Source organism: Propithecus coquereli, unplaced genomic scaffold (assembly GCF_000956105.1).
Source record: "Propithecus coquereli isolate 6110/MARCELLA unplaced genomic scaffold, Pcoq_1.0 Scaffold238, whole genome shotgun sequence".
Lineage (NCBI taxonomy): Eukaryota > Metazoa > Chordata > Mammalia > Primates > Indriidae > Propithecus > Propithecus coquereli.
Window position 1 is genome coordinate 4,212,120 of NW_012147930.1, and position 72,089 is coordinate 4,284,208.

General features: G+C 41.5%; 1 protein-coding gene across 1 annotated transcript; it reads left to right on the top strand.

Moving 5' to 3' along the window:
- Positions 1 to 6,596: 6,596 nt before the first annotated feature.
- Positions 6,597 to 49,638, top strand: AGPAT5 (1-acylglycerol-3-phosphate O-acyltransferase 5). The gene is made up of 8 exons (XM_012645894.1): positions 6,597 to 6,919; positions 19,705 to 19,774; positions 25,081 to 25,196; positions 26,626 to 26,715; positions 36,195 to 36,285; positions 42,495 to 42,653; positions 47,210 to 47,333; positions 49,294 to 49,638. Exons 1-8 carry the CDS (start codon positions 6,701 to 6,703, stop codon positions 49,517 to 49,519), a joined length of 1,095 nt encoding a protein of 364 aa, XP_012501348.1. The 5' UTR covers positions 6,597 to 6,700; the 3' UTR covers positions 49,520 to 49,638.
- Positions 49,639 to 72,089: the final 22,451 nt, after the last annotated feature.

The window sequence follows — 72,089 nt, forward strand, 5'->3', positions numbered from 1 at the left end:
AGGTTATAGGTGGGTTTAAAGATTCTTTGGCTTGTAATTGGTTAAAGACATGAAGCTTTGTCTAGAGGCTTGGAATATTTCAACATAAGGAGCTGTTTATCAGAGATAAGCCAGGGGACATAGATTTGTTGTGTAAATTGAGGACCTGCAGGTTTGGCTTGCATACCCTTAGGCCTGTTAATGGGTTATAAATGATGTCTCCAAGGAGGGAGGGGGGCATGGTAAGGCATGTCTGACCTTTCTCCTGGCAGGCAATTTAGTTTTAGGATATTCCTTTGGCCACGAGGGGGTCCATTTAGTCAGCCGGTAGGGCGTGAGCCTTAAAATTTTATTGTAGTTCACAACTGGGATGAGGAAAAGAGTGACTATGAGGTTTTTAGCCCCAGTTGATTAAAACTGTTGCTTACTCAACTCCTTCTCTGCCCAGGACCTTTGTACTCCACAAGAGGCATTTCCAGACCGTACAATTTAAAGGTGCCATTCCATCACTCTCTGTCACGTCGCCCTATTCTAATTCACGGCTTGCCCTTATAACTTGTGGTGTTTTTATTATCTGTCTCTCACCACTGATGTTTAAGTTCCACTAAAGCAGGGACCTACTTTATCTGCCTTGTTCCTAGCTGTATTACCAGATCTTGGAACAGCACCGGGCACATAATTAGCACCCAAAAATTATTTATTGAATGAATGAATGATTTACTGCCTGAATGGCTCTCAGCAGGTGAGGAACAGGGAAACTTACAGAATAACCTCTAGGTTTCTAGCATGGATGGTAGATAAAAGAATAACTCACCTCAAACTAGGTTTAATAATAGAGATTTGGGCCAACACTTTGGGAGGCCAAGGAGGGAGGATCGCTTGAGGCCAGGAGTTAGAGACCAGCCTGAACAACAGAGTGAGACCCCCGTCTCTACAAAATTTAAAAATTAGCCAGGCATGGTGGCACACACCTGTAGTCCCAGCAACTCAGGAGGCTGAGGCAGGAGAACCACATGAGCCCAGGAGTTCAAGGTTGCAGTGAGCCATGACAATGCCACTGCACTCTGGCCTGGGCAACAGAGCAAGACCCTGTCTCTTACATAAAAAAAAAAAAAGAAACAAAAACCAATAATAGAGATTTGTTTGCTCATAAAGTAAAGGGTTAGAGACAGGTGGGATTGACAGTTGGTTTGATTCAGCTGTGTGACAACTTCGTCAAAGGCTTCTTGTCTTTCTGTTTTTCTGCTCGGCACTCTGGCCATCAACTTGATCTAAAAGTGGCTTCCCATATCATGGCATTTACGACTTCCTTTAAAAATAATAACAATACATCCATTATATGTTAAAGTTTCATTTAAAAAACTTTTCAAAAACAAATTTAGTGAGAAGAGTGGCACTGTTTTACTTTTTTTTTTTTTTGGCAAATCTCTTTACTATCTGGCTTAATAGATTACAGCTGGATTCTTCTAGTTGCTTCTGCATTCATTTGATCTGTTGCCATGATGCTTTTTTGGTTGACGCTTATGAAGAAAATCTGGCCTCATGCAGCTATGTAATTGGTTAAAAGGAGGAGTATTTTTATGGCCTTTCCAGATAATGTGACTACTCTTCTTTCATCTTACACTAAAAACTCAGGAACTGGTAATTTCTTCAAGGTTAGTAGCAACAGAGAGTTTGAAATTACATCAGTGAAATTTCTGTAGTTACATTATAACCCACTGGCACATCTTGTGCTTTGAAAGAACCATTTACCCATACCTGATTTTTTTTTTTGAGACAGAGTCTCACTTTGTTGCCCGGGCTAGAGTGAGTGCCCTGGCATCATCTTAGCTCACAGCAACCTCAAACTCCTGGGCTCAAGCGATCCTTCTGCCTCAGCCTCCTGAGTAGCTGGGACTACAGGCATGCGCCACCATGCCCGGCTAATTTTTTATATATATTTTTAGTTGTTGGATTAATTTCTTTCTATTTTTAGTAGAGACGGGGTCTCCCTCTTGCTCAGGCTGGTTTCGAACTCCTGAACTCAAACAATCCGCCCGCCTCGGCCTCCCAGAGAGCTAGGATTACAGGCGTGAGCCACCGCGCCCGGCCTGCCCCCATGCTTGATTTTTAAACATCATGCATTGTATAGAAAATAGTTTCACTGAGTTATGCGGATCTTCCAAATGCTGACACATTGATTATACAAAATTGAAAAAATCACAATGTCTGTTACTATTACCACAGACCTCATCAGAAAAGTCTTCAAGAACTGGGAAAGTATCAAGCACATGAAGCAATATAAATTTTCCAAAATTCAAATTTTCATCGGAAAGCTCAAATTTTATTATTTGGCAATAATACCTGTTTTCTTTGAAGCGACAGAATTTGTTCATGTTTGAGAAAATGTGTGCCAGAATCACTAGTTTAGCTGCTAGTTATTCTTTCAAGTAAAAATGATGTTCCATGAAAAAGGAGTTCGTTCCGCTGGAAGCTCAGAGGTCTTCCCCCCAGTGGGCTCTTGTTCTTTGTTTTGCATCCCGTGTGCCTCATGCATGCCCCATTTAGTCGCACAGAATATTAACAAGATGTGTACTCCGGTGCTGAGATTTAATCAGATATTTTTGCTGCTTCATTGAGGATATTCTCACGTGAAATGAGTGTTTTTTGCCAAGAGTATGGGGTGATGAAGAATGGTGGCCACTATTACCTTTTGGTGTCACTCCCTTAAAGTGGGCAAAGGTGCTATCGGATTTACCCACCACTGCAGATTTAACAAAGGCACATGACATTTCAGTATCACCGTGAAAGTACTTTTTTGCCTGGGACCACCTGAAAGGGTCTTGGGAAGCTTGAGGGGTTCACTGCCCTCGACTGATCATGGCGCATCCCAGGAGAGTGCGTGGGGGCAACTTCCCCCACAGCACATGAGCAGTCCCGGGAGGGGTGGCTTTCTGCACGAACATCTCAGTTATCTCAAGAGGGGAACCAGGCAATGGTCTGCCAAACGTCCACCGCATACATGCACAGGAAGGCAACTAGCAAAGTACACAGCTGTACCCTCTGGGCGAGAAAGCAGGACTGGGGCAGCCTAAGTGAGGGAGGCTTCCTCATTTCATTCAATATTCGAAACAGAGTATTGTTTAAATCTGTTGCAACAAGAATGCTTTCTTGCTTTATTTGTACAAATAGAAAAATAATGGCACGAATGGGAACTGACCAAAGAGAGGCAGAGTACTGGCTACAATTTAGCAAAGTTGTTTGTGGATAGATAGGAGGTATTCTTGTTCAAGAACTTTCCATTCTTTCACAGAGACAAGCCAGTTTCCCTTTGCTTCTAAAGGTGCTGCATTCAGATCAACACCCTTCTGTTACCACTTAGGAAGGTCAACTTACGATACTACTGATTAGGTTACGTTCCAAGCCCCAGTTCAAGTGCATTCAATTTGGGTGCTCCCAAGGCCCCAGCTGGGATCTCACAGCACCCAGGCTGAATATTCAGCAGTTTGAGTACAGAAACAGCATGTTTATTCGGCTCTGCTTTGTCAGATGCTCCGTGGAGATTCTAAGACCCCCTGAGAATCAACACTTTATGGTGATTATTGGCCTTAGGATCATCCCAAGTAAAATCTTATGCTCCTCAAGATTGTAAAACTTTTATCCTATATTTTTCCTAGTACGTCATGCACTGCATAACAATTATAATGAAGCTGACAAATTTCTATTGCCTAGTAATATCCTAGCTGCTGTAACATTGTAGCACAATTACTTTATTTTTTATAAACTTAGTGTCGCCTAAGTGTACAGTGTTTACAAAGTCTGTACTAGTGCAGGGTGATGTGGCAATGTCCTTCACATTCACTCTTCACCCACTCCCTGACTCACCCAGAGCAGCTTCCAGTCCTGCAAGTTCCGTGATAAGCACCGTCTCTGGGTGTACCATTTCTTATCTTTTGTATCATATTTTGTATCATAAGATTTCTGTAACCACTTTATTTTCAAAATGTCATTTACAACTTATCAGAACTTTTTTGTAACTATTTACATTTATGATAAAAATTTAAACATCAACTTAAGAATGTGTGAAAGGAATACTTTCAGGATGCATATAAAAAAATTAAAAAACAAAAGTGTGGCCCATTCCAGGGCTCCACAGAGCCCACATTGCTCTCTCAGCTTCAGGCCTCTAACATGCTACTCTCCCCGGGAAGGCTCCAGCCTCACTAACTCCCTCAAGCTTTGTCTTAAATGTCACTTTACCTGAGAAGCCTTCTTTGTCTCCATGCTAAATTAGATCTCCTTGATACATGTCCCCCTAGGACCATGAACTTCCCCTGTCATCCCGCATGTAACTCCTTGTCAAGTGTTGCCCCAGGAAGGCATCAACGGAACCAGTCTTTTCAGATACACCTGTGTTCCCACAGAGTCTGCTGATGTCCCAGCCAAAGAGGTCAGCTGTGCTCTTTAAGAAGCACCATCCACCTGGAGTGGAGGAAAAGGCAGTCGGATTGCAAGAGGTTTACAAAAGTACAAGGTAAGGAAGCAGAGGCCGAGGGTGTGGGTTAATTATCAATTAAGAGGTTTGGATGGAAAAGGGAGAAAAACAGAGGGGAACAGAGACCTCTCTTTCTGCGACTGCTCACAGGAAGAGAGGTGCATGAAGAGCACAGAGAATAACCAAGGAGGTCAGAGAGCTGGGTTTGGAGCTAAACGGGACAAGAGGAACTTAAGTTCTCAGTGTCTCCAAGCCAAAACGTCGCACAAAAGTTTACAATTTGGCGACTAAAAGTAATCTGTGATAATTCACAGAAAGTACCATATTTACACATGCACATTTATTGACTTTATACATATAAATCCTAAGGTGAACACAGACCCTGCTTTCTCTCTTCACATACTTTTTCTAACATAGGGATGTCTGGTCTCAGTTAAAGGAAGCATGAGTGGCATTAGTTGTGCACACTATCCACGCCCATGACTTCTGCCCTCCAAAACTAACCCTAATTCTTCTTAGTTTAGGGTTCTAAACTAATTCTTCTAATTCCCACAAAAAGGGAAAGAAACACTGTTGAAGATCTTTCTGCTGTGTCGTGCTTCCTGTTGGCACTCAAATATTTATGACCTGAGATCTCTCTATTCATCTGGCTTCCTCCCCAAAGATCACTATGTACCAATCACGTTACCTGATGTTAATCAGGTGTGAAGAAAGTAGCTACCCTCCTGGCGCTGATTAGAACTTTCCATGGAAATGCGTTCTCTGATTAGAACTTTCCATGGAAATGCGTTCTCGTCTAAAGTTACCCCACAGGCTTCCATTATGGAAAAATTATTTCGCCATCTGGCATTCTTTTCAAGTGCAACTATCCTTGAAAAGAGTTACATATTAAACCACTTTTACTACAGTAAAAGGGGAGTAGAAGGATCCAGAAGGCCTGTGGATCTGTTTGTACATCTATAAAACAGTTACCCTGCCTTCCTAGATTTTTGTGAAGTTCATGTATGGATGCATTTTATGGACTTTACATGTATACATAAGCACTTTAATTACTGCACAAATGAGGCTCCTTAAAAAAAAAACCAGAAACGAGTCAGAACAGCAAGGCCCTGGGGAAGGGAAGCAAGACTGAATTTTGAAAGGGTCTAACCAAACACACACTGGGGAAACATCCTTGTGAAAAGGTTCTTCAGCTAGGTGTAAACATGTAGTTATCATCACTACAGTGATGGGAAAAAAAGTGGGGTCTAATCCGAAACACCCAGGTGGAGAGGGAGGGACGGAAGGGAGGTTCCCGCGCATTCGCGGGGGGCGAGCGAGGAGCTGGGGGCCCCCAAGCTGGGGCCTCGCGGTGGGCACAGGGTCGGGAGCCCCAAGCTGCTGCGACCTGCCACCGCTGTAACTGCTCCAATTGTGTCCTGCTGGCCTTACCAGGTAAGCCTGAACACACCTGTCGAATGCATAAGTCCTCTTAAGCGGCGGCGTCCGCGCCCCCCGCCCCTTGGGGGGTCGCGCACCCCAAACGCTGGGGCGTCCCGACTGAGGGGCACGAAAGGCGCCCGAGGGCCCGCACGGCGTGCAGCCAGGAGATGCGTGTCCCAGGCACCCGAGCGGCCCTCAGACCAGCCGACGCACGTCCTGCCGCGGGGCAGGCAGCCGCCGGGTTCGCTCCCCCAACCCGAGCCCACCCACGCGCCGCTCAGTTCCCCGCCGCCTCCTCTTTTCCCGCGCCCGCAGCCGGACCCGCCCAGGCAGCATGCGAAGTGGCCAGAGCCCGGCCGTCTGCGCCCGTAGGCGGTTGTGGAGCAACCGTCGGCCGAGCTCAGCCAACCAGGGGACGTGATATTGCTGCGGAGCCCCGCCCCGTGCGGGGGAACTATGGTGACGAGAGGCCAATCAGGAGTCGTGTTATTGCCGCGGAGCCACGCCCCCGGTAGGGGGCTGTGGTGACGGCTGAGGGTCATGGGGTGTGAGCGCTGCTGAGCTACCGAGCGTCGGAGGACCACGGCGTCCCCTCGCCTCGCGGCCGCGAGCGACACACCGGCCCTGCACTCGCCCGCCCGCCCCTCGGCGGCGGCGCGGCCCATGCGGCTGGGGGCGGAGGTCGGGGGTCGGGAGCGGGCGGCGGGCTGGGAGTCTGGGCGGCCCGGGCCCGGGCGGTGAGGGGCGGCGGCGGGCCCGGCTGGCCGCGGCTGAGGGCCCCGGGCGCAGAGAGCAGGCGGAGCCCTCGGCCGCCGAGCCGGGAAGATGCTGCTGTCCCTAGTGCTCCACACTTACTCGATGCGCTACCTGCTGCCGAGCGTCGTGCTCCTGGGCACGGCGCCCACCTACATGCTGGCCTGGGGGGTCTGGCGGCTGCTCTCCGCCTTCCTGCCCGCTCGCTTCTACCAGGCGGTGGACGACCGGCTCTACTGCATCTACCAGCGCATGGTGCTCTTCTTCTTCGAGAACTACACCGGGGTGCAGGTGAGGCACTTCCCGCCCTCGGCGCCTCTGCGTCCGCCCGAGCCCTCGCGGGCGCGCGGGCCTCCCAGGTCGGACCCGTCCCCTCCCAGGTGGTTTAGATCGCTCCGGCCTGCCTGGCGGATCCAGCTTCAGAAACACGTGCCATCACCGCCCTTCCACTGTGGGGGAAGTGTCACGTTAGGGTTTGGCCTGATGCTTCCTCGCAGGTCCGCCGAGATCTCTAGGAAGCTGTAGCAACATCGTTCTGAGGCTACCGGTGGGATCAGCCGCCCCTCGCCCGGGTCTGGTGTCACTGTCTGTCTTGGTGCTTAGCAAAGTAGGTGCAGGGGAACATTTAAAGTAGGGCAGGCATTGGCCCAAGAAGGTGGTAATGTAAGAGGATATGTTCGCACTCGGAAGTGCGCTTTTAAAATGACCTTCTCTTGAAACTGATAGATGTTACTATTTGGGCTAGGTTTTGTGTTCTTCCCCAGTACAAGTGAAAGATGGGCGAGGAAATGAATACATTTGTTACGGTGGAAGCCTTACTGTAGATACAGTTCTTGCCAACTTTAGGCGTAAGCACGTGGGTGATCTTTTGTCTGATTACTTTCTTACTGTTTCTTTCTATGTAGGGGTTGGATTTGTAGGTGAAGCTTGAAAAACAAAAGTAGAAGGCCCTCTTCACATTAGTTATTTGAAGTCTCTTAAAAAAAAAAGAACAATTGTGAATTTTCCTTTTATTTTTCAGTTCGAAAGAAGAGCTTTATTCTTGGTTATTCCTAATATCCAGTTAGTCCTCTTTTAATTTTCTTGATGGGAGTAGGGTAGAGTGGGGTGGAGAGAATGAGATAGTGTGGTTTTGTCCTTTTGCCTTTCTTTTTTCCACCTACAGCATCTGTTTTCACTCTGTGGTCAGCCAGCGACTGTAATGAGTTTGCAGTTGCGCTGCTGATTGATCCTTGATGACTCTGAGTTTGCCCCAGTTGGGAGTTGTTTGGGGGGGGGGGAAAGGGCCTAGGAGAGGCTAGGGCCTCCACTTAAACCATTATCTGTGTTTCCTAGGGAAGAAAGAAAGAACACAGTTCCAGATCATGGTTCCCTGGTATTTGACTTTTAAGATGGGCCTCCTTTAAAATTTTCAGTAATTCAGGTTAATATTTTCGCCTTACACCGTTATTTCACCAAGTTTGTCTAAATGTATGGTTTTATCATAATTATTTACTTTCACATCATATGAAAGCTGGCCTGGCCTGGGGGATATACGCTCAGAACACAAAGTCAGCCTACCTGTGGTGAGTTATTTCAGTTTTGTTTTAAAGAGTACACAGCGTAATACACAGTATACCATTGAAGTACTTTGTGTTTGGCAATTTCTTATTTTTTTAAAATAATTGCAAAACTTCATAGTGTTTCTGAAATTATATGCCTTACCTTACTTACATGGTGCTGACTGCAGCTCTCCAGTTTACTTCTTGATTTCCCAGCAGGTGGTTTTTAAAACATTTAATCTATCATTTTCCCCCTTCCATTGTTCCAATAAAAGGATCTAGCATCCAGCGATAATCTTTGTGCATTTATGAAAGGATATCTGAGGGCCTTTAAGTATAATTCAGAATTTTATTTAACGTGTGTCCCTTGATGAAGTTTATTAGGAATCCTAGAACAGATTGCCCACTGATCATCAAATGTAGGTTTTGAACATTTAATAAAAATGTAGAATTGGGAGTTTTTAGTTCCTGCTTTTTTTTTTTTTTTTTTTGACAAGGAGTTATTTGCTATTTAGTAACAAAGAGCAGGGTATTTTTAATATGTTCGGGTCCTTTTTTGGAATTTGCATTTCCTGTGTAGACAAGTCTACCTTCTGATATTTTTGATAGTTTCCCTGAAGATTAAATCACTAGAAGAATAAATAGTTGTCTTCAAATATAAGACCCAAAGGAGAAAGATTTACAGGGACATGCTGTCACCTTCTTACTTTTTACTTATTATTTTTCATAATTGACTTTGTCATTGAGATGTTTCAATTAAAATTTTAGCTTGTTTTTCCTGTTTTCCTAGTATACTTTTTTATTTGAATTTTTTTTAAATGAATTAAACGAGCATCAAAAGAGAAATCATAGGCCGGGCGCGGTGGCTCACGCCTGTAATCCTAGCTCTCTGGGAGGCCGAGGCGGGCGGATTGTTTGAGCTCAGGAGTTCGAAACCAGCCTGAGCAAGAGCGAGACCCCGTCTCTACTAAAAATAGAAAGAAATTAGCCGGGCATGGTGGCGCATGCCTGTAGTCCCAGCTACTCGGGAGGCTGAGGCAGGAGGATCGCTTGAGCCCAGGAGTTTGAGGTTGCTGTGAGCTAAGCTGACGCCACGGCAGTCTAGCCAGGGCAACACAGTGAGGCTCTGTCTCAAAAAAAAAAAAAAAAGAGAAATCATCTTGAAGCTTGCCCTTTTTGGTGTCACGACATAAAGGTGAATCATTTCTACACTGTATTGTTACATGTGATGAAAATCGGATTCTTTTGAACAATCACAAGCATTCTGCATGGTGGTTGGATAAAGGTGAAGTGCCAAAAGACAGTCCAAAACGGAATATTCATCAAAAAAAGCTAATGGTGTCTGTTGGTGGTCCATGGCTGGTATTATCCACTATACCTTCAGGAAACCTGGTCAGTTGATTACGGCGGATGTCTACTGCACTTGATTGGACAAAATGATGAGGATGCTTGGGATTAAGCAACCCAGATTGGTCAACAGAGACAGGCCAATGCTCTTGCAAGACAACGCTTGACCGTATGTCTCACAAACAATGCTGCTCAAACTACAGCAGCTGGACTTGGCATCTCTGTCATCCACCGTATTCTCCAGACCTTGCACCGACGGACTACCACTTTCAGGCTTTGGACCACTTCTTCTTGTAAGGAAAAATATTCAGTTCTCAACAAACTGTGGAAAACACTTTTCGTGATTTCATTTCCAGGCTTTGGACCACTTCTTGTAAGGAAAAATACTCAGTTCTCCACAAACTGTGGAAAACACTTCTCGTGATTTCATTGCCACTTGCTTTCTAGGCTTCTTTGCTGCTGGCATAAACAAGCTACTGTTCAGATGGCAAAACTGTGTCTATAGGTAGTCTAGGCACATACTTTGATTAATTGTATGCTGCTTGTTTGAGATATAATAAACTACACATTTGATTCGAAATCAGACATTTCATAATGATCTAATATTAAAGCATTTTGTTCTGTGCTTTCTTTGACATGCTAAAAATAAAAGGAGCCTGGTTTTTATGTTAAGGTAACTTTTAAAATAGGTTTCTATAATCTTTTAGTTATTACTCACAAACTTACTTTCCACATACCCCTTAAATAATAGCATTTGATTAGTTGTCTTATTTTCAAAACCAATGTACATTCTGTGTAAAACCAACTTCTTGTTCATATTTTGGTGTTCTTTTAATTCTTAGTTGATTCTGAAATTACCAACTCTTAATAGTATACAAAAAAAAAAAGAACTAAAAACCTGGTAAATTAGAGGTATTATAACTTCTAAGTTAAGACTTTATTATATGTAATATGGTATAACCTTGGCATTCGGTTTTCACCTAAAATCCATTTGGGATAGGAAATATCTTGAATGTGGGATGTTTGGAGACTCAGAATAGGAGACCATGTGTATATCCTTGAGGTGGAGTTTGAGCTAAACTTATGAGTAGCTAAGAAGAAAATGGGTGTACTGGCAGAGCAAGTGGTTAGGACTTGTGACAAAGCACTGAAGGCAACTGCAATGTTGTTATCTTTAGTTGAAGTGAAACTAGATTTATCCAACTTTCTACCTGAGAATTCTATCCTAGGATTCTAGGTGTATCCTAAATGTTGCGATAACTGCATAAGCAATAACCCTACCAGTTATGACGAACAATGAAAAATCTTTTTAACATATTTTCTGAAGCTGATAGAAGTTAACATAATTTTTTCAAATGTCAGAGTTCTTTTTTCTTTTTAAAAAAATGTCTTTTCTTCCATTCCAATGTAGTATACTAAAAACTGATTACTGATATTTGCAGGCTGAAAAATTACCAGTACCTAATAAATTAATCATCAATTTATTCTTAAATCAGTAACATTTGGAATTTACTTTAAAATATATTTTATATTAATGGCTCTGACTGCTAATCCCCTTTCCCCCAAATGCTAACATACTATAACAATAAAATGTGAAATTTTTAGTGTATATAAAATGAACTTAGCTTTTCAACTGACCTTCAAGTGTAAAATAGTTTGAAAAGCACTGGAAACAAGATAATACAAGTTTAAGATTTTTGACATTTCTATAATATGCTCAGCTAAAATACTCTTCACTTCTCTAATGATTCATACTTTTAAGTGAAATGTTGTTCCAAGTTTCTCAGAAACAGTCTTTTTATCTGGAGACCATTTATAACTGGTTCTTTTTGTAGTGCTGACTCATCAAAATAGTCCTAAGCTCTTAAGTTAAATTTATATTCTGAATCTTGCTGTAAAAGCGTGAACATGTTTATTTAGAGTGGGGAAAGGACCTTACAAGTCATCTCTCTAGTTCAATCCCTTTTATCACTTCTGAATTCTTTCTGCATTTCTGCCAAAATGTTGCTTAGTTTTCTCTAATATCTGTAGTCCTAAAGAGAATATGAATTGTAGGTTGTATCCTTAATTTTATTCTTCTCTGCTTACTTACCATTCAGGTGAAGACCTGAAATAGATCTTAGATTACTTCCTTCCATTTAGCTGAAAGTAATCAGACAGGGCAGGTTTGGGTGTGCCCGTCCATTTGTTTATTTAAGAATTATAAAAACTGTTGCTATAGGAAATTATACATTTGCCAGTCAAATACAATTCCAGTCAAAAACAGGTTAGGTCTGGCTAGGGAACTGATTAACTTACTAGACTTATAAGAAAATCCTAGATAAATGTAATTAGGACTTTATTTTTCCACTTTTTATAAACTATGAAAAACCGGTTATTTTAGGTTGCATTTGTGTGTAGTTTTTAATGCATTATTTTTCTATTTTAAATCACAGATGCAATAAAACATGCAAACACAGCCACAATATTTTGAGAAAGTTAAAAGTTTCCCCTACTCCTACACTACATACACCTTTCCCAGGTATGTAACAGTTTGGTGCATAACTTTAGATTTCTTCCAAGAGCTTTTAAATTAATGTTTGAATTGTGGGAAGATTCCTCCATTAAGTTGCCTTCTTGGATGGGTTTTATGGTGCAGTAGCAGTAAATACACCTGTGTACCTACGGGGACAATTCTGTGCCATTATGATTGAAAGCAAAGGAAGAAACGATTGTATATACATACTTCCCCTCTTTTTTAAATTTATCTAATTTTGTGGAGCAGAACAAACAGTTGACACTTCTTAAATGGAATTAGAAGTTAATTTTTTCTTATTCAAATTGAAATTGTTTACAGCTGCATTTTTGTATCATCAGACTTTCTGAGGGGTTAGACTAGACAGCTGTTTCTCTTACCCATTAATCACTTAACACAGTTTTGAATTAAAAAATTTGGATAGTAGCAGTTAACCTTTTTTTTTTGGATGGTTACTATGTTTTAGGCATTGTATGAAGTAGTTTGCATAGTCTCATTTATTTTCACTACAACCCTATGAGGAGTAGTTACTATTATACTCATTTTATAGATGGAAAAAAAAAATAGGTGTGAAGAGGTTAAGTACTTTTGCTCAGGTTCTCATAGTAGGATTATGGAGTAGGATTCAAATTCAAGTCTTAATCAAATCCAATACTTTGAAGTCTATGTTCTTAGTAACCATTACGTTACAGTGTAGGGGAGAAAAAACTTTTCCTCTACGCTCCCTCTTAGGGTGACTGGGGCTTATGAATTAAGAAACAGATTAACAGGAGAAAAGGCATGCAGATTTTTATTGATGTTAGTATTTTTACTTGCACAAGGTCGTGGGAAAGGAGGTGAAGACCCAAGAAGCAGTTTATATGTGATTTTAACAAAGGACAATAAATTGTAAAGAAGTGACTAGTCAAAGGAAAAGTAGGTTTCAGCTCCTAGGGGTGGTAAATTGTGGGAAGGTGACTAGAAACTGTATAGTAGATAAGGATTGTTTAGTAAGGTTTGTTATGCAGATTTATGTTGGCAGTTTCTGGTCTTCCTAGTAGGGGGCAGGGGAACATCTTTATAAGTGGAAGCATACCACCTTTACACAGGGAAATTTATGCTCTGCCTTTAGGCAAAAAGAGGGAGAGCAGAGAGCTCTTCCTGTATCTGCTGTTTCTCAATTGCCTTCAATTCAAAATAATCCTTATGCCAAAGTGTTGTGTTTGGGGTGGCATATCCTGATCCCTTTCAACAGCACCATTTATATGTAAGGACAATGAAAGGTTCTTTTTTTTAATCATATTTCAAGTTTTGAATGCTGAAGGCAAATGGGTATTATTGAGATAAAAAGTGTATTTTTGGCCATGCGCGGTGGCTCACACCTGTAATCCTAGCTCTCTGGGAGGCCGAGGCGGGCGGATTGTTTGAGCTCAGGAGTTCGAGACCAGCCTGAGCAAGAGCGAGACCCCGTCTCTACTAAAAATAGAAAGAAATTAATTGGACAACTAAAAATATATAGAAAAAAAATTAGCCGGGCATGGTGGCGCATGCCTGTAGTCCCAGCTACTCGGGAGGCTGAGGCAGGAGGATCGCTTGAGCCCAGGAGTTTGAGGTTTCTGTGAGCTAGGATGACGCCACGGCACTCTAGCCCAGGCAACACAGTGAGACTCTGTCTCAAAAAAAAAAAAAGTGTATTTTTAAACAAAGAATACTGTATGTTTAGGTCTCTGTGCACGCTTGTTAGTTGGAGGGTAAGGTGTTAAGCATGTGATTACTTTAGATTTCATTTAACTACCTGCTTTTAGCATACAAAAGAGACAGTCATCAAGTAGTGTATATATGATGGGAGCAAATGAAAATAACATAGGTGAAAATAGTTTACATCTAATCCAAGTTTTCCTGTGAAAGCCAGTTTGTGCACGATAAACAAGTTTGACTAAAACAGAATAATAGCTAGTGTGTTGGGTGCAATGAAGATAATTATTCAAAAAGCAGTTTTATTGTCTGCTATTCAAAACCAGTTTTATTGTGTGCCTCTTAATAAAAAGAAAATTATTTTTTTTCTGTAAAGGGACTTTAGATGAGTTTTTAAAAAATGGATGAACCTAAAGCAATTACGAAGAAACAATTATGAACATAAAATTACTTAATTATGTAAAACAAAAGCCATATGTTTTCACATGCCTTGTTGTGAAGGAACAAATTATCTGTAGCATACATTAATAGAAGCAACTAATGTGATTTGAAATCTGAGTACTAGAAGAGTCACAGAGTGATGCCTTTAAAAAGTTGCTGGTGCATTTAAAGTTTTTTACATTGAAAATGAGGTGTAAAGGAAAAATGAGCTATGAAAATCTCAGGACCTTTCCCCAACTCCTTATGCAAAAGGGAAGGTCAAGCCCAGAGGCTGAGACTTTCAATACCCCCTTCCAAATGAGTAACTGTTGCTAACATGCTTCAGCCAGATCCCTGCCAAAGGTAAAAGGCCTCAGGCAACTGCAAGGGATTGTCCCCTCAGATCATTCATAAGGAAATTCCTTGCTGGCCTCCCACAAACAAGGATGTGCAAATCGTAACTGGGTTTGCAGGCTAAGTCTAGCTCCTAAAACTAAAGTCTGTTGATCCCACACTAACAATGTTGCTGACAGATTTATCTTCCCAGGTTCAGAACGGAGACAACATCAAACATTCTTCCACCTACCCAGGAACATCTGCATAATTGATGATTCCTTTACTCCCCTTTTTTGTCTTCTAACATTCTCCTTATCTTGTATAAAATACACATTTCCTGGGTCTCACAAGAATGTAACCATTTTGTCTCACTGCCCGCACCCCTTCTTCTGTTTCTTTCTATATGCCTTATCTCCTTTAAACCTGAGTTCCCAAATTTCGCTTTGGAAAAACAACCACAGATTTGTCTGTGGTGTGTATTTTTTCCCAGTGTGTCCTCAACTTTGGCTTAATAAACCTCCATTGATTGAGATGTTTGCCTCAGTCATTCATTTTGGGTTTTTATGGGTATGGCTTTCTTACTTTGACAAATAAAAGTGCAAACTTGTCAATGGAAAATAACCCAAACTATGTGAAATATTTTACAGAGGTTTATTCTGAGCCAAATATGTGCTACCATGGCCTGGAGAGCCACACCCAAGAAGCCTTGAGCAAGTGGTGTCCCCGTGGTTGGGTTATAGTTGGTTTTATCCATTTCAGGGAGACAGGAATTACACAGAAAGTCATAAATCAATACATGGAAGGTGTACATTGATTTGGCCCGAAGTGGGGCATTACAGGTTATAGGTGGGTTTAAAGATTCTTTGATTTGTAATTGGTTAAAGAAATGAAGCTTTGTCTAAAGGCTTGGAATGTTTTGCAGTAAGGAGGTCTGTTAATCAGAGACAAGCCACTGGACATAGACTCAATAAGTAATCTGTTAAGTAAACTGATGACCTGTGGTATGGCTTAAGCTTTGTCTTGCATAGCCTTAGGCCTGTTAATGAGTTACACAGGATGTCTCCAAGGAGGGAGGGGATCATGGGGAGGTATGTCTGACCTCCCTTCTCATGACCAATAACTCAGCTTTAGGATATTTCTAGGGTCTCCTTGGGCAAGAAGGGGTCCATTCAGTCAACTGAGGGGCTTAAGATTTTAGTTCACAAATTTAATGATTCAATAAATATCTGTTGAAAACCATCTGGGTACTAGGCTCTGGGGGCAGAAAAATGATCAGATATCTATCACTGAGGAGCTGATAAACCTAAGGGGATATGACTTGTGAATAGGGTTAGGTACAGTGAGTCCTAGCTGCACCTAAAGAAGTGTGAACAAGGTACCTCATGGTGCAAAGGGGGAAATGGTTAATCCTGGGGACTGGGTTAAGAGGTGCAAAGCCTTCAGTGGGTGTTACTAGCCAACCAGGCTTATTGCGCGCTGCTCAAGAGGAAGCCAGTACACTGAGACAGCAGAGTTTACAGCGGAAAAGGAGTTTAATATCACAGGTGCCACCTGAGGAGACAGGAAGGATGTCTCAAATCCATTTCTCTGAGAATTTGGGAGCCAGGGTTTTTAAAGATGGTTTGGTGGGCAAAGGGCTAGGGAATTGGATCTGCTGATTGGCTGGGGATGAACTCATAGGACTGGGAAGCAGAAATTGTCTTCTTGTGCTGAGTCAGTTCTCTGGTTGCAAGACCAGTTGAGTTGGATGCTTGGGATGGGCCACTGGTCTGGTTGGGTCAGTTGGTCCACTGGAATGCAGGGTCTGGAATGTATCTCTGAGACTAGCCTTAGGTCTCACAAGAGTGATGTTGCCTGTAGGAGCAACAAAGAAGGTTAAGAATCTTCATGACCATCAGCTACGTGACTCCCGAATAGTAAGTAATTATAGAAAAGCAAGCTAGGGCACAATGGCTGGTTATATATGTATTTTAATCAGGCCCCTACCACAGTTCCCACCTCTTTTATTAATTTTATAAAGGGTGGTTTCATGGGGAGGTAAATAAATGAGGAAAAGCTGGTATAGAGATGATTACAGTGAGGTAGTGCAGGTAGGCTTATAGGTAATCATATAATCTAATAATTTATAAGGGTATTCTGTAAGTTCTCAAGAATTTTTTTAAATTTGGAAAACACTACAGCTATCTTATTAGTCATCTACTTGCTAATAAGACAGTAATAACTCTAAGTGTTTTGAAAATGTGTGTTTGTCAATGAAAATGTTTTCTTCTCTTCCATATTACTATAATAAACTTAAAAGCAAAGAAATAACCTTTCACTTTGATGAATGGAAGAAATTTGAAAATTTTAAATTAAAATGAAATGCTCATTCACCTTTGGAGCCTTGGAAGTGAAGGAAATAAAGGACCTTAAAAATTGTGTATATTTGATGTGTAAAGATTGTAATTGTGTATTCCTTTCTTCGGTTAATCAATGTCTATTCAAAGTACTTAATGATCTGCATCTATTCCATTGAAATTTATAGTTCATCATTTCACTTACTTTGCTTTTAGATCCTTTGAAGTTTTAAATATGAAGGACTGCTCTATTTTTTAACTTATTTTTGTTGAATTCCAAGTAATTTGTGGTTTAAGTGATAAATGAAAAATCTTAGAGAAGAGGCTGTCATCCAGATATCTACTTTGAGGTCCTAAATTATGTTTTATCAGAGGTTTACGCATTCCAGTTGGAAATATCTTTTATTTCAATTAGATATTGTGCATATTGAAGAAAAATCTTAAAAAGTATAAATTTACATATGTGTATATATATCTTCAAGGACTACGAATAAAGAATCTGAGTGATCTAGTAGTTGAACTGCATTTTCCCTGTTTACCCAGTTGAATTCATTCTAGATACTATTGAAGATCTATTTTTAAATACTGAGCAAGTTTAACTTTGTTGTTAATCACGGAAAATATTGAAAATAATGAGTTGTATGGAAGCCATTTAGAGGTGGAGAAGATTAGTGAATCTTATAGGGATTACAGAGGTGGCTTTTTCTTTTTTCTATTTTTTTCATAGTGTAAATACTGTATTGCTCGCATTGATGTATCTGTTAAACATTGTGTGCACTTTATAATTGTTTTTTTAAAGATTGGAGAAATTCATTGGCAAAAATAGTAGTATCTATAAGAAGAGATGGCTTTTTCTTCGAAGCTTTTAGGTTCATACTTGTGTCTAATAACAAAGGTAGAAAATTGTGGCATTTCAAGGCTAGCAGGGTGGTATGAAGAGTGAAGATGTGGAATCTTCTTAAGCTTGTAGTGCTGTTAACTAACTGATCATGGGTCTTTGGACAAGGACTTAGTTTTCGTAAGGGTAAAACCAGAGGGCTGGGCAAATAGTGTTCACAGGTCCTTCCCGTGCCGATGCTGCGTATATTGTGCTTTCACCGCTGGGAATTACCGTATCATCACATTAGGTGATTGTGTTTATTTTTGTGGTTGCTTTTCTACTCTCACCAGGCTTGTTTTATTTTAAAATGGGATGTATTTAGTTTTATAAAAGACAAAATTTGCAGTGCTATGTTTTCTATCATTGGTACTATATTTCTGTGAAAACAGCCTTTTAATAGCTTATTTGTCTTCTGCCTTCAAAGGCTACAGCCTAGCGGTCTCTTACCCAAGCTTGGCAAGAAAGGAAAAGTCTCATCTCTTGAATGGTTCAAGTATCGCCTTCAGCTTGGGGGCCAGGCGTGTCTCCAAAGAGTGGTATTCGAGTTGAATCAGTTAAACCTCGAATATCCTATCTAAGAAAGTTAAGCCAGAAATATTCTTCCATCTATCTGCAAAACTTTTAAATCAAGTGCATACCCAATGGTCCTGATGCAGTTCTGGCTTGTTGGGAAGAGAATGGGGGTTGCTCGTGGCCAGAACTTCATTTTTTTAACCCTGTGCAGATCAAATTATTGGTGTTATTTATTTATGCAATCAGTAAACTTTACTTATAACAACTCATTGAGCAAATATTTAAACATATTATGTACATAGCACTGTGAGATTTTTCTAAGGAAGTTAGTAGAGATCTGAGTCTCAATCCCTGACCTCCAAAACTTTCTATCATCTAGTTGTATTTATCTACAAAGATGCTGGGCTAATGTCCTTTTCTTTCTTATGTTTTTAAAATATTAGTGAATAGTGTCATGACCAGAAGATAATCACTATGGACAAGATAGATTTAAAAACCCTTAGCCAATTAATAATTTTGCACAGTCCATGATGACAAGACACAGAAACAAGAATGCCCTAAATAAAAAAATATCACCATTAGCAGTCATTTCCTTTGGAGTCTTTAAACGCATATACCCAGTTTCTTTAAAAATGTTGTTATGAAATATTTAAGACATTACAAAACAGCAGAAAGACGAATGGAGGTACAGTGGACATCTGTGTACCCACCACCTGGTTCAAGAAATAAAATGTGACTGTGGACTGGAAGCCCCACTGTGTGCCCCTCCTCTTGCCACTCCTCCCTTGTGCTAGAAGTCGCCTTACTCTTGAACTCTGTTCTTTATGGAGATAAAGGGAGTCCTAATCATGGAACCGCGTTTCCCTACTACTTACAGAATAAAGTTTTAATCTTCAGCAGGGTATTCAAAAGACTTTAGACATTCTTGTTCAGAGCCACCCTTGTGATCTCCTTGCTCCAGGGTACTAACTCCTCAGCCACGGCTGCTCGCGTACCAGAACAGGCCTCCAGCGTTACCGCTTCCATTTGGTCTTATTTTCGTGAACATTTCTCTTCATCTCATCTGCTGAAATCACACCTAATGAATACTTCCTGTTCTGCAGTTTATAATTCTTTAAAATAAAATGTACTGTATTTTCATAATATTTGCATTATGTCTCATTACATTTACTGCATGTGTATCTCTCTCTTCCACTAGATTGTAGGCTCTTGGAAAGATTTATCTTATGATCAGTGCTTTATATATTGTTAGCAATCAATAAATGTTTTATTTTTCTCTTGGGGATATTGATCAGTCTGTTTTACTTTATGATCATTAACCTGCCCAACGCTTAACTGCATTATAAACATGAACTCTTCATGGTCGCTGAGGCTCCTAAGAGAAGTCTAATTTTTGGTAATCATGGATGGAAATATTCACAACATCATGTGATTTTTACACATTGTCTTAATTTTGTGTATTTCAGTAGTACATGTTTTAAAATATCAAAGTAATGTTTCTTTTTATCTTTTAGATATTGCTATATGGAGATTTGCCGGAAAATAAAGAAAATATAATATATTTAGCAAATCATCAAAGCACAGGTTTGTATTTCATTTGCATGAAACTTATGTTTTTCCTTACATGGTACATGGACATTCAAAATAATGTTCTTATGTATTTAAATGGATTTAAAAAAAAAAACATGAATTTTCTCTGCAGATATTATATCTGTCCTTATATTTTTGTGATCTTACTTTTTGGAAAGTCAGAAATGTGAAAGCTATGAGTTTTGCTAAATTTGCCTTCTCCCTCTGTTGGATGTAAATAAGCTATTTTTTTTCCCTTGTTTCTTTGAGTAGCTTTTTAAATAGTCTGTTTATTCTTTTTGTAAGTAATGTTTCTAGAAGTGGAATTGGTGGGTCAAAATGTAGATACATTGTATGTTTTTTATTGTTAGCCTGCAGAAAGGTTGCACTGCTATGTGAGTACTCATTTCCTAAACAATATTTATTGTCTGCAGTTCCTTTTGCTTTTTCAAATGTATTTGGTTTAATTCTTATATCAGAGGAATCACAGAAGACTGGTCTCCAAAACGGTACAGTATATACTTTAGATTAGGTTAAGGTACTTTTAAAAAACTTTTTAAGTAATTATAGAGTCACAAGAGTTTGCAAAAGTAGTGCATTAAGTCTTGTAACCTCTTCACCAATGTTTCTTTCAATGGTGATATCTGAATATAACTGTAGTACAGTATCAAAATCAGAAAATTGACATTGATTAAGGTGCTTTTAAGTTCTCTAAATAATTCAGTCCAAAAAAAATCCCACTTCATATTTTTTCATACCTGTAGCTACTTTTGATGCATGCTTCCTAAATTCTATTATTACTTTAAAAAATATGGTACCTAGAAGCTCAAAGCTAAAAACAACCTGATCAATGATAATACTCTTAATGGAAAATCACTTGTGCCTGTGGCTTTTCTTTATTTTCTTCCTGTCAACTGTCTCTTCATGATTTTGTTGCTTTTATTAGTATCTATACCATAGGTAATGTATAGAAAGTAAAAGAAGATGAAGTACATTTTTCTCAATTTAGCATATTAATGGTGACATTCAGATTTATAGGACAAGAACTGAAATTACAAGGGATTGATAGGACTTTTGATGTATCTGTGTATTTCCCCAGACTTGATTACATGACTGGCTCAGACTATTTTATCTAACTACGTTTGACTTTAGGCAAAAATAGCAAAACAACCAGCCCGTGGTTAGTGTCTGCTTATAACTCTGGCCAATCCAGATATATTGGCCTTTTTACTCCTAACACAGTGCTGCTATTCCTGTCTTGCTGTTGATGGAGTATTTCTATCAGAGTTCAAATATCCAAATAAAAAGAATTTATGGGCCCAGAACAGGGAATGGCTCATGATAGATTTGATTTCCTCCAAATGTCCTTTATATTGACCCGGTGGTTAATTTCACGTAGAGTTTTCTTTCCGTTTAACACGACTCTCTTAAAATTTCTTATTCAGGGGCCGGGCGCGGTGGCTCACACCTGTAATCCCAGCTCTCTGGGAGGCCGAGGCGGGTGGATTGTTTGAGCTCAGGAGTTCGAAACCAGCCTGAGCAAGAGCGAGACCCCGTCTCTACTAAAAATAGAAACAAATTAATCGGACAACTAAAAATATATAGAAAAAATTAGCCGGGCATGGTGGCGCATGCCTGTAGTCCCAGCTACTCAGGAGGCTGAGGCAGGAGGATCGCTTGAGCCCAGGAGTTTGAGGTTGCTGTGAGCTAGGATGATGCCACGGCACTCTAGCCTGGGCAACACAGTGAGACTCTGTCTCAAAAAAAAAAAAAAAAAAAATTTCTTATTCAGTTTCCCCGCCAACTTTCCTTTTTCCAGGTTTTAGTGTAAACAGTGTTGTATTAACAAAGCTGTGGTCCTGGCACTGAGGTGTGGAATAAGCACTTTCTGAACGTTGCCGGAGGTGTAATAATGATGATAAAACAACTGCTGCTCTCATTTGTGTGCTTACTATATGTTGGCCTTCATCTACATTCCTTCAGAGTGAGGACTTCTGGGAAAATATTTGTGAAAAAACAGATTTTTAAAAATTCTCGTATTTGGCTCTAAAAGATACTATGAAAAACATGATCTTACTCAGCCTGCACTGACCTGAAAAAGTTCCATTTGTCAGTTTAGAGAGAACCACCTCCCCTCCCCACCCCGCCCCCCCAGTGCCTCTGACTTTTCAGCCCTGCTCTAGCACTACATCCTCTCACCGGTTGGTCGCCTTTGGGATTTGGGAAGGCTACTTTTTGAATGTCTTTTAAAACTCCATAACTTGGGAAAATACCAAAGGAGTGATTTTAAATTACTTTAGATTTGCAGGCTTTAGTGAGTATGTGATGAGCCTTTTCCTAGGAAAATGTGCACATACAAATTTGCATATAATTTTAGGGTTCCAGAGCCTAGCCGAAGACCTGGGTCATTGGCCTGTTGTGTTTAGGTGCTCTTTTAAAACCTTTTTGAGATAGTAAGAGTCACAATGGAATAGTTCGGAAAGTGTAATTAGCAGAAAGAACATTTGAAGGACTGCTGTTCTGCTTAGACTTTCTAGGCTGCTCTCTGCTCTGCCTGCCAGAGTAAATGAGTTTCCTGGCCTAACTAATGTTCAGAAGAATTGACATTTAAATCAGTCTCTCCTCCCTGGTTTTCACTTAACGTACCCTTGTTGTCTCTATATCCTTAGTCTCTGTTAATTTATTTCTCTCCAGAGTCAGCAAGGATATAGTGGCTATTATTCCTTTCCCTGTCCTTTAACTATCTGCTTTTGACACCTTTTACCTTTTCAGTCTCATGAAATGCTCCCTTTTCTTGGATTAGGTGTCACTTTCTTGACTAACAGTGTGCTTGGTGAGTAGAATGTCATGAAAAGGCATAGGCTTTGGAGTCAGAGAGACCCTGCTTTGTATGCTGTTTTGCATGCAAATTTGTTAACCTCTCAGAGCCTTGTTGGTAAGGTGTGAGTTGCAGTTTATGTAGGCTATCTCATAATCCCTGTAGGGGGCCTGGCCCATAGAGGATGTTAACAGTGGTAGTGATGATGATCACTGAAGCTAACCGTTAGCACAGTGCTGGATCCAGGGTAGGTAAGGGCTTCATGTGCAGTGTCTATTTTAGACCACACACTACTCTTAGAAACAGTTATTACATAGTGATATAGACGAGAAAAATCTTGCTGCCCTTTCCTCACTGCCCTCCACTCTCTTCCAAGTTAATGGAAACAATGACACTGTTTTGGCTGGATCACTATTTAAGAATTTTTACATAGCCAGATTTATTGATATTTTAATCAAGTCATTCATGCCAGAACACAAAATATGAATAGTTATTGTAAAGGTAACATTTATTACCATCTCAGCTGTACTCTAGTGTCACCTATCTGAAACCTAGCTGAGAATAAACAAAAACTAAAAAAGATAATTTCGTAGAAAATGTTGATGACACAAAGCTTGTATCTTTCAACATTTGTTTCCATTAAGATTTTCAAGTGTAAATGGCAGAGCCCAGGGCAGTTTATTATGAATATGACATATTTTGGAAATCTTATACTTTATTTTATAAAGTTCTTGGAAGGTGCATCTGAGGCCGTAATATTAATATAACTATGTTTTAGTATTAAAAATGTATTTTTTTATCCTTCCAAACTTTAAGTTGTTGCAGGAAAAGGTGCCAAATTTGGCTTTTAGCTTTATACTCCAAATATGTTTCCAAGATGTACTTTTGCCTGGGAACCATACAGAACTGTACAAAATTAGTCTTAGAATTTATTCGGTTTGTTTAATTTTATATTAGACACAGTTATAACTGGCTGATTATATGGTTTCCAAGATATGATCAGAAAGAAATGTGCTTGTCAATAATTATTTGATCTGAATTAGAGAGAAGGGGCTGGTGAGAGGGCTTCAATAGGAAGTTACATGTTTTGGAGAAAAGTGATCATTGAAAGCCCTGTAGTGTAGATGTCTCAAACTAATAGACACAGCTGTCAGGGACCGCACAGCACAGGGGGAAAACCTTTGCAGGCAATATTCTATTTATAGGGAGCCATAACAAAATTTATATATATAATCCTAAGCCTTACATCATCAGGAAAAAGTTAACTTGTGAATAGTAATCCCTGATTAAAAAGACATGTATAGTAATCGATAAAAATATTTTTCTAGGTTAATTTTCAGTATTTAAGTGGCCCTTTAGGGATAGTCTATCTGGTATGGTGCATTGTCTAAAGGATTTCACGTAGCTGAGAGTTAATCACCCTGTAATCTGTGGAAAACTGTCCCTTTTGATTAAAACTTTATTCTAATTCCTTTAAATCCCCAGCTTTTATTTCCTACAGTGTTTTAAAAAACATTTCCCTCTCTGGTTCACTTTTGTTCTCATTTTCGTGGCCTCAACATACATGTGATGCTAGAACTGTATTCTTTCCACAGATTCATAACAATTTTCTTTTCAAGGATCCCGTCATAGAATTCATTTGTAGATTAACTAGAAAAGTCTCCCTCACATCTCTTCAAACCGTGTCCCTGTTTGCCGTCTTCTGCACCCAGGTTGCTGCTCTGTGTTTGTTTGCTCTGCTAATGGCCACTCTCTGTTGGGAATTTCCTCTGTTTTAAGGCTCAACTAACTTAATTCTAGGAAGTTTTTGGCGCTTTTGTTATCGGCTTGATCACACCTTCTTATTCTTGTTTTTGCAACCTTTTGTTAAAACCATATCTATAAAATTATAGTTATTAGCAGCTGGGGACCATGTCCCTTGGTTATGTAAGGAACACATATATTAACCTACCACAGTTTTGAGACACGCGAGACCTTCGTTAGAATGCCATTGTAACCTAGTACTGAGTCCTAAAAACTCATTAGTAAAGATAGTGTCCTTACCTTTTGTTGAACATGTGTATACACACACACACACACACACACACACACACACACACACGGAATAGTTGCACTTGATAGTTTCATTTAGCTATCTTCCCATTTTTTTGTTAAAAAAGAAAACATCTTTGTTGTCTAAACTTTAGGAATCAGAGAAGCTCATTTTATTCCACGTACATGCTGCTGTTGAATTATTTTGGTGTTTTGTGACTTTCGTGTTTTATCCCCGAAACAAAAAGCCTTTCAAGAAATATTTTTAAAAAGCTTCCAAAACACAGAATTTATATTTTTAAATTATCTGGTATTGATTTAAAGTAATTTTAAACATTCTAATCATACTATTTTCAAAACATATTCCTAATACAGTCCTGTGAAGAGACTTTTTCTGTTTCTGCGAAGGGAATGCTGGGATTGACATAGCAACCATGTATGCCCTGGCACTGATTGGGTTCTGTCTTTGCAGTTGACTGGATTGTTGCTGACGTCCTAGCCATTAGGCAGAATGCTCTTGGACATGTGCGCTATGTGCTGAAAGATCGCCTAAAATGGCTTCCACTGTATGGGTGTTATTTTCCTCAGGTAACTTTGTCCATGCTCTCTCTTTATGTAGTTTATAAAAACTTCTATATCTTAAAATTTAACATGTTAACATATTTATATAAATGGATGATTTTTTAAATGGGTTTAACAGCATATTCTAAATTGAAGTAATTTTGTTTGGTATTTTTAATGGTGTGTATTTATATACATGTCTGGTTATCCATATGCAGTTGTCTCTCAACATCTGGAGGGGATTGTTTTCATGACCCCCACAGATATAAAAGTCCACAGATGCTCAAGTCCCTAATGTAAAATGGCATAGTTTTTACATATGACCTAGGCACATCTTCTGGTATACTTTAAATCATCTCTAGATTACTTTGTAATATTTAATACAATGTAAAAGCCATGTAAATAGTTGTTATACGCATTATTTTTATTTTTTGTTACATTGTTGTTTTTTGTTTTTATTTTTCCCCAAATATTTTCAATTCATGGTTGGTTGAATCTGTGGGATGTGGAAACTACACGTATAGAGGGCCAACTGTAATTAAGTTAAATGAAAGAGGAAAAATGCAAATGCAGAAAAGTCAAACAGAAAATGTAAAGGCATAGAATACGATAGGCTATTATCTTAAGAAACTAATTATAAAAGTAATTAGTGATTTGTATGATATAAAAAAACCTCGAGCTATATATGTAAAGTACTTAGTATGAAGAAATGTATTGTCTAGTTCTGGAGGATAGAAGTCCAAGATCAAGGTTTTGGCGCAGGGTTGGTTTCTCTGGAGGCCTCTCTCCTTGACTTGCAGACAGCAGCCTTCTCCCCGTGTCCTCACGTGTTCGTTTCCCCAGGCACGTTCACCCCTGGTATCTGCTCATCGTCTTAGAAGGACACCAGTCACGTTGGATCAGGGCCCCACCCTTAGGGCCTTCCTTAACCTCAATTGCCACCTTAAAGTCCCCATCTCTAAATACAGTCACAGTGGGAGTTACGGCTTCAATATACTGATTTTGGGGGAACACAATTCAGTCCATAAGAGTGCCACATAAATATCTAGCTAGGCTGATTTTTTTAAAATCCCTAAAGATTGGTGTGTTGACATTTTAAAGACACTTTTCTAGTGGAAAAATTGGAGGTTAAGATCCAACTGATTGATCAAGATTTTTATTTTAAAAAATGTGTTTTTAAGAAAGAAAGCATTTTTATTTTAACTCTCAACAAAAATAAATGTTCATATATTTTTCAGTACAATGTAGCATGCAGTTTTATTTGAATTATGTTGAAACAAGAATTTTTAGCTAAATGTTAAGATGCTAATATTTAAATTTATTGAATATTGTCCAAATTCTGAAATATTTGTTTATTCTTTATTCTTTAGAAGCAAAGTTGCCTTTTTGATGACTATAGCCATTAGTTTTTTTAAGAGTAAATCCTCTTTTCCTCCCAATTTTTTTTATGTGGCAGCATGGAGGAATCTACGTAAAGCGAAGTGCCAAATTTAATGAAAAAGAAATGAGAAACAAGCTGCAGAGCTACGTGAACACAGGAACTCCGGTAAGATTATGCCCATTTTTATTATTTTTCTCATCAACTCTCACTTTTAAATTTAAGAATTAAGTTTAAAATCCAAGAATTATTTTGAAAATATATTATCCCATGTGTAATTAATAATTCAGTTTTGTTGAAGCAACAAAAATTCTCTAAATATAGGTAAGCATTTTTCTTTGGCCATTAGAAAGATTGTTGTAGATGATTAGATTTTTTGCTGGTAGTTGTCAATATTGACCTTCAAGAGGAATAAAAAGAACACTTGGTGTCCTTCAGAGTCTATAAATAGAAAATAGAACTGCCCTTGTAACCCCGTATCGAAGCCACTTCAAGAGCTCATCTAACTCCTTATCTTCTTTAGCATCAGATTTAGTTTTAGAAGCAGCTGCTGTTCTCTGTCAGTGTGAGTTTGGATTTCTTGTATGTGCTGAGTTATTTAAAAAACCAAAAAAGTATGAATGTCTACAAATGAAAAATCATTCAATGTAAATAGTATTTTATAAAACTTTGCTCCAAAAAAGGTGGGGGAGGATCTCAATCTTCTGTTTGAAGGATGCTGGTGGCTGCCAGTGCCTTTTCCCCATGACTCTTGCCAGGACAGAGCCACCTGGTTATAACGGCTCCTTGGGCGTTACCTTTCAGTGCATTCCAAGTGCTCAGAAGCTTACCTCACGTGCACAAGTTCTTTTCTTTGTGCTTCCTTCTCCCCTTTCTCCCCCCTCCTCCTCTTTGCCCTCCCCTCGCTAGGGCTCCTAGGCAGCAGCCAGAGCTCACGGTGAAGGAAGAGTTCTCCAGCGTCAGCGGGTAGAGTGCCCAGTGTGAACATCGTTTACTCATGTACATTTTCTAGGTGTTTTTACATTAGGAAATTGCATCCTGTTTTGGGGTGAAGGGAGTAGAATGTAATGAGATGAACAGTGGCCCTTTATCCTGTTACAGTTTACCCTCAAAAACCAAGTGTGGTATTTTAAAAGAGCCTGCTTATTTTGAAATAGTATGGTGAATTTTGGCAGAATTGCGGTCATTGTTTATAGATCTCCAAAAGAGAATAGATTGGCACTATGTATATGTATATCTACTTTCTTTTAAAAAGCATTTTTGAATTAAAAATCATGAATTTATACCTTAAAGTGTCCATCCCACTTCTTCCTCCAGCTGGCCAGCCACCCCAGCCACACTTAACTGCTATGGAGTTTCTTGTGTATTCTGCTTTAAGCGTTGTACACAGGAAACAAACAAATGTAGCCCCTCTTTACATGAGTGTTAGCATTCTGCACACAGTTCCCCCTTGCTTTTCCCCCCCTGTAAATATAGTTGTCAAAAGTGCCGAGGTTGATAAATTCTGCTGTATTTATCGTACATCCTTTTTCTCTGAGCGCCTTCAAGTTTCTCCTTGTTTTTGGTTTGCAGCAGTTTAAGTATTATATGTCTGAGTGTCATTTTAAAAAATTTATCCTGGTTGATCCTCTGTGAGCTTGGATCTCTGGTTTGGTGTCTCATTAATTTGGAAAATTCTTTGCAGTTATTTCTTTAAATATTATTCCTACCCTGTTCTCTCTTCTCCAACTATGTGTGTGTTGGGTCATTTGTTACTTTTCCACAGCTCTTGGATGCATTATTCTGCCCCCCTTCCCCTTTTTTCTTGTATGTTACAGTAAGGGTAACTTCTGTTGGCCCATCTTCAAGTTCACTGATTCTTCCCTCTGCTGTGTCGAGTCTACTGATGAGCCAGTTAAAGGCCCTCTTCGTCTCTGACTGAGTTTTTCATTCCTAGCGTTTCTCTTTGATTCTGTCTCATAGTTTCCATCTCTGCTGAAGATATCCAATCATAAAGGTCATCCACCGTTTCCCTTGGAACCTTTATCATGTCACTGGTAGTTATTTTAAATTCCTTGTCTGATAATTCCAACGTGTCTGCCATACCTGAATCGGGTACTTTTGATTGCTTTGTCTCTTCAGATTGTGCTTTATCTTGCCTTTTTTAATGCTTCCTAAGATTTTGTTGAAAGTTGAGCATCTTGTGTAGGACAGTAGAAACTGAGGCAAATTGTTTCGATACCTGGAAATGGATATACTTTTCTTTTTGCTAGGCCTTTAGTGTTGGGGGGTGAGTCTGTCCAGTCAGGAGTTGTACTGGATTTGGGTTTTGCTACTACTGTAATTTTACTCACAGACTTCAAATTCCTGTAGTATTCATTCTTTCTGTTTAGGATGGGGGATGTTTTGCTAAAGCACTTTTCCTCAATATCTATTCCACGCTTAGCTTTTTAACATAGTAGCTCAAGGTGGGTCTCGTCTTTGTACTCCTCACCACGGTCATTCTCTGAAATTTGTTACTGAACTCTCCCTTAGCTTGGTGGTGGAGAGAGAAGGAAGGAAAGTGTCTTTTTGTTCTGATTAAGTCTTAGGGAAGATCTGGGGGGTGGAGCCTTCTCTGATCTTCCATTGCTTCCAGCTCTAAATCTGTGCCCAGGATGTATTCTTGCCTTTCCCTCCATAGAGGGTTTTTTTCATTTCTGTTCTCTTCCCCCAGCCTTACTGGGTTTTATCCATGTCCCAAGGGTAGCAGGGTTTTGTTGCCCTTCTTCCACCACTTTAAGGCAGCTGTTCCATAGGAAGGATAGAGGAGGGGAAGAGTGTATGCTGCGCCTTGCGCCTCACCAGCAGGGCTGGTGTCCTCCCCCACGCCTGCATCCAGGGTAGCCCTGACCCCAGCGTTTTTCCTTTCTCTTTTCCTTCTTTCTTCCTTTCTTTTTTGAGTACATGATGAGGTCTGTGAGTAGAGCTGTGAGTTGGGGCGAATTCTCCTTGTGTCTGCAACCCCAGGAGTTCTTCTCATCCACCTACTCACACTTGGATTTTTGAGAATTATTAAAAATTTTAGCTAAATTCTTTTTACTGGTATCTGTTAACATTTGCCCCAAGTAAATAAGTGCTTGCATCTCATCTCTCCTTGAATTATCTCTCTCCTTAGATTTTTGGGTTGGTTGATTGCCTTGTAACTCTTCAGCTCTCTGAAGGGTCTAAGAAAAATTGTCAATTTACAGATTGTCCAGTGTTGTTGCTGTAGGGTTGGGAGCAATACTCTTTCCACATTTTACATACTTATGGAAGCCACCCTCTATTTTTGTTAAAAAATTTTAAAATTTGGAATAGTTTTAGATTTACGAAAACATTGCACAGAAAGGACAGAATTTTCTCATTTACTCTTCATCTACTACAGTTTTAATGGTGACAGCTAATGTCGTCTTACATAACCATTTGTCAAAACTAAGAGATAAGCATTGATACGATACTATTGTATTGCAGACTTTATTCAGATTTCGCCGGTTTTTCCACTAATTGTCCTTTTTCCATTCAAGATACAATCTAGTGTACCACAAATCCATTTAACGCCAGTGTTTTTAATTTATTGTATTTTTCATTGTATGAAGTGCTATATGGTTTTTTGTAGATCTGTTATTTTTGTTTTAACCTTCAAGCTTGTCTTTGTTTCTTTAAATATTGAAGGTACAGTTTATAAGAGGGGTTTGGTCATTTCAGTGCCTAAAGTCCCATCTGAGTCTATTGTTTTCTGCTGGTTCTTGCTCAGGGTGCCTTCTTTCCTTGTGTGCTTGGTTATCTTCCTTTGCTACTGACTGTATTTGGAAAATTATTTCTAGAAATCAGTTGAAGCTTCGGATGAAAGTGCCTTCCTCCAGAGAACCTTTGTACCTGCTTTGGCTGGGCCCCATTCCGGTTGCTCTAGTCTGGGCCCCACCCAAACCAAATTCTGAACTTAAGGTTAACTGGACCTTCAGGCAATGCAACCAGGGTTGCAACTCCTCGTGAGACTGGTGTTACCTCTGGTTTACTTTTATCCCTTGAGTGTAACCTTCGTTGTTTCCTTCCCTTCTGGTTCACTCTTAACATTTCTAAAAGAAGGTCCATGGACTTTGATTTCTGTTCCCCTCATCTTGTAAGTCTTTTAAAATAAAAGTTCCATTCAATGCTTACTTCTGCTTTACTGTATTTGCTTAATTTTGGTCTTACCAGCCTGTCAGCTTTAATACTTTTAAAATAATATTATATCCAACTTTTAAAATTGTTTTCGATAGGAAAGTTGGTTCAAATAACCTAGTCTTTTATTATTGGCTACCAGAAGAACCTCCCTGTTTTCAAGGGCAAGAGTCTATCTAGCTTTTTATGTTCCTAGCACAATATTGAATAGTAGACTAGCAGGCTCATAAGGCAATGTTGAGTGGTTGTTGCTTTAAGGTCACTGTGTGTACAAGGTCTGGCTTCTTAGAATCCAGATGGTTGTTAAATTTTTTAATATTTAAGCCCTATGAAAACATATATATTGCTCAGGTTCTTCATTATACGCTTTTGTTTCTGAAAGTTAATTAAGTGATTGACATGGTAAAATATATTTATCAAGTCACCTTTCATATGGCTTAATATTCTCATATGAATCTATTTCATGATTAATTCAGTTCTTAGTAGTGAGAGATTACAGAATTCTGTTTCAAAAATGAATATTATAAATTATTAATATGAAGAAATATATCTTCTCCATAATTATTGCTGGGATAATACAGTATTTTCATAAGGTACTTATTAGTTGTAGATGCAAATTAAACATATTTATGATAAAAATAACTACTTATTTGTAGAGATCATTTAGTCAGAATTTGAGCTAGTAAAATTTATGGCACAAATATGGAGACTGATGCTTTGCTTTTCTTCCAACTTTTATTCTAGTTCCTTTTCAGATGAGAGGCAGTCTAGTGAATAAAAGTATTGGCTTAGAAATGAGTTTTGGACTTAAATTCCAGATCTGATTTTTAAACTTTATTTTGCACAAGTCACTTAACCTTTCTCAGCTTTAGTTTATGTATTAAATCTATTAATAACTACTTAATTTGGTAGCTGGGATTAAATAACATGCTTGAAAATTATACTGTCTTATTAATAGTTTCTATTGCTGCTTTAACAAATTAGCACAAATTACTGGCTTAATATAACACAGATTTATCATCCTAACCATTCTTGGCTTAACCGTTTCGTCAAGCCGTCCAACATGGGTCTCACTGGATCGAAATCAAGGTGTTGGTGGGACTGAGGTACTTTCTGGAGACTCTCAGGGAGAATCCATGTTCTTGCCTTTTCTAGTTTCTAGAGGTTGCCTGCATTCCTTGGCTCACGCCTTCTCTCCCTGTTCACAGCCAGCAGTGGCTGGCCTGGTCTGTCTTTGCTGGCGGTCTCCTTGGTTCTGACCCCTGCTTCCCTCTTTTCTGTTTAAGGACTCTTATAATTACATTAGACTTCTTGGATAGTCTAAAATAACCTCATTGTTTTAAGGTCCAATGGTTAGTAATCTTAGCTCCCTCTTGCCATGTTAACAATGTATTCATAGGTTGTGGGGATTAGAATGTGGATGGATGGGGGAGTAGGGGGAAGTATTATTCTGCCTACCACACTCATGTATGTATCTGTGTGATTTTATAATTGTTTTCTGATCATACATATAACGCTTCCATACTTCCATAAGTTCTTGAGGAAAGAGATTGTTATTTTGTATTCTGCCACGTTTTTGTATTTTTTTCTCTGTAAATATATAATGGAATTTTTAATGAGTTGAGTGTTTCTGATTATAATTGTAGTAAACTTTATAAAGATTGTGGTTTGATGGATTAGATTAATTTTGGACATACTGCAGAGATGAAGTATCTTGTTTATAGTCTATGTATCTCAATATGAAATAGCTTTTTAAAGAGAAAGCAGTAATTAACAGACTTACAGCTAATCAAAGTTTATTGAGTCCTGTGATATGGTTTCTATATAAATGTGCCAGCTTTAAAAACTATTTAATAAACTAAATAGAATTTTTAAAGACTAGAGGAGGAAACTGACAGTGTCTGACTCTGCCACCCCGGGTAGAGTGCAGTAGCATCTTCACAGCTCACTGCAACCTCAAACTCCTGACCTCAAATGATCCTCCCAGAGTGCTAGGATTACAGGCATTAGCCACCTCACCCAGCCTGAAACTTAATACTTATTAAGAGTCTGCCACTAGTGCTTGATATTGTCACATATTTCCTTTAATCCTTATAGCAACCCTGAGTCTTCATTTTGGAATGAGAAGCTACGACTCAGTTAAAAAGTAAATTAACTTATCCAATGCATGGAGAGTAGGCTATTTTTAATAGAAAGTCATCAGTTCAATAGTTGTTTGTAATTTGAATATATTTAAAATACTAAAATAGCTATTTTCTTTTTGAATAGGTTTTTAATGTGAATTAGCTTGCTAATTTTCTATCAGATGCCAAAGTATCTATGGTATATCAAATCTTGATTATAGGTTTTTCTGAATATGGGAAGTCATCACAGAAGAGAACGGAATCTCTGATTCCTTCAAATGAAAATTTAGCCCAATGGGGTATTTATGTGTATAATAGCAAAAAATTTTCTACATAATTTGGTTTGTTTGTAATAGTTTGCCAGTTTCTTTCTGTACTCTGTTTCCCCCGTCCTTGCGCAGAGATTTCATTTTTATTACGTCTAATTGAGAAGAGGGTCCAGAAATATCAGACTGCCCTGTGGTAATTCTTTTCTTGCTCTGATGTTCCATTTTTAATCTTTCCCCCTCCTATGTGGCCACTTTCTCCATTTCTCTTGGGAACTAAAAAAGCTGTTTTTTTTGTCAGCAATTTGAAACCACTAGCAAAGAAATTAATAGATAAGATCACCTGAAGAAGGAAAAAAAAGTTTTATTTTTAAATCTTGAGGCTCCATCTGTACTATCTGCCATGCATGGCAGACCTACAGGAAAGAGAACTAGGAGTACTACTCTAGCCATGCTGCCTTTAGAAGAAGTCGTTCCTGCGATTGTGACACGTTAAGACTGACCTTGGGAAGGCAGAGCACCAGGTTGGGATAATTAATGACTTTCATCCTGTTGCTCTTCTTCCACCAAATGGGTCATCTCAGATTTCTAAAGCAGGTCTATGATGTAATTGAAACAACAGCAAATTGCAGGATTTTGTGCCAAGTAGTATAGTAAGTAGCTTTTGTGTAGTACTGCCTTTTACCTTCACACTATCTCTATGAGGTGTAGGTACGGTTATGATTTTCATTTTCTCGATGAGGAAATTTGAGGCACAAAGAGGATAAGAGTATATCCAAGGTCTCAGGTCCTGTAAGTGGAGAAGCTGGGTTTTGGAGCCAGGCATTCAGGTACATTTTCTGGAAGGTTGATTTCCTGTAGAATATCACTGACTTTGTGGAGCGGAGGTCATAAAATAACATTCATTTGGTGTTTATTCATGACTTTATACATCCACCAAACTATATTTTACTTTTTATTTTTATTTATTTTTTAGCAAAATGAAATCACGGGTATGTATTTTACTTTTAAAATGTAACTTTTATTCTGTGTAATAATGGGTCCCTTTTAAAATTTGGAACCCTATTTGCTGACTTGTGGAAAATAGAGGTAGTGATGGATTTTTTGGTTTTGGTTTTTTTGTTTTAGTTTTCAGGATTGAGGTATAATTCACATGCCATAAAATTCACCATTTTAAAGTATACAGTTCAGTGGTTTTTTTAATATTTTTCCTCCTGTTTTTCCTTCTAGTTGCTGGAATATAATAAGGAATTTTTAATTTTTTTCCTAATTTTACCCATTTTTCTACATTTTCCTGACAGATCTGGTCAGTCTTCATCATCAGATATGATAATGGGTTCTGAAGATTATTATATAGATGAGTAAAAAACTTGTATATTTGCATGGAAGGTGAAAATGGAAAATTTTCAGAGACACCATTATACCAGTATTTCAAATGAAACTTTGGAAGAGTTTGATCCTAATCTGCTGTACCAAATGTATATAGGTAGACAGTATTGTCTGGTATATGGCAAGAATGGATGAAATGAACATAGTTTTCTCCCGTGAACTCCTATATTCTGTTTGTATTTGAAAAGATTTGGTATGAGTGTCTTATTTTTGTCTTTTGGCTATCAATCAAAACTATTAGTATAGTTTTTGTAAGTTAGTTCTCAAGTTAGAAGTTTTTTTTGCTGTATAATTTTTTTTTTTTTTTTTTGAGACAGAATCTCACTCTTTTGCCTGGGCTAGAGTGCTGTGGCGTCAGCCTAGCTCACAGCAACCTCAGACTCCTGGGCTCAAGCAATCCTTCTGCCTCAGCCTCCCAAGTAGCTGGGACTACAGGCATGCGCCACCATGCCCGGCTAATTTTTTTCTATATATTTTTAGCTGCCCAATTAATTTCTTTCTATTTTTGGTAGAGACGGGGTCTCGCTCTTGCTCAGGCTGGTCTCGAACTCCTGAGCTCAAACAATCCGCCCGCCTCAGCCTCCCAAAGTGCTAGGATTATAGGCGTGAGCCACCGCGCCCGGCCTTTTGCTGTATAATTTTAATGTTTCTGTTTTTACCTTCCCAAGCGGGTAAGTGTAAAAGCTTAGGCTAATTGGATACTTAATAAACATCCAGCTTAATATTTTCCTTTATTTATAAATGCATTATTTCAAGTACAATTTATGTAACAAATATGAGGTTGCTTATAAATTAAGTCATTTAAAATGCATTAAGGAAGCTGTGTAACATAGGAATTCTGTGTGAACCTTTTGCAATATGAACACTTACTACCTTTTACATGCTGGAAATGTAGGTATTTATATATGATTTTCCTAAAATGAAATGTACTTTTTAGTGTTGATATTTGAGGGTACTGATCTCTAAAATTTCTACCTTTTAAAAATGTCATATTACAGGATCTTGGGGAGAAAGGTTGTTTCATTAATTGAAGCTTTATGCAAGTCAGGGTTTCATGACCAAATTTTTAACTAGTAAGCTATTAGCATGTAATTAGAAATGTTTTTAGATTCTTAATGACTGATATACCAGCGAATGTAGGACTGCATTTTAATTTTTTTTTTTTTTCCCCGAGACAGAGTCTCGCTTTGTTGCCCGGGCTAGAGTGAGTGCTGTGGCGTCAACCTAGCTCACAGCAACCTCAAACTCCTGGGCTCAAGCAATCCTTCTGCCTCAGCCTCCCAAGTAGCTGGGACTACAGGCATGCGCCACCATGCCCAGCTAATTTTTTTCTATATATTTTTAGCTGCCCAATTAATTTCTTTCTATTTTTGGTAGAGACGGGATCTCGCTCTTGCTCAGGCTGGTCTCGAACTCCTGACCTTGAGTGATCCAGCTGCCTCGGCCTCCCAGAGTGCTGGGATTACAGGCGTGAGCCACCGCGCCTGGCCAGGACTACATTTTAAATGTAGTCCATATTATGTTCAGACTTAATTGAATTGTTGCATTTTGATGGTTCTGCTTGAAATGAAGGTCGTAAATAAAGGAATATACTTTTTTATCCCTCCGTAGGAAATACTTAGCATTAGTGTGGTTAGCATGGTTAACAACAACAGCAGTGATATTAAAACTCTCACAAAATAAACCAAATTTTCTTTATGCCCCACAGATGTATCTTGTGATTTTCCCAGAAGGTACAAGATATAATCCACGACAAACAAAACTCCTTTCAGCTAGTCAGGCATTTGCTGCTCAAAAAGGTAAGTTAAAGTTTGACTATATTTGAACAAACAACTTTTAAAGATAAAGACCTTTTTGTTTTCTTCCTAGAGAAGATATGTATGTTTTACAACAATTGAATGGACAAATGTATTCATTCCTTGAGTGAACATATATATTATCTCTTAGGAAGTGAAATTTCTTTTCCTAAATTCATTTGTATGCTATTACATATGTCTGAGAGATTAAATTCAAGTGCTTGGTACAATGCATATTCCTGTGCTATGGATTTTGTTAAAATCTATCTAGATGAAAACTTTTTCTACAGTGTGGGTTACGTGTAAGTTTCTATTTTGTAGGTTGACAGACCTAAGTTGCAATCTGAACTCTGACTTTTATTAGCTATATGACTGCAAGTTGCCTGATGTTACTGACCTTCAGTTTCTTCATCACTCTCTTGCTCTTTTTTTTTTTTTTTGAGACAGGGTCTTGCTCTGTTGCCCAGGCTACAGTGCAGTAGCACAATCTCAGTTTACTGCAACCTCCAGCTCCCAGGCTCAAGCAATTCTTCCAGCTCAGACTCCCAAATAGCTAGGACTACAGGCGTGCGCCACCACACCTGGCTAATGTTTAAAATTTTTTTGTAGAGATGGGGCCTTGCCATGTTTCTCAGGCTGGTCTCAAACTCCTGGCCTCAAGGAATCCTCCTGCCCTGGCCTCCCAAAGTGCTGGGATTACAGGTGTGAGCCACCACGCCCAGCCTCTTCATCTCTTAAAAGAATATACACCTTATGAGTAGACCTAAATCTGTGTAAGAATTAAATTAGAAAATATGTGAAGTTCCTGATAGAGAATATAACACAAAGTTGGTTCACAGTACTTGGAAGCTATTAATGTCTTCAACAGCGATAATGTTCTTAATACCCATATTTTAGAAAATTAGATAATTGGTACATAATAAGCTATGCAAGATAACCAATTGGGAAGTATATAGTAAACAGTGTCTATGATGTGTTCTCAGAGATGTCTTTTGAAGATGGGCTGTGCATTAGTATGTGATCTCCATGTGCAGATAAGCAAGCACTAGCTGAGCAGGTGTCTTGTTGGTGATGTTATGCCAGAGTCTGTGACAGTGCTGTCTATTGGGACGCCCTGCATTAATGGTGATGTTCTTTATCTGCTCTGTCCAGTGTGCTGTTGCTGAGCATTCAAAATATGACTAGTGTATCAGAGGAAATGAGCTTGTAATTGTATTTTAATTGAAATAAGGTGGAACTCTTACAAGGTGCTTGCAAGAGAAGGTATGTCACATGTGCAAGAGATCCTTTGTAACGATACATTTTAAGAATGTTAGTTTGTTTATTTTGCTCCAGGTACATACACCTGGTAGCAAGGAGCGGCTCCGGAACAGGAGGGTTCAATTTGTCTCCCTATCTGTCAATTCCCCTTTGACTTTTTCTGCCTTCTCTTATCTAGTCTAGACATCATGGTCTTTCATTTCAGTTGCTCTTTTGCAATACCATTGTCTCTGTTGCCCTTTGCACATTTAAAAAAAAATGCTCTCCCTCAATTTTACATTTTCCTCTTGATAGTATCATTTCTCTCTTTCATTAACAGCCAAAGCCTTCTGAATCTGTAGTCTACCTTGATTGTATCCACTTTTTCAATTTTCACTCAGCCCTCACTTCATTATGATCTGATAGGAAATTCTTGATACTTTCCTGTTGAAATTCTCTCCCTAGACTTCTGTAGGGTGTTCTCCATTTTCCTTCTACCTCTATGATGACTCCTTCGTAGTCTTTTCTAGCCTCTTCTTCGGCTTCATCCTTTCCTATTTCATATATTGTTTCTGTATCTGACTTTGGTTTTACATTCATTACATTTTCTTTGTTTTTCTTGGTGCTCTTCCTCTAAATCCATGGCTTCAGCCACCATTTGACTGCTGATGACTCACGAAAAGCTTTTTCCCATTATATATCTCTCTGCCTAATTCTAGACCAATATGTATTATACCATTGCTCTTTAGAGAGTTTCACTTGGCTGGCCCAAAGGCATCTCTCAAATTCAGTATGTCAAAGATACAATTTATCCTTCCACCCATACACTCATATTTACTATCTTGGTAACTCCATCTTTCAGTCCAAAACCTGGGAGTCATCCTAGATTCTTCCCTTTATCCATCCAAACATACAACAAATCAGCAAAATCTGGAGTTTCTCTCTATTCCCACAATTACTACCATACTTTAAAATCTTATTCTTATTTCAGTTATCTATTGCTTTGTAAAAAACCACCAAGAACTTAATGACTTCAAACGGTAATAACCATCTATTTGCTCACAATTCTATACTTTGGGTAGAGCTCAGCGGGGCTGGCTCTTCTCTCTCTTCCACATGGTCTGCTATGATCTCTTATTTTACTGCATTTAGGTAGAAGTTTGACTGGGGCTGGAAAGTCTAAGATGACTTTACCAATATACCTCAAGTCATATTTGCAGTGGCTGTATCAGCTGGGGGTAGGCTCTCAAAGTTCTTTTCAACTTTTCCTTATGGCGTTTATCAAGTATCACTCTTGGGCCAGTATTTAGTCATAGACGAACATTATCACTAACTTTGGACTGTATTCCCAAGCTCATATTAGTTATGTAACCTTAAGTTAGTTTATTTCTACCTCTAACCTTATTTGTAAGCCAGGGATTATAATAGCTATCTTACAAGATTTTCGTGAGGATTTAGTGACATAATATTTAGAGAAAGCCTAGTATGTAATAGTTAACAAGTCATTAGTACTACCTTAGAATGTGGAGGAGAAGGGACCACTACAGGTTAAGTCTACTGATAATGGCAAACATTGGTAGCTGATACTAAGGGTTAAAATGGAAGGACTAACAAAACTGGGCATTCTCTTGAAATATGAGTAATATCTTTATATTCTTAGAATATTTGATATCTCTCTCGAGATATTCTATCATATACTCTAGCTATTTTTATTGCCTCATTAATCTCTGATCTACATGTATATTGTTTTAGAGTAGTATCTTGCTTACTAATAATTACAAAACAGAAAAAATACTGAACTAGATATTATAAAGTCTTGTTAGCTGTATGACTTTAAGCAAGTCATTTTACCTCTCGGAGCCTCAGTTAATTTGTGGAAATTGAGTGAGATAATACATATTAAATATATTGTAGTCTGAATTCTATATATTAATGTAAAATTTTCTAAATTGATCATTAGTCTTTTTGTCCAGTGTGTTTATCATTTATTTATAATGTTTCCAAAATATAATACTCACTGCAAAATTTCAGTTATACCCAACTGCCACCATAAATGGCTTTTAGGGAGAAGCTCTGTCAGAAGGTACAGTAGGTCATCAGTCATACTAGGTAGAAATTGAGGAGATCCCGAGATGGAAACAAGACAAAGCAGGTACTAGAACAGATACTAGATACTGACCAGGAAGAATTAACTTAATTAACATTAACGTTTTTCTCTGTTTAGAGCTCAAGGCCTTTATGTAGTTCCCTGGAGGCAGAGTCAAATCTCAATATGATGGGCTCAAGCTAGAGCAGTTAATTGAGAATTTATTTGTGTTTCTCTCCATTGAGATTCTAATTGGTCTCTATTATCATTACGAAATTGTTTTTGTAATACTGATCCAAGATTTCAGGATAGTGAGTACCTCATCACTATACAGGGTTGAAGGCCCCTTGGTCAGAGATTGCACATAATTCACTATATGGACTAGAGTTTATGGGCTCTGGTTTAGAAATGGGGAGTGACTTCTCAGTTATCAAAGAAGGGCTAGGTTCTGTTCGTTTTAAGGGTAAGCATATCTCATTCGAATCCGTGGAAATCAATAGGCCATGTGTTAATAAATACATACAGGAAAGAATTTGCTGTGGTTGTTTTTTCTCACCTCACATATCAGCCCCTTACTTAAACCCACTCTTGGAGCTTCCTTTCCTACCGCTCCATTGAACATACTGGTCCAGGTAACACAGGGCCTCCGTTTCGCCAGGCGGTCACTGTCATTCTTGGCCTTTCAGTTTTTCCAGTGAAAGCAGCTGACCATTTCCTTCTTGAGGTCTTTTCCTCTCAGGCATCTGTGTCACCACAGTCCACTGTTTTTCTTCTTCCTCACTGGCTGTTTTGTTTTGTTTTGTTTTGAGAGCTGAAAAATAAAACCTGGAATATTTAGCATTTGGGTTTGATACAGAGAACTTGTTATAGAAAATGTGTTTGGAGTAATTAGAGCTGCTTCTAGTGTATTCCTCAATTAGAAGCTTTTTCATTTGGTCATAATGGGTGGAAAAAAATATTTTTTTTCCTTGGTTTTGTTTACATATTATTAATGGCTATTTCTTATTCATGTCACAAAGCTGACTTTTTCAAACCTTCATTATAACTCTTCTATTTTTAAAAAATATTACCCTTATATCTTTATTTTCTTACTAACTTACTTAGATTCTAGTAATTAATTGTTCTTATTGAACACCACAGGGTGATTCTGTGAAACTTTGCACTTCATAAAATTGGATGAACTCTAATAGCAAAGAAGGAAGTGCTAACTAATTTGACAAATAAATGTTTCCCAGCTTGGTATACTATTCAGATTTTTGTTATAAGTTTGTGAATAAATTAAACTGCTTTGCCCTGGGGACTTAGTCAGATATGTGGCTGTGGGAATCTTTTTCTTTCCCACACCACCCTGCATTTTAAAAATTCTTCTGTGGGACAGTCCCACCATGTTGTAGCTGTTCCTCCTTATGCAGCTGCTTTTCCCTGGAGAGAGGCCAGTAGAAAATTCAGGCTAGTTTTTTCTAGTGTATTTTCGTATCTCTTCTTGAGAGCTACTGTTTTCTTTTAAATTGTCAGTAAAAATTTTAATCAAGGAAAAGGGAGGTAATAGGAAACAGGAAAGGAAGAACAAATCCTTAATGCTAATAGTCACACTGCTGAATATGTGATGACTTCTCGATAAATTGCAACATTTCCTCAGTTAAAGCTTTTAAAAGTATATCAGATACACCCAAGAGGATTAAAATCATATGTTCATACAAAAATTATTGATGTGCAGTATTCATATGAGTTTATATGAATGTTCATAGCAGCATTATTTATAATAGCCAAAATGTGAAAACAAAGCAAGTATTCATGAACTGGTAAGCAGGTAAACAAAATGTGGTCTGTCCCTGCAGTGGAATATTATTCAGCCATAAACAGGAATAAAGTACTGACACATGCAGCAACATGGATGAACCTCGAAAACATTATGCTTAGTGAAAGAAGCCAGACACAAAAGGTCACATACGGCATGGTTTTATTTATGTAAAATGTCCAGAATAAGCAAATCCATAGAGACAGAAAGCAGAGCAGTGGTAGCCGGGGCTGGGTGGCAAGGGGCGTGTGCAGTGTGTGCAGACACTGCAGGGTATCCGTCTGGGGTGACGAAAATTGGGAGTCTGGAAGTAGATGGTGGTGGTTGCACAGCTCTGTGAGTAGACTGGAGACCACTGAATTGAATACTTTAAAATGGTGCATTTTAGGGTATGTGAATTATGTGTCAATTTAAAAAAAAAGTATACCAAGAAGCTAGGTTCTTCAGTTTATCCTAAAAATATCGGGTCGGGAGGGGGGCAAGGGCAACATACGTAACCTAAACATCTGTACCCCCATAATATGCTGAAATTAAAAAAAAAATTGGGTTGGTTTTTCACAATCTGTGGAGCATGTCAGCTCTCACTTCAGGTATTGTACACAGTAGGGGTCATTTAGGTGACCCTCTTCCCCCATCTCTATTTGAACAGAAATAGAGCTAAAGGAGTCAGAAACTGTGAATCGTACTCCTAACATATCTTGAGAGACTGTAGGCAAGATGCTACCGCATTTATTCACCTCCCAGAAACAAGGATAATAATATTTGCCCTTGTCAGGGTTTACTAAATTGAAGGGTTTCCAATAGGCCATAAGCTTCCTAAGGTCCAGTTTTCTGACAGCTTCCAACACAGTGTCTTGTAGGTGTAGATACATAATAAATACATATTAAATGAATGTTGATTTAAATAGAGGAATGTGAGAGTGCTTTCTAAACCTAAAGCCCTTGAGATGTGAGGTTATAGCATTAATGTATTATGGTCTGTCTACTTGTGGAAATTTAAAAATGATTTAGATGTTGAACTTAATGTATTATATTGCAGAGGTGTTTTGTGACTAATTTATGGCCACACTGAATCAACTTCTCTTTCAGGCCTTGCAGTATTAAAACATGTGCTGACACCAAGAATAAAGGCAACTTATGTTGCTTTTGATTCTATGAAGAATTACTTAGATGCAATTTATGATGTTACAGTGGTGTACGAAGGGAAAGATGACAGAGGGCAGCGCAAAGAGTCCCCATCCATGACTGGTAAGTTCCTTTCCATGTACTTGAAACTATATGCTGTATGACATGTATAATTCATATATTTATGAATGTATAGTTTATTTTTTTTTTAAATAGGTAAGTGTACTTTCCTTCACTACATTTACTTGATGTATTTTTCAAGGGGCCTACAATGTGTAGCAGTTGACATTTCTTTAGTCCTGCTAAGTTTGGTATTTCTTGGCTGCCGTATTAGTCCTTTGGACTTACCAATTATCACTAATCCAGCCTCTTTCCAGCCGAAGTTCATACACAAAGCTCCATAAATCAGAGGAAGGCGTGAGGAAGGGGAGTCCTCGCTTAGCAATACTGAGGTGGGCATTCACCGTCAGTGCTGATCCTTAATTGTAGTTTTCATAAGATAGTTGAGTGTGATTTTTTTTTCTTTTTTCAAACGTGCTAGGCTTTAAGGACCTTTGAGCTATCATCTATATCTTTGTCAGATATAGTAAAGAAAAAATGGAATTTTAAATGAGCAGAATAGCTCAGTTAAACATAACCAAAAGACCGTCTTGACTATTGGAGAAGTTTAAACATGGATATAGGAAAACTGGGTGTTTCCATCCTCTTTTCTAAGTATCCATTTGAGCTGGGGTCAAGAGAGAGAACACTGGGCTTGTATTTTATTTTGTCAGCTGTTTGAAGTAGAACTAACATGCTTGTCAGAGTGCTTGTATCAGTAGGATCTCTTGAAGGCGGATCTCCAAAATATGAACCACCAGCATATTTTACACTGAAACCTTTTCCCGAAGCATTCCTCTGATTTCAATGTGCCTTAAAATTTTATAGAATAGTATTATTAGCAGCAGTGAAGCATTTACAAAAGTAAACATTATTAAAGTATTTAGAAGTTAGCAAGGATAGAAATTATTTCGCCCAGCCTTACGCTTCCACTGTCTGGACATAGTGCTGTGCACCATTAAATCATCTAATACTATATGGTGCATATTCCTTAGGGCCAGGGATTTTTCCAAAGTACAGTGAGAGTGTAGTTGTAAAATGATTAATCTATTAAGTAATGATTAGATGAGGTTCACTCAAGCTTTAGAAGAAAAGCTCTTGGACTGAAAAAGAGCGTAGCTGCCTATAGCTGGAAGTTAGGGAGCAGGGAGGAGGGGTGAGGCCCAGGGGACTATGTGGCCTAAAAATTGGTTACTGTGGAGAAAAAAAATCGAAAGTAGTTACATATGAAGGATGATTGCTCTCGTAATTGCCCTTCACACAGAGTAATTGTAAAGTAGGAAAATAAGGTGTTTTTCATTTTATATGTAATTTTTTAGAATATATAATGCATCAGTTTAAAAATTAAACCTATTTGAAGTCTACAGTGAAATATCTTTCTCGCTTTCTACTCTGTCTCCATCCACCTGCTCTCCACTTCCCCTTCCCAACAATCACCACTTTTCTCAATTTCTTGTGTGCTGTATGTGCAGATTTAAGTACACATTCTTATTCTACTGTCCCTCCCTTCTTAGAAATTTTCTGTCTTTTTGAACTATTGAAGGAGTCCTTTACCTGTTTTTACATTTAAGAACAGACATGCATTTAGTTGTTCAGCAAGATTGTCATTAATTTATTAAGCATAGTTTAAAAAAATAAGATTAAACAAGTTTTTATTACTTATGAAAAATAGATATAATCCCCATAATAATCTTTTTTAAATGCTGCTTTTGGCCGGGCACAGTGGCTCACACGTGTAATCCCAACACTTTGGGAAGCTGAGGCAGGAGGATAGCTTGAGGCCAGGAGTTCAAGACCAGCCTGGGCAACATAGCAAGACCCTGTATCTAAGTCTACTCTTCCCTCAGAGTTGGTCTCAGATGAAGCCTTTCCCAGTATATTTGCTTTCTGGCTCACAATGCTTTCTGCTGCCTCCACACTCCTGTGGCACAAAGCGCAAATGCCACAGTGTTGGCGCGTTGCGCGTGGTTAATCTTGATCTCCCTCTAGCTGCATTAAAAGTGCCTCAAGGAAGGGCAACCCTTTCAGAGTTGCACTGCCCAAGTTCCAGACCCAGCTTCTCCTCCCGCCACTCTGCTTGTCCTCTTCTACATGTGAGCTGACCTTGTGGCTTTGGAGTTGCCACTGCTCATGCATATTCATTACAAATTGCCTTTTTTTTGAAAAGACTGACTCCTCTAGCTGTCACACCCAGACGCCACAAAGAAAATAAAATCTATCGCATTAATCAATTAAGGATAAAGTATTTCTACAAGGAAAAAATACACCAGAGTAGAGTCAAGGCTGAAGACAAACTGGGAAAATATTTGCAACCTAGATCAAAAAAAAGGGGATCATTCCTTTAATCAATAAAGTGCTCCTACAAATTGATAAGAAGATGATCAATAACTCAAAAGTGGATGAAGGATAAGAACAGACAGTTCACAAAAAATGTTCATCTTCATAATAAGAGAAGTGCAGCTTGAAACTACAGTGGGATATACTAATTTTTTTCCATCAGATTGGCAAAAATCCCAAGGTTCGATAACAGGCTTGGTGGGTGAGATTAAAGTATTACAAGCACTTTTATACTTTGCTGTTAGGAATGCAATATAATATAGCCTCTGTAGAAGCTGTTTTAGAAATGTCTGTCAAATTTACAAATGCATTTATATTTTGAATTTAACATTCCCACTTCTGAGTCATTATTCTACATGTATACCTGTGCACATAAGAAATTACATGGTTTTCCTCGTAATGTGTTGATTTTAATTGTGAGGTGTGTGACCTGTAGCTTGAAAAACCCTGTTTATTGTTTATATAAATCGGTTAATATTATGATCTAGTTATACTCTACTATAGATTGAGATTCACCTTAAATTATATGAAGTCTGATGTAAGTTGAGTTAGGTATAAAATTCTACAACTTGTAATATTCTAAGTATTTTGTGGCCAAGTTTCCTTAGTATTAAATATTAAATATTATCTCTGCATTGTAGGCTATCATTTAATATTCATATTTTATGTCTCAATAAAAACCAATTTTTCCTTAAAGTTGCTATGCTGTTTATTTATATGCCATAGCCTAGCATTTCTCAAAGCACTCTAGGAGGATTATAGTTCCGTTAGAATTACCTGGAGTGACTGTTGAACACGCAGGGCCTTAGCTTCACTCCAGGTTGCTACCCAGACCCTGCGGGTGAGAGCCGGGAAGCTGCAGTGTTTATGACCTTGCAGGGATTCTTGTGCTCGCTGGGGTCTGGCAGCTTAGGCCTCAGTGAGGCCTCAGGTTGGTTATAGAGAGAAGCATGTCCCTTATCCTCCCATTCTGTGGCGTAAGTTTCATTTTAAGGCAGGTACAAATCACGGCCCAATTGGGCATCCTCTCATGGTTCACTTGTCATCACGGAAAATGTCCACTGGGGCAGAGGTCAGACAGGATAGCCTGGCTATAATTTATTTTTTTTAAATTGTATTTCTAAAGTAGGTGGTTTGCCATAATAAATTGTGTGCTTAAGGACATTTGATATTCTATTTATGCATTTTATACAATTCTGGTTATGTTTTTTCTATTAATGTTTCCATATTATAAAATACTGATATAGGTTTTATATTTTATGCTCTTCAATATCTTAGGAATATTTTGTTTTTCTCCAAGGAACTTAAATATATTAATATTTTCACCTCTCCACAAAGAGCAACCTACAGAGGAGGGAGTTTGTAGGCTCAAGTTTCTTCCTTATCTTGCAATAAATACTGGCCTCATCCTGTGTATAGCCCAGGCTAAAAAAGACTCTCTCCTTTTTTTCAAATTAGCGTGTCTTAAGAACTGCGTTTATTTAAGGGCTCATAGCTATTCCACAGTAAGAATTTTGGTTCCTGAACCAAGTATGTAGTATGTTAAGATACGGCAAGTATCAGGAAAGGAAGAAGGAATACCAGTGATTAGAAACCAACAACCAGGTCATGGAGCAGAGGAGCGGCTCACCCAAGCTGGTTTTGGCTCTACAGCAGTCAGTGAGGGGAAGCTGACATGTCAGGCCAGGAACTAGGAATTGAGGATTACTAAGTGCCCAGTTGTTTGCCAGGTCAGGATGTATCATAGTGAACCACACCGACTCCCTCTCTGCCCTGTGGAGTTCACAGCCTGGTGGAATGTGTGACAAGTGATACTCCGGGATGGGAGCTGGTGGTCCGAATGAAGAAAGTGGGTCTGGTGGTTTGGCATTTGGGGATCCCTTTGGAGGGTTGGGTATGGACTTATAGTAGGGTTAGGGTCCAGTTTCCTATCCCTGTGCTTCCTATAGAACTCACAGTTGTGTGAAAAATAACATTTGCTACTATTGATTTAATGTAATGACTGACGTAACTGTAATTGATTTGGAAATTATAGCATGTTCTTCTACTTAAGCTTGAAACCAAAAACCACCAGTTTATAATTCTTATTTTGTTTTATTTTTGCTAAGGAAAGAATCTGTACTTTTTAAAAAATCATTTTTAAGCTTTCTTTTGCCTTTTGGACTTATTATTTTCATTATGTTATTTTATATAACCATGAGTTCTAAAATAGTAAACAATGAAATATTTTTGTTCTTTGTTAGAATTTCTCTGCAAAGAGTGTCCAAAAATTCATATTCATATTGATCGTATAGACAAAAAAGATGTCCCAGAAAACCAAGAATATATGAGAAGATGGCTTCATGAACGTTTTGAAATAAAAGATAAGTGAGTAACAGCAGTTTCAGCACTTCAGAAACTTTTGGTTCAACAAAACTTCACTATAGTAAACAATTTGAAACTAATTTAAACAGTTTCATTATCTCAAGAATGCTTTTTATAAACTCAAGAGAAATCTTGTTCCATGCTTATCTGTTCATGTTTTAAATATTACTTTTACAAGTCACACAGTATTTCTTGGACAATACTATGAGGTAAGATATAAATTTTAAAAAATATAAAAACCACACACACAAAACTTTCTGATGTAAGATGCCTAAATCTGCCTTATCCAATGAGATGCGGTGGTGTGACGTGTGAGGACCAGCCGTGATGGGAGAGCAAGGCTCTGGGGATAGGGGATTGTGTCTGCCGTGCAGGTGGTCACAGTGCCACTCTATCTGTTGGAAAAGGAAGGGGCAATTGAAATACCTTCTTTCTGTTAGTATTTTGCAGTTTCTGGGATTGACCTTGTGTTTGCCCATGCTAATGTCACTTTGGAGCAAACAAAGGTGTTGAGCCTTGCTAAGAGTTACTTTTAAGTAAATGAAAGGCATATTTGTTTCTTTCTTTTTTCTGGTTCAGGTTCTTTCATGATGAAAGGCATATGTGGATACCTGTTAGGTGAGGCTTAGCGTAAAGAGGTCAGCAAGGAGTGCCATGTGCCACTCACCAAAGAGAGGGCCGTGAAGCAGCAAGTCACATCAGTAGAGTATTAGAGTATCTTCGATTTGACACAAGAAAGAAATTTTAGAATTTTCTTTTCTTTGTAGGAAGATAAAAAGTGAGTCTTAGGTTTAGATATGATATTTACAAATTTAATTTGTTACATGAAAATATTTTGTTAGAGGAAAATTTCAGGATATTAATTTACTGTTTTCCTGTCAATGAAAGTTTTATCCTTTCTGATATATATCTTATTTTTTGAAAGATGTTTTGAACATCTATATTTTTATCCTCTTTTTGACAAAATGTATCCATTAGTTGTAAGATGTACTGTTTACTAAGACCACACTGAAAGTTATGGTTTTCTAGTTTTTAAAAACACTTTTTAAAAATATTTTCAAAAGCATATTTACATTCAGAAATTTTACTCAAGTGTTTTATTTTCCTAATGGGAGACTGAGATTGTTCTTCCTTTCCTTGTATAAACAGTAAAATATTTCCTAATGAGCCCTTCTCATGGGTTAACCTTAACAGGTGAAAGTTATTAAAAGTGTAATAGGTTGAAAATGAAACTTGATGTTAAATTTCTCTCTTTTATTGACTCTCACTTACACATGACATACCAAGCCAGCCATTCAGGACCACTTTGGCTGTGGAAGAAATTTAAAAGTAAGATCTGCGTATATTAACATGAAAATCTGTTCTCAGGAAAAAGACTGAACAATATATTTAATATCTCAATTATTTTATGTTATAGGTATTTATATGTATTTAGGATGAATCTAAATATTTTAAAACAGTGGTCATCTCTAGGGAATGTGATTTATAAAGCAATAGAAGGACTTTCCCTTTCTGTACTTTTGTGTTTAAGATTATTATGTTCTGCTGTTATACCTTTACCTACTTTAAGTGAAATAGGAAAATGAATAATTCCATAGGAATAAGGGCTTTTGGGGAGAACTCCATGTATAGTTGGCCCTCTATATCCATGATTCCAATCTATAAAAATTTTATAGATTGAAAGTTTAAAAGACAAAAACATCCTAATAAAGTGGCAGATAACCATGTATTGTGAAATAGCTACATATACAATTCATATATACTAATCATAGAGCATATTAAAGATATTTTAAAAGACTAGAAACTTCTATTAAACCAAGTCTCTGGGTGTTTCTTTTTCATTCTTATTTTCCAAGAACACATGTAACTTCTCCAGTACAAAGTAAGTACCCAATAGATACTTGTTGAATTGAAATATTGAAGTGACTAAAACTGAAACTAAATTTTTTCATTCTGGCCATAGGTTGCTTATAGAATTCTATGATTCACCAGATCCAGAAAGAAGAAACAAATTTCCTGGGAAAAGTGTTAATTCCAAATTAAGTATCAAGAAGACTTTACCATCAGTGTTGATCTTAAGTAGTTTGACTGCGGGCATGCTTATGACCGAGACCGGAAGGAAACTGTATATAAACACATGGGTGTATGGAACCTTGCTGGGCTGCTTGTGGGTCACTGTTAAAACATAAACAGGGAGCCATCTCCAAGCAGTGGGATATGCTACATTGTCTGTTTTGGGCGGCTCCACATTACATCAAATCGTTTCCTGAATTTAATAAGAAGTGTAAATAAAGCCTTGTTGATCGAACGTTGGATAAGATAGAATTTGTGACTAGAGCCGATATGCAGTTGGTCTTGGGCAAACCTACATGGTTTTACAACGTTAGCTCTGGAGCTCCAGGAGAGGCAAAAGCTAAACGGAGTTTCTGCTGTTTCTTACATTTCCCTTTTCCCACGAACTAATGGCAACTTCAGAACAGAAGCTTAGTAGGACTGTATAATTTGTTATCATTTTATAATTCAGATGGCTGTATTTTTTAACATTAATTTGCGGCATATTTCACTACATTTGTTAATTTCGATTTATTATAACTTGACAGCCCCAAACCCTTATCACTAAAGTATTTAGTATCTAGCAGCTAGGTAATATTTCACTTTTTGTTTAATTTCTGCAAGTCAGTGAAAGAAATTGTATTTAAGTATTGAAATGCTCAAAGAAAAGGGCAAAAAATGTTCATGGGGAAAAAGCTGTTTAGCGAATGTTTTTATTGTATTGGATTATTAGCTGATTTTACTCATTTTATATTTGCAAAATAATTAACATTTCTAATATTTATTGAAATTGCTTAATTTGCACACCCTGTACTCTACACAAAAGAATAATGTATAAAATATGAGAAGTTTAAGTTAAAATTGTGACTGATTCATTGTAGCAGAAATTACCTAGCTTTTTGAAGATTTAAGCTATGCTAAGTACTTCCCAACATCTGTGCCATAAGTGCTTGAAAACGTTTTTTCCTTTTATATATATATATTTCAAAGAAATCAGTGTGAACCTTCGTTGGACCCTGAGTTCACAGATTTTTGAGGTGATGGGAGCCAACTAGATTTACTAGCATGTGCCTTTCACCTACTTCTTTTTGATTTAGCAAAATATTTAATTCAGACGCCACTTGTATGTTACCAAGGTAGATTTCCACTGTGTTCTCTACTGTTCCTTTGGATTCCCGCCAGTGGTGCTGCTCAGCGGCTTGCACAGAGACTCACAGGGAAGAAGAGCCAGCCGGTGTCACCCTGCTTCAAAGCTGAACTCTTTAAGCCCTTGTGAGTGAGCTTCACCAGCTGCTGCAGAGGCATTTTGCATTGTCTATGTCAAGAAATTCACCTTCTCAAGCCAGTGAAATACAGACTTAATTCATCAGGCTGAGTGAATGTTTCTTTCCCATTAGTTTTAATGGAATATCACCTCAGAACAAGAGCTATGTTCCAGGAACCAAATCACACAATTTTCGGTCATGGAACAATATATCCCATGGAAGGAAACATTTTTAAAGTGTGGTCTGCTCTATTTTTATAATTTAAACTTGATTGCCTACTGGTCCTTTAAGTTAACACTTATACTTACCGCTAGTGGATTTTTGTTGCAGAATTCATCAGTGACCCAAATGGAATACACCACTTGAATCATGATAAACAAAATGAAAAATAATTAAGGGAAATTTTGTCTGACTGTGTTACGCTGCTTCTCCAAAACCAGAGAATAAGCCATTTCAGGCAACATCTTTGAAGAGTTGTGTGGTGTGCATTGGTTTGTGTGTGTTACTGTGTATAATATATGTATACACATGTGTATACACTCAGGATACAGTTGGCCTAATTATAAGTGGGGGCATGCGTAAAACTTAGGCAAAGTGTCCTCATGCCGAATTGTAATGTTCTCTTAGCTGTAAAGTAAAATTTAGATCAATCTCATGTTTTGTTAAATACATTTTTTAACAATACTAAATTTAGAATTTATTTCTAGCTAGGTCAAAATGGAAATTGTGGAACTTATTTTGAATATCATGGATATGCTCCAAATTTAAATTTTAAGAGGCAATACCATTGGAATTATGTGGATTATAACTCATTTTAACGAGGCAAAGTAAGATCATTTGAATGTCATGTTTCTTCGAACTTATATTCTCTCAAAGGGTCTATAAAATATAGTGGAAAAAAAATTCTGTATCAAAATGTTTGGAAAATTAGAAGCTTCTCCTTAACATGTATTGATATTGACTGGAATTATTATTTTCTAAAGTTAAAAGACCTGTGCCTACCTATAAATCTTTTCACCTATCACTTAAACTTTTGTTTGTCCTGTTGATTTATGGCTTAGTTAATACTTAGTTTTTCTTTATAAGAATGCCATCAATGTGCATGCTTTTATGTTTTTCAGAAAAGGGTGTGTTTGGATGAGAGTAAAAAAAAATAAAAGCTTCACTGTCTCTGATGTCTGTGCTGCTTAACATTTTTTGACCTAAAAATGCACCAGTAATCTCCAATTACATAAAATAAGCTTAATGACTGGCCCTGCATTCTGAATTTATAAAACCATAATATTTTTCTTAAGTATTGAGCAAAGTTTTGAAAAATACATTAAAATACTCAAAATTGTGAAGCAGTATATCATTTTGGTTGTATAAACTCATCTAAATTTATAAGATGCATGGCAAGTATTAATTGCTTGGTAATTCTGTAATTATTTAGCAATCTAAACATCAAATGCCTAAAATTAGCCAGCTTGTTGAGTAAAAGTGCCAATCTGGCTAATTCTTATACATACTAGCAGTTTCTTTTCCTATGTTTCATTTCTGTGTGATTTCATTTAGAGCAGCAACAATTTTCCTTTACACAAGTTACCTAAGCATTATTTTTTCCTCAGTAATATTACATGGTTTATAATTACATTTTCTAAATAAGTCTGTGTCAAGTGATCTAACTAGATTGACCATAAAAAAGGGGAAATATAGTAATGTATGAGGGCTGTCGGAAAGTATCCAGCCATTGTTAATATAAAGAGAATGGTATTACATGGTTGGAGAGCTTCTAGACTGCCTTCGTATACGTCACTACAAAATTTGTCCATCAAGTATAGGCACCAAGTAACTCCCAGATATATACCAGGCCCACATTTGAGGAGACAGAGAAATATATATCAAAGTATTATTTCATGTGTACAATTTCAAGGGTATAGTGAAAAAACTTTAACCTCAATAGTTTGTTTTTGAAGCATTTAGATTGAAGATTGAGTAAAAAAATTTCTTGGCAGATATTCCACATGCCTTGTAGTGTTACATATCTTTATAAGCAGGATTTTTCTCCCTTTTGGGCCAGTTTTTATTATGAGCAAACAAACATACACTTTTAGATTAAAGATTAGCTAACTTGAAATATTGTTACCGTTTATGAGGTCATTAAATATTGAAATGTCTAATTTCGAATCAAAAGCGCAGTTTATCATAAACAAGAAGCAGTCCAAGTTTCAGAGTATGCACCTAAACTGTCAACACAGTTTTGCCATCTTAATGGTGGCTTGTTTATGCCAGCGGCAAAGAAGCCTGGAGAGCAAGTGGCAATGAAATCTTCCAAGATGTTTTCCACAGCTTGTTGAGAATAGAATATTTTTCCGTACAAGAAGTGGTCCAAAGCCTGGAAGAAGTGGTAGTCGGTTGGTGCAAGGTCTGGTGAATATGGTGGATGACAGAGTTCCCAAGTCTAGCCTCTGTAGTTTGAGCGGCGTTGTTGGTGAGATGTGGTTGAGTGTTGTCTTGCAAGAGGATTGGCCTGTCTTTATTGACCAATCTCGGCTGCTTAATCGCAAACATCCTCATCATTTCGTCCAGTTGGGTGCAGTAGACATCCGCTGTAATTGACCATGTTTCATGAAGCCGTAGTGGATAATACCAGTGCTGGACCACCAAACAGACACCAGTAGCTTTTATTGTTGAACATTCAGTTTTGGACTGTTTCAGCACTTCATCTTTATCCTGCCATTGTGCTAAATGCTTGCAATTGTCAAAGGAATACATTTTTCATCACATGTAACAATATGGTGTAGAAATGGTTCACGTTTATGTTGTGACAGCTAAGTTAAGCTTTGAGACGATTTCGCCCATCTATCCAGCTTCTTTATCTTGCTGATTTGTTTCAAATGGTCCAATATTATTGGAATAGTAACGTCTTCCATCAAACCGGTCCCTGGTGCCAAAAAGGTTGGGGACCAGCACGTAAGTGGGTTCTGCTTTATATTAGAGCTAATATTTTTTTGTTTTAGGTTTCTAGTATGTTGTTCTAACGTGGTGTGCGACAAATACAAACTAGACATTGTGAAGTGAAATAAAGTATGCAAAAAGAATCAATCCCAAACAATCTATCTCCCTCTCCTTGTGCACTAATATCTTTGTTTCCGTATCTCCCCTTTCTCTATTTCTAGAGGCTGAAATAAAGGATATTAGATCATAAATAAATCCAATACAAAATATCCCTCTAGGTGTCTACATATGTGGTAATTTCTGGCTGTGTTGTTCTAATACGCTTTTATTCCTGCACCCAATCTTTCTGGTTGGCTGGGGGGTTTCGGTTCCTGGTATGGTTTATGACTGACCGTCAGATCCACTGCAACACGAAACTGGCAAAAGAGAACTTAAACTGTGCTCAGCCTCACAGCTCACGGCAGTGCAGTGAACCAAAATAGTGGGCTGAGGGTCAGGAGATCGGAGTTGCGGCCAGGTTACAGTAGTGGTGGTGGGTCGCTTCTTTCTGGACTGCAGCGTCCTCTAAGACACAAGCTGCTAAAGATCTTCCCATCCTACAATCTCATCCTGCACACAATCCCTAGGTTCTCCCAGCCACCTGGGCCTGGCCCCAGCCCATCTTCAACCACCCCTGCCACCTGTCTCTCCAAGCAAGTCTACTTAGTGGTTCCTTCAGCCTCTGTCTTGATCCACTTTCTCTCTGTCTTCACCCCCTCAACACCCCCCACCCCCGCCGCAAGCACACACACAGTCCCTTACCACAGAGCTCTGGGCCAGTGCAACCAACAGCTTTCCCAGTCATGCACCAGCCCTCGCCAATATGGTAGCCACTGTCCCATGTGGCTGTAGAGCCCTTGAAATGTTAGATGTGAGTGTAAAATGCATACCAGATTTTGAAAAATTAGTATAAAAAATATTAATAAAACAGTTCATTAATCTTTATGTTGATTACATATTATAATAGTTTGGACATGTGCTCAACAAAAAATTAATTTCAGCTGTTTTATTTTTTAAAATGTGGCTACTAAGAAATTTATTATTGGGTATGTGTCTGACATTATGTTTCTCTTGGGCAGACCTGATATACAAGATGACTTAAAGGGCAGGAATCTTCATTCCGACTTCTGTATTTCAAAACTACCGTAATTCCTGGCATATATTAGGCACTCAGTAAGGGCTTAACTTATTCAATAGATATTACATCAATAGATATAATTTGAGACGACTTTTTAGGTTTAGTTTAATCATATCACTAAATATCATTTGAAGGTTTTCTAAAGCAATTATGTTTAAATTTTATAGTCTGAAGTCAACAAATTAGTTTAAAAAGTAAATGTTACACGGGGAGCATTGTAGAGGGGAAGGGCATGCCTCTAACCCGTGCTTGGGTGAGGCAAAGACATAAAATGTAACCATAATGTTTGTACCCTCATAATACCCTGAAATAAAAAAAAAAGTAAATGTTATAATCAATACACATTTAATACATAATATAGAAGTTATGATTTGGAAGAATCATCCAGGAATTATTGGTGTTTAAGACAAAGCACAGTCAAGAAACAAAGTCCGAAGCAAATATGAGAATATTGGGATCATTCATTCTGGATTGGGGTGACAGTGGATACTATATCATATTATTCTTTGTGTGGGGTTTTTTTTGATATCTTTAAATTTTTTCCAAATTAAAAAATGTCAAGAGGACATAGGTTGTTTTGTCTAGGAATATCTGAAGGTGATTCAATATTACAATTACTAGTTAAATATGTCACCGCTTTTCCTTGATAACTAGTCCGAGCATAAGTGGAATGAGTAAAATGAATGACAATGAATGTAATCAGTAAATGCTACAGATACTCCAAATAGCTATCACGAGAATATTTGCTTGTTCTTGCATCTGCTTATAATGAAAAGCTAAAATTTTGTTACTTCTCTCTGCTTTCATTCTTCCCAAAGGAAATTACTTGGGATGAATTGTGTCCAAAGACAGCGTGTTTACAGGAGAAACGTAAAGAATGCTGACAGCAAAAGAACAAGAAGCTGTAACAATGTTGCAGTTAGTGATTCCAAGATGTGCATAGGAAGGAAATGGAAACACAATGATTCCCCTTGAATTAAAAGAATGCTCTTGTAATCTAGTAAATAATTTTGGCCCTTTACGTTAAAAATAAGTTGTATATAAAAATTTCTAACTAGCTCAGTGCAGTGACACAAATGGGAACAGAGTGGGAAGAAACTCCAGAGGGGTTGAACACATTCGGCTCACCTTACAGAGGAGGAGACTGAGAGACGAAGGAAATACCGAGACTTCATCAAGATCTCACAGGTAGAGGCGGGAAGCGGTGGAAACAATGAGAACCTGGTGGTTTGCCAGTTTGAGCTTGAATAACCAAATAGTGTGTGTCTTTATTATGAGGAATATTTTATTTACATATATGAAAGAAACACAGCTGACCCTAGGGGTCCCAACCCCCGTGCAGTCAAAATTTGGGTATAATTTTGGAATCTCTCCATAACTTAATGATCAATAATAGCCTACTGTTGACCGGAAGCCTTACCAATAACAGAAACAGTTTATTAACACAGAAATAGTCGATTCGCACAGATTTTGTATGTTAGATGTATACTGTATTCTTAAAGTCTGCTAGAGGAAGGCAAAGAAATGTTATCAAGAAAATCAAAAGAAAGAGAAAATATATTTACTGTTCATTAAGTGGCGGTGGATCACCTTAGAGGTCTTCATCTCGTCATCTTCACGTTGAGTAGATGAGGAGGAGGAGGAGGAGGAGTTGGTCCTGCTATCTCAGGGGTGGCAGAAGAGGAAGAAAATTTTCATATAAGTGGAGCCTCAAAATTCAAACCCGTGTTCAAGGGTTAACTGTACATACAGAATATGTCTGGTTTCATATGTATGAAATATATATCACATGTGTTTGTGCACGTGTATAGATACATACAATTTACCATTGATGATAAGAATTGTTCAGACAATGCTGAATTGGCTCTCTTCACTTTTTTTTTTTTTGAGACAGCCTGTTGCCCAGGCTGGAGTGCAGTGGCGTGATCAGAGCTCACTGCAGCCTTGAACTCCTGGCCTCGAGCATCGTCCTCAGCCTCCAGAGTAGCTGGGACTGCAGGTGCGCACCACCATGCCCGGCTTTTTTTTTTTTTTTGTAGAGGCGGGGTCTTGCTACATTGGTCAGGCTGATCTCAAACTCCTACTCTCAAGTGATCTTCCTGCCTCGGCCACCTCGCCAGCCTCTCTTCACATCTTTAATGTTGAATTCAGGATCCGAGTAACTTTCACCGAAGGGAACCTCCTGCTATGTACTGAGTGGCACAATGTGGTCTTCAACCAACCTCTTGAAGCATCAGAGTTAATTTGGAGAGTTTGATGTAAGTGGTGTACCCTTTGTGATCCTTAATTTCCATACATGCCCAATTACCATGTCTCTTAACACCTTATAGAAATCTTTATTAAAACATATTACATTTATTGAATATTCATGTCATGCCCATCTGTCTCTGCTAGACTGGGGAAGTGCTAGGTCTTTAACCATGTTTAATAAGTAAGTACTTTAGATCTGACAAAATTCTCAGAGCATCAGCCTTACATTCAAATAAAATCTCCATTAATAATAATCAGAATAGCTGTCATTGAGCATGTGCTAATTATAGATAATATGCAAAGTGCGTTACTTGTATTCAGTTTTAATTCTCCAACAACCCTGAACTAGAGAGGTCCCCAGATGGCCTACCAAAAATGTTTACTACCTTTTTAAAACCTCATCATCCAAAAGTAGGACTGGGTCCTAAGAGATGCCTCATCCTCGCTCTGAGGTCACAAGAAAGGATGAAACCCGTCTGTGGCAGGTGCGGGGCGCGGCTCGCCCAGTCCTCTCGCCTCGTCCCCGGGCTGAGCAGCCGAGAACTCAGTGTGGCCGGGAGCGACTCGGGGGGCGCGAGCCTGTTTTCTCACCGAGAAACACTTGCAGACGGGACACGGCTTTGCAGAGAGTGGGGATTAAGTTAAACTGTTCAATGTACCAGGCAAAGGACTGGCACAGCATACACGGCAGCTGCCTCTAAAAGTCAACAACAGTGACGTCGGCGACCCCTTCGTTGCCACGCGGTGTGGCCGTGCGGACAGACGTGCAGGGACGCGGCGGTGGGCGCTCGGCGGACTCGCTTTCCCTTCTTCGTAAGGAAAGCCTGGCGTCTCTTCAAGCCCGGAAAGACAGGAGCTGCCTGTTCCGCTTTTGCTAGAGAAGCCGGCAGCGGCGGGGCGCGGGAGGGGGTTTAAAATGAGAGTCACCTCCTTCCCAGCTGGGGGAGAAAGATCTCTTTTCCAGGACCTCATTCCGTTTATTTCTGTGGCCGCTCGGGCGGTGACCGGGAGGAGGTGGCTGCGGGACCTGCGCTCCGGGCTCCTACCTGGGCGCCGGGTGGGAGAGGCTGAGAAATCCGCCCAGCCCTGCCCGCCGCCCCCCTCGGGGCCCCCAGAAGCTCCCCCGCGGCCGCAGTTGTCGCGCAGGGCCGGGGACCGGGGGTCTGGGACTGGGGAGGCCCGGCGGGGAGGCCCGGCAGGGAACGCCCACCGCAAGCTGTCACCTTTACGTTGTTACCGCCCCACATCCTTGAGGTCGCCCCCAGGGGACAGCCAGCTTGGAGACTGGATTCCCGGGTAGCCTAGGGGCATGTGGGGTCAGAGAAGCTACTGGTATGTTATTTCGGAGCCATAAACACGGGAGGAAAGGCCCAGCGAATAGGCGGGAGCAGCAGTTTCCCAGGTTTCACACTGAATGCGACTTCGAGCCTGTCTCGACCCGCCGGGTGGTTAGTGGCGCGACGCACCTGCGACAGCGCAGCGGGCACAGCCGGGCCGCTCGGGAGGGCGCAGGGACTCGGACCCCACGAACAGCCGCTTCTCGATGCCGCCCACGCTGCTTTCTGAGCGTGCTTTGTGTGTGCAAAGTGTCTTCCCTCAGGGGGTCTGTGGCTCGGACAAGCAACCCCCAACCCCAGCAGGGACAGGCTGCGACGGCCACAGCCTCCCGCAGCGAGAGGGACAGGTCGGCTCTGCTGACACTCGCGGCAGGTGGTGCCGGAGGCAAAGCGCTGATCTGGGGAGAGCCGTGATTAGATCCGTGTTCACCCCACTGGGGCCTCAACCTCCCGGTCCCCGCTCCAACGAACCTGGCTCGCTCATGGAATTAGGGGGGTCTGAGAAGGCGCTGAGCGGCGTCTGCTGGGGGGCCGGTTCCAGGAGCGGGGCCGCCGGGCAGACGCTGGGCAAGCCCCAGAGAAGCTGTTCCTGCCGCTCCCCTCCGTGGCCCTCGAAGCTGCCCAGGTCCGGGGCCCACCCTGACCCGCAGATCCTCCTGCTGTCTCTGCATGTCCACGAACAAGTCCGCCCGCTTTTCTAGGGCCCGAAGCCGCGCAGGAGAAACAAAAAACCCTTTGCTGAGTGAACAGAACACGCGCCAGACGCTCCCTCGTGCCGGGTGCCTGTGCGTGGTTGTGAAATCGTGAAAATTGTTGAGACAAATTGCGTCCCCACAAAGTTCTTATGCGGAAGCCTGAACCCCCAGCACCTCAGAATGTGACTATATTTGGAGACGGGGCCTTTAGAGAGGTAATTTGGGTAAAACGAGCTCACGTGGGTGGGCCCGGTGCCATCCGGCTGGTGTCCTTACACGCAGAGGAGATTAGGGCGCGGACACAGGCGGCCGTGTACGAGCTAGGACAGGGGCCTCGGCAGGAGCCTCCAGAATTGCGAGGAAATAAATTTCTGGTTTTTGAGCCTTCCAGTGTGTGGTATTTGTTACAGCAGCCCGAGGAAGCACAGAGAGTTCTCGAAGTCAGTTACAGCAGAACGATCGCCGTGGAGATGCTGCGGCACTGTTCTCTGGGGGATGCCTGTATCAGCTGAGTTAGATGCTTTTTGAATAAGTGATTTATTAGATACATTTGTTAATTATTTTGCCCTCTGAACAACTGAGAAGGATCCACACGGCCAGGTCTTTCCCCCGGCCTGTAATGCACGTCCCCCTCGGCAAACTCCTGCTCATCTCTCAAAACCCAACTCTAGGGTTCGTCTCCCCTGAAGGCTGCTCTGTCTCCATAAGCTGAGCTGATCAGCCCGTCCTTAAAACTGTCACTGTGAAACCCAGTGACCAGCTTGCTATGGACTGTTTGTGTCCCCTCCAAATTCACAGGCTGAAGCCCTCGTCCCCAATGCGATGGTACTTGGAGGTGGGTACTTCGGAGGGGATTGGGTTTAGATGAGGCTGTGAGGACGGGACCCATGATGACGTTATTCCTAAGCGCCCTCGGTGGGGAGGAGACTCCAGAGCTTCCTCTCTGTGTCTCGTGAGTGGACGCCACAGCAAGCAGCTCTACGCGGGCTCTACCCCACCTGACGCTGGGCTTCCAGCCTCCAGGACCGTGGGAGCAAACGCGTGTTGTTGAAGCCGCCCAGTCTTGCCCGCCAGATGCGGGTGTCCAGAGGGAGCAGCCGCCGGTCTCTGCAGCCGGCAGCCGGTCAGAGCAGGGCTCCTGGACGGGTTTTCCGTAGCGCGAGTTGAATTAATGAGCAGCCGGGATGCAATGGAGGGACCATGGCCCAGGCTCGAAGCCACCGAGGTTATGTGATTTAAACTTAGGGTATTATTGTTTCTGTTCATTTCACTTCAGAGGCAGGGGAAAAAAAACCCGAACAATAGGTAAAGCTTCTCACCGCAGTATTTCAGGGGTGAGGGGAAGCATCTATCTTTGTTTGATAAGAAGCCCATTCTCAAAGGTGATCAAAATACATGTCTGGGAAGCTGGGCACGTTACCGCTCTGCCTTCTTCCCGGGCCTTCCTGTTTGCACCGGCCCCAGAGGATGTGGAGTCACAGCCCGCCCTCCCGCCCCGGCCAGCCCGCTGGGTCACAAGTCACAGCGATGTGCCCGGAAAGACACTTTCCACAGGACGAGTTGAAAAGGTGCCACTTTTCTGCCCATCAAAGGACGAAACCACCTGTGGTATTAAAGGATTTACAGCCAGCCTCGTAAACACCCCGAGCTGGAACCGCGGCTGCTGTCTTTGGACCAGTCCAGTGGGAAAAGGCCCCTCTTCGGACCCAGAGGCGGTAAACAGCTCCAGCTTCCTGCGGGGGCTGGGGCAGCGACAGGCCACACTGATAGGAAAACAGAAACCAGCCTGGCTTCCGATCCGGAGCTCTTGGACCGAAAGCCACTCAACCTGGAGAGGGGCCTCAGGGAGCAGGCGACGTACCCTGGCCGTGCTGTGGGCTGAGGTCGGGGGGCTGCTTCCCGGCCTCTAAGGGCTCCGGCTGGGGCCGTGGGTCTCGTGCACACTTGTCACCTTTTGGGGGGCACGGCGCTGGTGATGGCTCTCACTGAAAACATCCCAGCTTCTGTGACCCACTAATTATTGTGGCACCCTACTTTTTCCTAGGCTAGCTTCCAGATTTAGTACACTTATATTTGGCCCTTTTTTCCTTGTTCCTTTTGAAATTCTCTTCTAGATTTGACTTCCCTTCCTGCGTCTTTCCTCTAAACTGCCTCCCAGCAAAAGTGGGGCACCCCTTTCAATGGGTGGAGCTCACGGACCAGGGACATGGCACCATCTAGTGGTGAGCAGAGAGCGGCCAGTTCAGTTTTTGAACAACTAGTTATTAGTCCAAGTTGTTAATCCGATGAGTTTAAATACGAAGATCAAAAGAATAGGACGGGGTTGGTGGCTCCCGCCTGTAATCCCAGCACTTTGGGAGGCTGAGGCAGGAGGATGGCTTGAGGCAGGAGTTGGAGGCTGCAGTGAGCTATGATCGTGCCACTGCATTCCAGCCAGGGCAGCCAAGCAAGACTCTGTCTTAAAAAAAAACAAAACAGAAATACAAAAGCCACGACAGACCCTGTGAGCAGTTGGCATCCTGTGTGTGGAGACCCTGCAGCTGCCAAGCAGCCAGGCCGCTCGGCCGAGGGTCTTCGGTCCTCTCCTGGCCTGCTGTGAAAGTGGGGCTGTGAGTGGGGCGTCCTGCTTTGACTCAGCGGTGACTTGTGCCCTTCCCCCTCTCCCCTGGTTCCTTTTCTGCCTATTGGACAGAACCTGCTGTTTGCACCGGCTTTGCTGGGTGTTGGGGCACAGCTCCCAGCACTGCAGCCGCTGCCGTCCTGACGCCTTGGAGGGCAGGGGCAGAGGACGGGGCTAGTCTGTCCCTGATGGTCTGGTCGTTAAGTCTCCTGGGTCCGTCCTCCTGAGACTGAGTCAGGTCATCTGGGAGGAGCCCAGAAACTTGCCTTTTTATACTTTCCAGGTCATTCTGACACAGGCGGCGGCTGGACGTTGGGGCGAGCCCTCTGGGAAGGGAGATGGCTCTGATGGGTGACCGAGGGCATCTGGGGCAGTGCTGCCTGTCCCTGACCTCACATCGCTGCCAGCACACACTGCCGTGACTCGCGGGCAGTCACTTGGGGCCAGCTCTTCCAGTTAAAATACAACGACTGCCTTTTGGGCGTTTTGGGGCTTTCTTCTCTCAAAAGAATATCCCAGCAGCAACCGGCTTAGGTCAAGCTGACAGGAGGTGGCGGGGTTGGTTTTCACTCTGTGCAAAAACAGATAGTTCTGCTTTCTCTTTGGGCACCAGAGGACAGAGATTCGCTGCAAAGACAAAGCAAGGGGATGGGTTCTAGGAGCTGCCAAGAGAGGGGATCACAGGGGCCCCGGCCTTTCAGCCCTGTGGTCTATGGGGATTTCAGAAGCCACGAGATGTGGAGGAAACATCCCACGATCATGCCTCTTCTCGTCATCCTTTGCTTTCATAGAATGAGAAATGATGCCCCTGAATGCACACAGCAAGGCTTGGGGACAATCTCGGGAAGCAGTGCATTGTGGAACATTATTGTAACATGGTTGGGGGGGGGTCCACGTGTCTGCACACGTGCACGTAATCCCACGTGTGAACTGTACATGATAGATCACGATCCTTGGGCTTACCATTAAAGTGTGTTCATTTCTGGGTCGAACAAGGCTGGCAGAGGACGGGAGAGTCCTGGGGCCGTGTGAGCTGTCTCTGGAGCCGGACTCATCTGCAGTGGAGCCTGGGGTCCCCGCCGCTGCTGGTGAACCTCTCTGAGCCTTGGGGGAAAGCTAACAGCCGTTTTCTCGCGAGTTGTTGGGGAACCAGCGAAAGGTGCATCATGTTTGGTGCACAACGTGAGTGATAAAGTTTGCTATTGTTATCTGAAGACAATATAATGCGTTCAAAGAGGTCCAAGGAAATCAGAGGAGAGATGTTGAGCAGGCAGATATTTCTGTGAATAAGAAACTGTCATCTTTAAGCTAAAACCAAGAACTGTTTTATTTTTCTTTTTTGGGCTCAGTTTTCCATTCAAAAAGAAATCTCCTCAAATGTAAAGAAGCCAATGAACAAAAGGAAAGTTACAACTGCTGGGCGTCACTCGATGGGCAAGGGCTCTCTGGGGACAGGGTGGAATGGCCTTGCTTCCCGGGACTGGACAGAATGATGTGGACTGATTTTCCATCTGTGACGCAATGCCGTGAGGACAGTTCCTGGTGGCCTCCGGGTCCCGTGTTTGCATGACTGCTTTCACTCCACACGGAAAAACCCCATGCAGTGGGGGAAACCATGGCTGTGGGATCCTTCACAGCTTATGACAATCAGGTGCATTTCCTGGTTCATGTCCCAGGAGCCCAGTCGCCACAAGGCGTTGACCCTACTGAAAACACGGACATCAGTCTGGTGCAGCTGGAGTTTTCCCAGTCCCACCACTGCAAGCCCATGGCAGAGCCCACTCATTAGTGTAACTGGTCTTACGGCTCAGGGAATGCACAGAAACCAGCCTTTGCACAGGCAGCGTGGTTCAGAGAGTCAGAATCAGAGAATCCGATTTTAAATCCTAACTGTTTACAACCGGCGTGATCTTGAGAAAGTTCTTCTTTTTCAGTCTCCGTGTATTTGCACGTAAAATGAGCTGATACAAACTAACAGGATTACAAGGAAGAATAAAACCAAAGCATATGAAGTTTTCTGGTGCAATGTTTGGTGTTTATATCACATATATATAATATGTATAGATGTACGTATTAGCCGAATCTAAGTATGTGGGATAAAAAAGGTTTTAACATATGAGTAATATCAAGATGGCCAGGGATTGTGGAAACCCTAAGGACACACTTTTAGAACCTTTGTAAATATACTGTTTGTTGAACTCTTCCTATTTACTGGGTAAAGTAGGTCAGCACCCAGCAACATTGTTACTGAGGGTACAAGAGAAGCAGTCTATTTCCTGGAGGCTTCCAGAAAAGTCTCTGGAACTTCGAGTGTCTGTTACTTTTTAAGAATAGTGACCTCAACAGGTTTTTATCCCTGGACAAACCGTGCCCAGGGGAGACTAGACTTTAAGCAACAGTAGAAACTGTTCAGTGGTTCCTTGTTTAGTGCCCCATAAAGCAAGGGGCGCAGGTTGTCTCGCTCAGTTATCTCAGGAGTTGTTACCGTCCATCCCCCCTCGTTTGCGATAAATGGCATCGGAGAAGCCGAGTGAGATCAAAGACCTTCCACAAAGCCACAGTGTTACTAATCTTGGTGCTGCCAAAATGCTTCTTGTTTTAAAATAACTTCCCAGGTTTTATCCCAACTCCGCCACGTCACGTACATGGACACGTTTGTCAGTGGCGTGTGAGAGGAACGACCCAAAATCCCAGACTGGACGGATCTCAGGCGGTGGCGCTCTGCAGCTGGTGTGTTTTTGAGAGCTGAAAGCCAACATTTCTTCCCTATTCCTTGGTCCGTGATGCCACATTGGTGGCTTGAAATCGCCACGGTGGGAGCATTTACACCGTGATAATTGGCAAAGGCTACAAATCGGGCTCCCCACGCCCTGCCGAAGAGCCAGCTGCACGGCACCAGCTCACCGCTGGATCTAGGTGCCCAGCACGGGTCCCTGCCCTGCTGCCTGCTGGCTGCAAGGCCCCTGGCCAACCCCTGCCTCTCCGGGCCTCGATTTCCTCCTCTGTATTAGTTTGCGAAAGCTGCCACCACGGAGTATCACAGGCCAGGTGGCTCACACGGCAGGGCTGTCCTGTCTCCCAGCTCTGCAGGCTGGAAGTCTGAAATCCGGATGCCAGCAGGGTTGGCATCCTCGGAGGGCTACGAGGCCTCTCTCCTTGGCTTGCAGCTGGCGCCGTCACCCTGTGCCTCTCGGTGTCCGGTTTGCCCCTTTTTATATAACACCGGCCTTACTGGATTAGTGTTGTTAGTTAGTTGACACAGAATTGAGGGAGACACGGCCCCTGACAGGCTTTGCATCCAGCGCTGTCAATACAGCGAGCGTCATTAGGAATGAACGATGCTGCTCTTCACTTCAGCGCCTCAGCTCGTCTGACGCCCTTGGATCTTTACACCGAGAGCCGCCTGGGGTGGCAGTCTTATTCTGCAATCTGTGTCAGAAACGTGGCCTGGAGGCGCCGTCTGCCTAACAGACTCTCTTTCCTTCTATGAGAGAAGCACAGCCGGCGGCCAGTGTTTCGGAGGCGACAGGTGAGGTGCGCACCTGTGGCCAGCAGGTGCTGCGATTTGGGCTGGGATGATTCCTGAGTGAGCTCAGAAGATCAGCAGAGCGTGGTGAGCACAGGCCAGGAAGCACCGGTGGCCTGGGGGAGGAGAGGGAGTGTGGGGTCTGCAGGGGGAGACACTCGGGGAAGAAACCGGAACAAGTGGTTGGACAGAGCCGGTCCCAGTCCTGCTCCTGCCGACTGCCAGCTTGGGATGCTGGGCGAACCTCTCGGTCTTCTAAAGAGCAGTTCTGTTATCCGTGAAATGAGGTAGCAAGACCAACGTGAGGATCAGGCTGAGATGATGCCTGTAACATCCTTAGCACACTGCCTGGCTCAACCGACGACAGCCACGGTTTGATTCTGGGGGTTGTACTCACCTGTATAATTCAGCCTCCCCACAAAAGAAAAAGCCCATAACTGAGGCTGAGAGGCTTTGATTGTTCTAATTTGCTCTCCCCTTCCTCCAAGGAGATTCAGGAACTCTCCGTCGGCTTTAAGCCAATAGCCACCCCCACCTCGACCGTGCGAAGTATCTCCTTGTATACCTCCCCAGGCACAAAACAGGGGCCACATGATGTGTTTTTGCTCTTCCAATTTTCCATTTTCCAGGCCAGGACAAATCAAGAGAACTTCCCAAACACTTTGCAAAGAGAGCAGCCACAGGACGCTGTGCCTAGCAGCCTGGGCCCGTGCAGGGAAGACAGGATGCACATTGAGATGCCGGGAAGGGGGCGCCAGAAGCCAGAGTGCCCGCAGCTGCAGCAGCACCTCCAGACGCCTCCTGTTCAATCAAGCTCGAGTAATCGCCTCCTCACCGCCCCCACCAACGGACTGACTTGGGCACAGTGACAGCTCATTGTAGAGTTTTCCAGCTGATGTCATTCTTCCTGCGGTCCGCCGTGGTCCCAGCTAACACACTGTGTTCCACCAGCACCCAGACCTCCACCAGGAGGAATTTGTGGCTGGGTTTTTTGACAGTGACTCAAAGGCCCATTTGTGTGAATATCTGGCAAAGATCCCGGGCCCCACGGAGGCCTTTCAAATTGGGGACATGGTGGAAAATTAAGCCCTGCAGGTGACGACCTACCTGCAGAGAGTGAGACCAGCTGGTTAGAGGACTGAACGTATAAATCCCTTGAGGGAGTTAGCAAGCGTTTACCTCTAGTCTTCTCTAGGCTGCCTGGCCGAGGGTGCGTCAGCCAGGTGCGCCGCGTGCAGTTGTGTGAGTTGGGTTTTGCAGCAGGTGTCTGGCTGAGGGAAAGTCAGAGCTAAAATCCACTCAGAGAGGGGAGCCTCTCTGTCCCTGTAAGGACTGGTGGCGGCTGGAACCCCAGCACCTGCCGCGCAGTGAGTGCGGGAAGTGGAGATCGGAGAGGGTGGGTTTTGCCCTCGAGCAACTGACAACCCAAGGAGGGGAAGACGCTGACATTGAACAGGACGTGTTCTGCTACGGTATTTCAATTTCATTTCTTTCTTTTTTGTTTTTTTTGAAACTAAGATGTATTGAGAGTCTAATATGCCAAACACGTGGTAGGCACTTATGTAAAATCTCAGAACGGCTTGTGCGCTCCCCGCGAGACAGGTGTTAGCATCAGGCCACTGCACGTCACCACCTGCGTCCCCTCACACTGCTGTGTCCCTCCTGGAGGTTGCTGCTCAATGATGCCTTTCGTTTTCCGCCCTGCAGCCACAGATATTATGTAAATTTTCAAATGAAAATAGTATCTTTCTGTGAAATGGCAAAAGCATGATGAGAAAGTATCTTGAAAATTGCTAAGTGTTACAGAGATGGTATTTTGAATGACATCATTAGACATTATCGCACAGGTGTTATTGTTACCTCTTGTTAGCATGCAGTAAACGCGTCCTAACGTTGCTTTTCCTTTTTTTGCACAAGGGGATACGTGGGAAAGGAAAGAAAGAAAAAGATTTCTTTGACAAGCTCCTCCAGGCAGGACACTTAAAGCATATGCAGTCGGTAGTTGTGCTACATCCAGACAGAAATAGCCTCATTAAAAGAGTATTTACTTAAAAAAAAAATACTGACCAGGTGGGTACAAATATCTTGACCCTAATTGCCAAGTAGATCCTGCTGCATCCAGTGTCTGGCACAAAACCCGACAGAGGTCCTTAAACTCAGTGGTCCCCAACCTTTCTGGCACCAGGGACCATTGTCATGGAAGACAATTTTCCCATGGAACCGGGGGTGGCGATGGTTTCAGGATGATTCGAGCAATTATGTTTATTGTGCACTTTCTTTCTATTATTACTACCTTGTAATACATAATGAAATAATTATGCACCTCGCCATAGGGTGGGGACCCCCCGCTTTAACTCAAGACTTTAGAAGGATGCCTAAGCATTCCATGAGGATTACTGGATCTGCCTTCCAGAAGGAGAACTAGATACTGTTTAAGGGAAATTATGAAAATATTCATGTGTAACAAACGAACCATTGAATACGGAATCATTTAAAAATGTTGTCTGCCTCTCCTCTTCCCCCCAGCGTTGAGGGAACAGTGAGTCCTTCTGTGCACACTGCTTTCCTCGTTGCAGAGTCGCAGTGGGCTAGGAAGGAACCACTGCTCAGGCTTGGCTTCCGTATGCAGGGCAGAGCCTGGAACACGACCCGCAGAGGATCGGGGTCTGAGGAGGAGCGATGCCGTCAGCCCCTGCAGTCAGTGGAGAACTCACGGGGAGCGAGGAGGCAGAGGGCAGAGGGCAGAGGGCAAGGGGCAGGGGGCGGGGGAAGCCTCTTGGGCTCAGGGGCGAATTGGCCAGAACAGGAGAGTCAGAGAGACAGGACAAGAGCCGGTGAATCATTGGCAAGGAGGTTAGCTGTCCCCAAATGTGTGGCACGGCTGGCAGTGCCATTTGGTGGCCCTGGGATGGGGTAGCCAGGAGGGGGCCCAGAGAGCTGTGTGTGGAAGGAAGGAGGTCAGTGTCTGTCCCGAGCCCACCCTAACCCCTGTGGCTGGCGGCAGGGGCGAGAGGCGGGATGAGCCCGAGAGGACGCGCCGGCGTTGGGGGAGTTCCACCCCCACGGCTGCATCTTGCCAGCCCGGTGCGGCTTCCGTGAAAGCACAGAGGACCGCGCTGGGGGCAAATGCCGTGGGGAACGCAGTAGGGATTAGGGGGCGATGACTCAAGCATTTCCCAAAGCATCAAGAACCCCACTTGGAACCAAGGGGGTGCATCTGCAGTGGAATTAGTTTGGGGTGCTGCAGTTTGAACGTGTCCCCTCCGAAATGCAGGTGTTGCCAGCGTGACAGTTCTAGGAGGTGGGGCCGTTCGGAGGTGGGCTGGCCGTGAGGGCTCCTTCCTCGTGAATGGCATTACAGCCCTTCATCCTTTGCCGCGCAGGGCACAGCGCTCGCCAGACACCCAGTCGGCAGGCGCCTTGATCGTGGGCTTCCCGGCCTCCAGAGCTCTGGGCAATAGACTCCCAGTGTGCTGCGTCCTGTTGGAGCCGCACAGACGCACACTCGGGGACACCGCGGGCAGGGCGGGTGCTGTCCCTGGTCTCCAGGAGCTCGTGTGTTAGTAGATTTTCAACCCACACTGTAAGTGCTCAGATGCCGGGTCCTTTTGGAGCAGGAACATGCTTGAGAAGATGGTGGGTTTTCGGCATGGAGGACTCGGCCGTCTAGCTGGACCCTGGCCAAGTTTTCTGCCTCACTCAAGGACAAAGCTGCTCTCTGTGTGGGGCAGGCTCAGGCATCCCAACGACTTTGACCCGTGTGCCCCCACGTCCCTCTCACTCGTCTGAGGTGAGGGAGGGCAGAGACCAGGGGAATTCATCACAGTCTGGGACATCCTGGTCATCCAAGGACGACGGCGCTGGCGTAGCCTGAGTCGTTGCTTTTCCGTGAAGAAAGCGGACGATTGCTCAGCCCCTCCGACCCCTCGGCTCTGGCGTAATCGCGGCCGTGGAGAACTTTCACAACTCCCCTCTGGGAAAATACAAGGATGCACCCTGGGAGGCATTCAACATGTTCACCCCCAAAGAGGGCAACTGCTTAAAGCCAGGGGACAGTGGGTGTCCGTCCCCTTGGGCTGGCATAACAAAGGACCATAGACTTGGTGGCTTATGAACAAGAGAAATTTCTTTCTCTCGGTTCTGGAGGCTGAAATCCAAGACCAAGGCACTGGCAGAGTCGGCGTCTGGTGAGGAGTCGGTGCCTGGATCCTTAGATCCTTAGATGGCAACTTTTCCCTGTGTCCTCACCTGGGACGCAGCTCTCTCCTCTTTTATCCCGCTCGTGAGGGCTCCACCCTCAACCTAGTCACCTCCAAGGCCCCCCCTCCTGATACCACCACACCGGGGTGAGGAAGTCAACAGTGAATTCAGGGGAGACACAAACACCCGTCACACAGTGGAAAGTGGGTTAGGGCCACTTGGCTTAGAGGACAGCTGTCCAGCTCGGGTTGTAGCAGGGCCCCTGGCACTGGCTGGCGGTGTGAGTCCACCCAGGATGAGTGTGTTCCCTTTGCCTCCTGAGCCACCCACCCTGCTGGGATCTGGACACCAGGGAGCCCTGAGCTAAGTCAGAGTCTCCTGGACTTGAGTTTCCCCCCGAGGACACTGTGGTGCCCCCGCTCCGGGGCTGCCCACGCCTTCCTGCCTCTGGAGCTCGCCCCGGGGGACCGAAGTTGTTCCCAGGGCTGGGAGACTTTTCCCTGTGTGTGGCGGCTGGAAATGTCCCGGCTGGAGGCTGGCGGAGGCCGCCAGACCTGCCGTGGCGTCCAGCAGAGGCTGAACTGCTCGACTGGCACTGTGGTAGCACAGCAAAGCGTGCCCCTCGGGACCTGGGGCCTCGCCGAGGAGGCTGCTTCGTGGGGCGCCCGTGAGAGGCAGAGCGTTTCCTATGCTGTTTTTCTGGGCATGTTCTGTGAGTTGGTTTGTATTTGGTGGGTATTTTCCTTGGCCTGTCACCAAACACAGCTTGCCTGGAGGTGGAGGAGAACCCACTTGCTAACAATTCTCAGGGACAAGAGGCCAGCGGGGGGATGGATCCAGAGGCAGAATCCCGGGGCGAAGACTGCAAGCCAGCGAGAGCCCCTCGCGGGCGCCTGGCATCGCCTCCTCGTCCTGCCTGGAGCCAGACACTTGCCCTCAAGCCTTCAAGTCCTGCTGTGGCGCCTCCTCCTCCTCCGGGAAGCCTTCCTTGCTGTTCCCCACCTTGTTACCAACACCTTCCCCCACGGGTGGGACGTGTGCTCCACACTGATGAGTAGGATTCGTCCTTTTGATTAGTTTTCATGCCTGTGAAGTTGGTGCAATCCTGTTTCAACGTGCTGTGCTCCAGAGGTGCTGGGATGGATTTCTAAGTCCAGGGCATCTTTTTTTGTTTTTCTAGTTTTTTTTTAACAGACTTTTAAAAATAGTAGTTTTAGGCTCACATCAAAATTGAGAGGAAGGTGCAGAGATCTCCCATAATCCCCCAGCCTCCCCCACTGTCAACAGCCCCATCAGAGTGGGGCAGTTGGTACCCCACTGTGTGGTCATGGAGAGGCTGCCTAACCTCTCTGGGCCTCACACTTCTCCTCTGTGAAATGGGGAGAACCATCGGACCTACTTTACAGCGCCGTCTTGAGTGGTGAATGTGCTGGTATATGAAGTAGCGCAGAGCCCAGCACCTAGGAAACTCTCAGAGTAGATGGTGGCAATGATTACTCAATTTTCACTTTGAAAGAATGACCACATTCCATTAGTCCAAAGAATCGCTGAGCCTGGGCAGGGCACCAAGTATGGTCCTCCCGTGCCCAGGAGCGTGAAGCTGGCAACGAGGAAGCCCCTTGCGATGTGTAGCTACAAATAGTTTTCCTAAAATAGATGCTTAGGAGTTTTGGACAATGGGTAGAAAAGGTTAAAGCTAACTAGCCAGGCCACAGTGGCAGCTCAGCCACCCTGAACCCCCAAAGCCAATATTCAGCTGGAAAAATACACAGTGAACGATGTAAGAATTAAATTTAGAGATTAAGAAAAATCACCTAATTTGGGGACTTTACCCAGGAATCAAGCTCGAATGTCGGCAACGGGGTCACCTGGTTAGCAGGAGGCCGGTTCCTGTGTTGCTCACTCGCTTTCCCGACGCGGGCCAAGGCCGCCCGGGCCTGGCGTCGTTCCTCGCGCCATTAGCACAGACGGCTAATGACGTGCTGGCGCGGGCCCAGAGAAGGGCCTGTTTGGAGTACTTCCTCTGCACTTCACCGGCATAAACATGTATTCTGGGTTTGGCTATTTTCCAAGTTGGATTACATGATGATAAACAACAGGTTTTTTTGGTGAGTAAAATTTTAACTGGGTACTTTGCAAAACACAATTAAAAAAAATATTTGGAGAAACTATTAAGTAGAAAAGTTAGAGACATAAAGAATTGTCGGCGGCTATAAAAATGTTTTCCACTAAGCTGCTTGTTTATTTCTTGATGTTAGGAAAGACCTGCTTGGACACATTTTTGACCTGTATTTCCCATAGATTTGGGCACTTTCTTCTACAGACTATCAATAATTATCTATCTTATTTTAAGGATAAAGGGGGAAAGTGAAAAGTTCAAGAAATCAGTAATGATCTGGCTTGAATTTGCTGAGAAATTCAGAACAGTGTTCACGACTAAAATTTACAAAGCAAATCAACATACTACGAAGAAGTAAATTAACCCAGAATGACAAAATGGAAGGATGGTTCCCACGTAACCTCATAAATTTCCTGCTTGATGCATTTCAAGTCTCTAATTTCTAATAAAATTCTCATGAGAACATAGTATTGCTCCATAAAAACTCCTGAACTCTCCCCATGAGAACTGGCTGGTTTATAAGGGCACATGGGTTCAAGGCTGTGGTTTATTTATTAAAAATTTCTCAGTAAATATATCAT

What these genes read in the sequence shown, in the direction of transcription:
- AGPAT5 (XM_012645894.1), top strand. Translation starts at nt 6,701, where the DNA reads ATGCTGCTGTCCCTAGTGCTCCACACTTACTCGATGCGCTACCTGCTG. An exon ending in ATGGGTGTTATTTTCCTCAG is followed by an intron (nt 25,197 to 26,625) that starts GTAACTTTGTCC and finishes TTTATGTGGCAG; the next exon opens with CATGGAGGAATCTACGTAAA. An exon ending in CGTTTTGAAATAAAAGATAA is followed by an intron (nt 47,334 to 49,293) that starts GTGAGTAACAGC and finishes TTCTGGCCATAG; the next exon opens with GTTGCTTATAGAATTCTATG.